Below are 72,089 nucleotides of genomic sequence, written 5' to 3' on the forward strand. Positions count from 1 at the left end.
CAAAAAATTACCACTATGTTAAAGTAGAATATGTCACGAAAAAACTATCTTGGAATCAGAATAAAAGGTAAAAGCATCCCAGAGTTATTAAGGCAAGTTATTAATTGCAAAAAAGGGCTTAGAGCGTACCCATCAGATCCAACATAAAGAACATTTTTTTTTTTTAAATATATCACTCAGTACCATGTACATCTAAGTTTTATGTGCCTATCACCTTTATTTATTTATTTATTACACTTTTAACTTAACTCACTAGTCTGAATTTCTTTCAAAGGGAGGGGGCGTGGCCTCACTGTGCAGGTCTCCACCCCCTCCCTCAGTATTCTGTCTACTCACATCTCCCCTAGCATTAGCAAAACTACAACTCCCAGCTTGTCCTCACTGAAAGTAGCGGGACACAAGCTGACAGTGGGAGCATTTTTCCTCCAGCTGTGAGACCTGAGTTCACAGCTGTCAATCAAGAAAGTGTGTCCATGACGTAGGTGATGATGCATGGACACAGCAGGAGTAGTATGTGTCCAAGCAGGCAGAGGGGGGGGGGGGGCAGTTCTTTGACTGGCTTTATCAGTATGAAATACTGAAAATTTTCTAATGAAAGCAACTGCAAAACCTATTGGTTTTGCATGCTACAACATATTAAAAGTTTTCATATCTGACAGTGCCCATTTAAGGTGAAAATGGGCTGAGTCCCTAAGGGGTTAATGTTTAATTTTGTTTATATTATTTTATTTAAAAAATGGTAAAAGAGGGATGGTATAAACTTTTAGTAGGTAAAGGGTCCAATTATTAACTTTTTTTTAAAACTTTTTTTATACTACTTGTTAATCTCATAGGGGACTATTACATGCAATCTTGCCATTGCATATACTGAACAATACTGTCCCATACCGCAGCATTGATCAGTGTTATTGGCATGCCATTAGTGCAGACTGCCATGATTTCCTGCAGTGAAGGTGCACAGTTCGAAGGTTGGGACACTCTGCCTATCCTCTCAGCTGATCAGAACCCCGCCCGTCCTCTTAGCTGATCAAAACCCTGTGATGATGCCGGCCAATCAGCGATGTCTGGCATCAGCCGCTGAGCTGCTGAGCACACTTCATACGGCGAGAATGGGACTAGGATGTACATGTACTCCCTATGTCCCTTGATGGGTTAAGAAAGAAAAAGAACATGGTTGTGGTGTTAAATACATTTTTCTGAAAATACTTTGTCTTCAACAAGGAGGAATTGTCCATTAGTCCAGTTTTTATTTACTTGTGTACTAGTTTTTAAAATCTCTCTGGAGGCTGTAAATATGTATACTTTTCTTTCAAATGCTCTGACTTTGGCCTTCCTGACTTTCATTGCCCAACGTGGTAATCAGAACCGGCTGGCTACTGTTACCAGCAGCTGGGACCTTGTGGATAATGATAGACATCAGCAATCCCATTGATGTCCACCATTAACACCATCGGTGCAATCGTGGGGATACTATGTGTTAAAATGGTCGCTGGAGCTCCACTTATCTGCTCCAGCTGGCAGCTGCGCTCTTCTTCTCTGCTCTGCCTTTTAGGTTTATAGACATTAAAGTGGTACTCCGCCCCTAGACATCTTATCCCCTATCCCGCGGGACCGCGGCGATCTGACATCTTATCCCCTATCCTTTGGATAGGGGATAAGATGTCTAGGGGTGGAGTACACCTTTAAACACTCCAGGGCTAATATGTACGACCTTGTACATTTAGGACCAGGCAGCCAGGGCATACAGATACCGTGCCACCTAGGGGTTTTCAGAAAGGTTAGAAGACCCCTATAAAGGGAAGCAGCCATCACTTTCAAGCTGCCTGAACCACAAGTTATTGTGATGATATTTGTTCTTCCTATACCCAAAAAGGGGACGATCTATCAATTAAGGTTAGTTGGGCATGGAGATGCTTCTGGAGACCATCTTGATGACTCATGGTTCAGGCAGCATGAAAATCACAACAGAAACGTGAAATTACGTCTGTCGTGAAAAAGATTAGTTCTGATTTAGTTTTGGTCGACGCGTAATATTGTAAGGCAGGAAACCACTTTATTTGAATTAACTATTAGCCTCAAGAATTGGATCCCTTTAGTCTTTGAGATTCTGTTAACCTGGTCTGATAATACAAACCTTCAGATCTTGTGAGCTGTAAAGATTCAAAGCTGTGTGCACACTATATAATTAGTATACAGTAGATAATAAATGTAAACAGCTTCCTTATTCCTTACAGGTTTTTTTTTCCATTGTTTTAAACTGGCCAGGAAAAGCTATTATCTGCTCTTTCTGCAAGTACACCTAGGATTTATATAATGAATGGAAAAAGTACAATGAAATAAGTTGATTAATGTATTTGATATTTTATTAAATGCAGAATTGTTCTATAAAAAGTAGTTAAATTTATACTATGTCAGTTTGTATACCGAATATATAATGATGTATAGAAATGATACCCTTATCGAATCTTTTTGGTTTTTATTATTTTGATTCTTTTTGTATTTTAAATATATTGTTAAAATGACTAATGTAACAACTTACGAAGCTCTAATTAGTTGTGAAGTGTCAGAATATGAAACAATCTATGATGCATATTTCTCGTAGTATGATTCACTAGCAAACAGCTGGGAAATTAATAGAATTCACCTGCAGCGATTATGAATTCATATAGACAAGTAGCTAAAATGTCAGACAGGCTTCCAATGCACTGTTCGTTCCAGCTACTATGCCACTTGTTTCTGTCTGGATTAAGTCCTTGTATCACCCAGATAATTCCATAGGAGAATAGTGGTGTCATAGTTGCCCATGTAAATCAAAATCAGGATTTCCCAAATTTTTGTGCAAAGCTCATAAGAGTTGCTCAAAATTGACTAATTCACTAACGTAGCCAACATTCTTTTTGGAAGAATTATATTTAACAACCAATAATTTAAACAACTCCTACAGACATTGAAACAGCCAACCTGGAAAATGCACTATTCATGGCAATTCATGGCAAATCATTCAATGATAAAATGTATGAAAAATAAGTTGATGAAATTGAGTTATAAGATATAGTTTGGTAGAGCGAAACCTATTGATCTCTATACATGTATTTTAATGCACATAAAAAGAAACTCATGAGATTATGCTAAGTAGTCTTTTTCAAGATCTATATTTTTAAATAAAAGGCTGACCATTTTGGATGCATTGGCCAATTAGCTAAAGTGTTCCCCAGGACACAAGTCATGGGAAAGAAACGTAAGACTTATTGGTATGAGTTAAAGGGGTAGTCCAGTGGTGAAAAACGTATCCCCTGTCCTAAGGATAGGGGATAAGTTTGAGATCGCGGGGGGTCCGACCGCTGGGGCCCCCTGCGATCTCTTTGTACGGGGGCCAGGTTCTCCGGCCAGATAGCGGGTGTCGACCTCCGCACGAAGCAGCGGCCAACACGCCCCCTCAATACATCTCTATGGCAGAGCCGGAGATTGCCGAAGGCAGCGCTTCGGCTCTGCCATAGAGTTGCATTGAGGGGGCGTGTCGGCCGCCGCTTTGTGCCGAGGTCGAAACGCCCCCTTCCCGCGGGCTGTCGGGGCTCCGGAGATCGCAGGGGGCCCCAGCGGTCCGACCCCCGCAATCTCAAACTTATCCCCTATTCTTAGAATAGGGGATAAGTTGTTCACCACTGAGTCACCACTGGACTACTCCTTTAAGCTATGAATTCTTATAATGCAGTTTTAAATAATCACAGTTTTTTCTCAAAACTTCCCTTCATGTGAATGACTATGGGGGGTATTTATCAAAGGATTTATGTGTTTTTTTTCACGTAACTTTGGCGCAATACTTTGGCGCAGTGTCTTTTTGCGCCAAAGTTTGGCGCATCTTTTCCACTGTCATTTTTACAACTTTCTCAAAATCACATGATCCTGTGTGTGATTTTAACTTTAGTCAGTAATTCATCATTTGCGCCAAAGATCTTTGGCGCAATTTTGGCGCAAATCCCGTTTTTTTTTAGAGCAAATCGACGACAAGAAATTTTGCACATGGAAAACACACTTAGCAATGTCAGAAAATGTAAAGGCGTCAAAATACATAAAACATTTTTTTGGGTGAAAGCAGCGACGCCTCAAGGGCTGCTCAATACTATCCTGCAACATAGTTGTCTCTGAGGAACCTTCACCCTCCGTTGAGCCAGCATTGGACATGGCCACACAGGTTCAGGAAAGATAAGCACTAAAGCAGTGGTCTCCAACCTGCGGACCTCCAGATGTTGCAAAACTACAACTCCCAGCATGCCCGGACAGCCAACAGCTGTCCGGGCATGCTGGGAATTGTAGTTTTGCAACATCTGGAGGTCCGCAGGTTGAAGACCACTGCACTAAAGTAACAAAAAAAAAAACTACCCAAGCTGAAAATAAAATCCATTTCACATGGTGGCTATAAACCCCACAAAAAAAAATAACTCATGTCGCTTGCTGATATCCTGCAGGAGGGACTCCGAAATGGCTGCTCTACAGGGTAAAATCCGCGTCCTCTGTGGCGGTAAGTTCTGTGTAAAAGGCGCTGTGAACAGCTGATTTCAACTTTTGAGCCAAAATTACTAACAACTTGCACCAAATGATAAATTTGGCGCATGTCCACGAAAACCAAAGTGAAAAAAAAAGGGTAAAAAGAAACTGTCAACAGGCAAAATTGATAAATACCCCCTATATAATTTTTTAAATGTCTGTACAATGCATGTGCAAAGTTTTCATACCCATACCTTTTTTCACATTTTGTTATGTTGTGGCCTTAACAAGTCCCTTTCAACCCCAATCATTCTGCTCTCAAAACCGCATCATGAGAATGTGAAAACAGAATTTTAGACATTTTTGCCAATTAATTAAAAAGGAAAAACAAAAATTTTTTTGTGGACATAAGTATCCAGACCCTTTGCTATGACACTTAAAATAGCTCCGGGGACCTTCCATTTCTCTTGATTATATTCGAGATGTTTCTACATCTTGATTGGAGTCACCTGGGGTACAGTGAGATTATTGGACATGATTTAGACATGATTTGGTTTGATAAGCTCTTACAGTTGACAATACATATGAAAACAAAAATAAACCATGAGGTATAAAGAACTCCCTTTAGAGCTCAGAGACAGTATTGTGTGGAGGTACAGATCTGGATTAGGGTACAAAAAAAGTCTGCTGTAATGAATGTATCCAAGAGCACAATGGCCTCCATAATTCTTACATGGAAGAAGTTTGGAACAACCAGGAGTCTTCCTATAGCTGCTCACCCCTCCAAACTAAGTAAGAGGTGCTTGGTAAGAAGAGAAGGACCTTGGTAAGAAAGATGACCAAGAACCCAATGATCAATTTGGCTGAGCTCCAAATAACCTGTGTGCTGATGGGAGAAACTTACAGATCAACCATCTCTGCAACACTCCATCTGGGCTTTATGGCCGAGTAGCCAAAAATAAGCATGTGAATACCCTTGAGTGGCCCACCCATAGCCCTGACTTGAATCCAGTTAAACATCTCTGGAGAGCACTGAAAACTGCTGTCCAGTAATGGTCCCCATTTAACCTGATAGAATTTGAGAGGATCTGCAAAAAAGAATGACAGGAAATCGCCAAATCTAGGTGTGCAAACTCTGTGGCATCGCTGTCAAAGGTGCTTCAACTAAGTACAGAGTAAAGGATCTGTACAGTTATGTCAATGCAATATTTTAGTTTTTCATTAAAAAAATAGCAAAGATTTGTAACATTCTGTTTTCATAAAACTTTATTTTTTTATTTTAGCACACAGTCGCAACATAATAAAGGGTCTGAAAACTTTCTGAATGCACTATATATTCCTTACTTTACCAAAAACAACTCCTTAGTCCACATACGCCAACAGCAAACATGCACATATATTAAAACTAGCACCATTGGCATACCTATGCTTTGGTGAAACCGGACCCTGCAAGGGGTGCAAATCCAGGGGGGCGTAGGCCACCAAATTGTAGGTACGGCACAGGCACTCACTGGCGATTGGGGATCCAGGACAATTTTCCTGGATCCCTAGACAACCGAGCACTGTTTTCAGCTGTATGCACTCTTGCACACATAGCTGAAAGCTTTCTCTTAGTGTAAGCCACAGGACCTGTGTCTTCATTTAGAAGAGACTGTGACATCCACCCCTGTGTACTGATGATGTCACTCTTTGGTGTGTGCACTGTGGAAGAGGAACTATACGGCCAGTCTGTGTTGCGGAGGAGACTGCTGCATGGGACCTGAGGTGAGCATATATTTTTTTCCTTTTTTCTCTGCCTTATTCTTGCAGCTACCAACGTAGCTGACTACTTGGCCACCTACCCACGTAGCTGGCTACCTAGCCAACAAACTCTATAGCTAGCTACCTGTCCACCGACCTACATAGCTAGCTACCTTGCCACCAAACTACATAGCTAGCTACCTGGTCACCAAACTATATAGCTAGCTACCTGGCCTCCAAACTACATAACTAGCTACCTGGCTACCCAACTACATATAGTAGCTAGCTACTTGGCCACCAAACTACATAGCTAGCTACCTGGCCACAACCTACATGGCTAGCTACCTGGCCACCAAACTACAAACTAGCTGTTGGTAACATGTGGTGAATAAACTCACAGTTTTTTTTGGAAATTTCGTTGGAGTGCTGCGCCATTTTTTTGTTGGATATCTTAAGGGGTCCCGATCAGACCTAGGACGCTTACACCTATATGCATTGTTTTGGAAGTGCTGCAACCACTCTGGTATTTATCTACATAGTTAGCTACCTTGCAACTGCTTTTTCTGTCTTGTATACATGATGATGTTATCACACCATGCCGCACTGTAGGAAGCAATGAGCAGCAGAGGTGGTAGCCAATGGCTCTCTGCTCCACCGTTCTTTAGATTGTAAGTTTTTAAATCCTTCAGATTTACTAGTACATGTAGTTGCAAGTGGTGCTCATCCAGGGATGCAGGGCTGGATTTTCCAGTGCAAGGCTAATTTTAGTAGTGTTTTGTATTTTTAGCACATGGGCATCACTGGCGCTCCCATACAAATGAATGTAGGGTGGGCCATCTACATGGGGCCTTGTTCTCGAGATGGCCAGGGGTTCCAGAGGTCGGACTCCCTATGATCAGACACTTTTCAATTATACACTGGATAGGGGATAAGATATTTTTCACTGGACAACCCCTTAAATCAGGAATATGGAGTCACTATGGTCTCAAACTACTGTGGTAGCCTGGTGGGGGTATAGGGTAGTTGGGGTGTTGCGGTTCTTGAATTATAAAGGGCGCTGTTAACCCTTGCCACTCGTGACGCCAGGGTGAGGGTTAAAACTCTGAGGTAATGCTGGGCCTATCGCACCCTTCCCAAGAGCGATAGGTGAGTGTAGAATAATGGATTGTCCACAACCGGTGCTGAACTGAAAAACTTGTAGAAACTTTACGGAAGATTTTCTGTACATGCAGTAACGGTAACAGTCCAGATAACAGAGTCTATATATACAGCACGGCAATGACTGGCAGTCGGTTGGGACCGGTAAGCTCTCTTTGGAGTAGGAGAATTGAATTTCATATATCCGCTGGATTTAGGGGTTTGTTTAGGTCCAGTGATCTTGCAGAGATTTGCTGGGATTGCAGTAACTCACAATTTGGATTATGGCCGAGGCCGCAAGGCTTCGGCCTAGTGGTTGCCGATGACAGCTGCGCAGATCCTACCTCATCAGCAGCCCACGAGGAAAGAGCGAGATTAATGACCGCAGGTCCCTTATATGGGCAGGGGCTGAGCCGTTTTAGATTGGTCCATGCAGCTGTCACTCACCGTTACAAAGGATTGTGGGTGATCCCCTGACTAGAACCACCAAAGGTCCTTTAGCAAACCATAGAGTTCTGTACCGTGTCACATGACCCGCAGGTCCTGCGACGCTAAAACAAGTGAGTAACACCATATACATATATTTACATAGATAATATTCATAAATATCAAGTTACTAAGGGGTGACTAGGGGTTAATTAGGGAAGCGAAAATCCCGACAGTCCTAGGGACTCTGACTTTGGGGACTAATAACAAAGGCACAGTATGAAATACGGTGCCGGGACACCACACTACCGAGCCATTGGCACTTTATATCCTGCCATATGGTGCATCATTATTGCACTGTATTATCAATATATTATTCTGTGCAAACAACGTAACATACAATGATTATTGATTCTCAAAAACCTATATATGCTTTCATAGGAAATTGTTGAAGAAAGTGCAGGACCCAGTATAACCCAAAGATAGATAGCTCTGCTTTCCAGCCTGGATGTACTCTGTCCATAGTGGTAATAGCTCATACAAAAACTCAAATGCTAATATTAGTAAATGGCGAAGCTCAAAAGTGAAGATAATTTTACTGTGATTAACCCTTTGTTTTCCCTACATTTACCCATCATTTGTTCCTAGTCGATAAAAACAGGATTTCATAACTACAAGAGTGACTACCCTGCCGTTTACAGATTTGATCTATTTCTCTCAGTACTGCATTTTTGCTCCATAATTTGTATTACTGAGACAATCATATGAATAAATTGGAATATAATACTGCTCAGCAAAAGTTTGGCATGTGTAATATAGGGTTCAGGGATGTTAATCACTCCTGCGCTCATCAGACAGCTTTATTACTATCAATGTTTTTTTGTCACAAAATTAGATCGGACCTAAAGCAAACTTCCCAGCAGTTATTAGCTCAAGTCCACATTTGCTGGAAAAATCAGATACCTTCACGTTTTTGGCAATAGCTTGGAGTTACACAATATCTATATCATTTTTCACAGCTTTGTCATTAGCTGGTAATGATTTGATTATTTTGCAGATGAATCACAGTATAAATCTCTTTCACAAACAGTACTTCCAAATATTAATCAAAACCATTAAGGCAAAGCAGTCAGTGCAAATTAAAAAATTTGCATGTCTAAATTAAAAATTACAGTAATACATCATAAATAAATCTCTTAAATTCTCTGTAGTCTCCCATTCTGTGTTTATAATAAGCTTACAAAATATTTTCTTTTTTAATAATGAAATATGTATATATATTCACTGCTTTATATGAAGTGAATAGAAAATGAATAGTTGAGAAAGTAAAGTGTGGATCTATTAACATAACTGAATAGGTTCTTTAGCTTCTCACTATGTTTGGGCTCTATGTTCCACCAAGAACATAGAAATGTGCTCTAGAAGTGTGCAGCAGATCTTACAATGGCACAGACTGCCATTCACTGAGCAAAAACATACACGGTACTATACGGTATACTTTTTCTTTGGCATCTAGTTGTATTTAAAAGTAGTCTGATTATATTCTTATATGCTGGCAATTGGGCTCAAACCTGCTATAAATTATAGATAAGGGGTATTCCAGGATTTTATTTTCTATTTGACTATGCTTCAGCGGCTGTAAAATTAGTGTAGTTCATAATCTAGGGGCTGTACCTGTGTGTGTGGCAGTGATCTCGCAATTCTCTGATTTTCACCCCGATATTTATTTTTAACAGCATACAAAATTACCCAGGTCTAGGGTTTTTCCAGGTTGTAGTGTAGAGGGCAGAGACATGACATCACTTGTTAGGTGATTAGAGGGAGCCTGTCCTTCTTCAATGGGTGGAGCGACTGCTGGGTGGGAAAGAGATCATTTTGCAACAACTGTAGACACCCTTGTTAGAAAACAATGGTCTTTTAAATGGAATGTAGCTCATTTGTGTTTCAATAGGAAGGGTGGCTGATGTGTGGGAGGGAGGAAAGTGACCTCACACTTACAAATAAGGAATTATGTTATTTTATTGTTTGAGAGAACAAACTCCAATAGGAAATACCCAGTTCACAAAAAATAGCCACAGCATTATGATAATCTTACAACATAGCCATTTACGCCCAGACAAGCACAGATCCTTCCTAAGCATGTACATTACTCTCTGGATGGTATGTACTAAAAACACCTTATGTTGGATAACCGCTTTAAGGTATACAGTAACTATATAACCAAGAGAAATTGCCTTTATTTATTCATGATATGTTAAGTTGGTCAATTATAACACTCTATGAGTTGTGCTATATTTGTCCTATTCATACCCCCCAAAAGTCAGAATTCTAAAAAAACTGATCTGTTGAACTCAACGACAATAATAAAATCAGATAGTGTTATTCTAGTCCATATTGACAGGCCAGATCAGTCTTAAATAAATTGCAAGAGCTTCAAGTCCAGAATTTTCTTCCAAACTGAAATGCCTTAGGGTTACATTGCAATGTTCTTTCTTTAATATTGACTCAGAATGGCACATAATACTAATATAAGGCATACCTCACTGATTCCCCAACACTCTGAAGACTTAACTCGTTGGTGAACCTGTTTGTCCAAAAAGGAAGAAATAAAAAGATGTTGCATCAAAGTGGTGAGTGCCACTGGCTTTCTTTTCTTACATACCACCTTTTCCGATGCTTTCTGGGTCCAAATGGTTTCTGCACTTCCTTGTCCCTCTTGACATAGACATGTGATTTCTGCATCGAATTAGTGTCTGTATCAGGTCCAGGTTGCAGCCAATCACTGCAAGGATCACATGTCTATTTAAAGAAGAACCAGGAAATGTAGAGAATAGTGTGACTTGGGAAGCATTGGAACTGGGTTCTGGGTGTATTTCAAAAATAAAGTTTGGTATTATCTTTAGTACTATTCCGAAATGTTGTTTTCTAATCAATGTTTTTGTACAGATTTTGAAGAAATAAATATCTCTGACTCTTAAAATTAATTCTCCTCTTTTAATAGTGGTGTCCAGAATTATTGGCTGCTGTAATTGAAATACATATATCTCTAACCAATAAAATTCACCACGTATTTAGCTTGCAGGGCTATATCTTTTACTTTATAACTCAGGATTGAAAGAATTTATGGAACCATTTTGCCTCCTGCCCTTGTATTTGGATGGGCTTACAATTTGTGGTCACAGGGAGGTAGATTGCCATGTGGCCGAACCACAAATGGTTAACTGTGAATTGCTGTGGTGTTGCAGCAAATACAGGTGAAGTACATGGTTTTTGTAGCCCACTACCACCCAGAAGCTGTGTGGACTAAGCCTTTGAGTACAATATTGTGTCCTGTATGTCACTCTATCAGAACTAGTGAACATGTGTATAAGGGTAAACATTGGCAAATCAGGTATAAACAAAGAACTGATGGCTTATCTTTCATGTTCAGTATTTTATAGTGTACTATTGACCATAATAATAAGCTTTTTGTATTTTGTAATTTATGTATGCTAGTATATTTATTAAGAAAGGCTGATAGGGCTGGCTGCAGGTTTAGGTTCATATTGGCTTTTGGACGATTAGGTACCTTAATGGCTCAACTTCTTCTATTCAATATACTACATAGAGTAGATTGACTAATATCAAACAAATGATGTTTTTAGATTTTTCTTCTTCTACATATATATATATATATATATATATATATATGTGTGTGTGTGTGTGTGTGTGTGTGTGTTTTTTAGTACAATGAAAATGACACCTATTTCAGATAGCAGATCTCAGCAAGCAACTAGACAAGCTGCCGCTGCAATGGAGTCTGTAATATTACACAGCAGTCACTCAAATGAATGGCTGTCCATATAAAACATAGACCACTCAAGTCAGCCAGATTGTTATGGAAATGTGTACCCAAGTGAGTGGGGCCACTTCTGACTACCCAAAGTACTAATGGGGCAAACAGACAGGGATTGTCTTTGGGTTTTCCCATCTTGTACAGGCTACATCATACCATGATAATACCAAGTATGAATACAGTCCTGTACCACTCTTTTTTTGTTAATCTCAAAAAAGCACACTTGATTTGTGTATTTGCAGTTTTACACTTTTACAAATGAGCTTTGCAATTTCCACGTTATTAAAACTTTCAAATTATAAATGTTTCTCTATAATTTAGCAGAAGATTGGAATATTTTAAGAATCTCTTTAGTTTTGATTAATGTTTTAATTAAGCGTTTCCTTTCATTGACACTTATTGGTTATTATTCTATTTGAACGGTTCTTTTGTAAGATATAGATTTTAATAAAAGATAGCCTATGATAATGGTTTAGCCTAACCAAAAGAGAGACGGTAATTTTATGACTATGCATATTTAGAAAAAATACCTTATCTTATAATTTAATTAATTCCATACTCACATCAGAAAAATGCCTAATTGAGACATCTGTTACAACTCCGTAATATTAATTTAGTGTAAAAGAAAATCTGAAGAACTCTATTTTACCCTGTAAATTGATGGTACATACTTTTAATGGGAGACTTAATTAGACATTTTTATTATTCGACATACTGAATTAAATTCAGGTTCTTAACCTCTTAAATAGCACCATAAATACCTTTAGAAACACTTAGCATACAATTTCACATTAAAACAGATAACATTGTGTAAATGACCTACCACTTAACTTCTTCATTTCCCTGATATCATCACTCTTTCTTTAAAAAAGTTTTTATGTGCTAATTCTTATTTTCAGAATGACAGATGGTTCCTTGTGTTGTATGGAACCATTAAGACTATGTTCACATTTGTGTTAGAAGTTCCTTACAGAACCACCATTGCAAATTCCATCAGATTTGGCAGACACCATAATGGAATCCAGAAGACACTGTTATAAGTAAATGGAGCCAGTGTGGAAAATTTTAACGTAAATGGAAGTCGTGAGGCAGATGTGAAAAGAACGTTAAAAGATAACATAAAGTGCCTAATACTTTGTTATGCCCATTTATTTGGTTTCCTTGAATCTACCTTTAAGATCATGTGAACGTGCGGTTTAATTAACCTTATATTTTTATAGTTCGGACATTTACACGTGGCGATACCACATGTTTATTTTTATTATGTTTACATATTTTTTATATGAAATTTGGGAAGGGGTGATTTAACCCCTTAACAACAATGGACGTAAATATACGTCATGGTGATGTGGTACTTAGCGCACCATGACGTACATTTACGTGCCACCATGATCGTGAGCACCGGAGCGGTGCTCGCGTCATGCCCGGCGGGTCCCAGCTGCTATCAGCAGCCAGGGACCCGCCGGTAATGGCGGACATCCGCGATCATGCGGATGTCCGCCATTAACCCCTCAGATGCCGTGATCAATACAGATCACGGTATCTGCAACAGTGCAGTACTTTGAATGGATGATCGCATCGCCCGCAGCGCTGCCGTGGGGATACCATCATCCAGCATGGCGGCCAGAGGTGCCCTCACCTGGCTCCGGCCGTCTCCCCGGGTCTACTGCTCTGGTCTGAGATTGAGCAGACAAGAGAAGAAGATGACCGATAATACTGAGCAGTGCAATGTTCTATACATAGCACTGAACAGTATTAGCAATCAACTGATTGCTATGAATAGTCCCCTATGGGGACATCAAAAGTGTTAAAAAAAAAAAAAAAAGTAAAAAAATGTAAAATAAAAAAGTAAAAAAAATTGAAAAATCCCTCTCCCCCAATAAAAAAGTTAAACGTCCGTTTTTCCCATTTTACCCCCAAAAAGCGTAAAAATATAATTAATACACATATTAGGTATCACCGCATGCATAAAAGTCTGAACAATTAAAATATATTGTAAATTATCCCGTACGGTGAACGGCGTAAACGTGAAAAAATATAAAAAAGTAAAAAATTGCTGCTTTTTTGTCACAATTTATTCCAAATTTTTTTTAAGTGGTACAATTATAGAAAAGCATATAACATGGGTATCATTTGAATTGTATAGACCCACAGAATAAAGAAAACATGTTTTTACCGGAAAGTGTACAGTGTGAAAACAAACCCTTCCAAAATTTGCTAAATTGCGTTTTTCTTTTCAATTTTCCCACATAAATAATATTTGTTTGGTTGCACCGTACATTTTATGGTAAAATAAGTGATGTAATTACAAAGTACAATTGGTGACGCAAAAATCAAGCCCTCATATGGAAATATAAGAGAGTTATGATTTTTAGAAAGCAAGGAGGAAAAAATGAAAATGCAAAAATAAAATTGGTCTGGTCCTTAAGGCCAAAATGGGCCTGGTCCTTTAGGGGTTAAACTTTTATAAAGGAAGGGGTTAATGTGTGTTTTTAAACTTTTTTTGAACTTTTTTTTTACACTTTTAGTCCCTTAGGGGACTTTTAGGAGGAATCATTTGATTCCTCATACAGATCAATGTACTTGCATAGAATCACATTGATCTGTGTGCTTTGCGCCCGGACAGGCTTTATCATTCACAGCGCAGCAGACACACAGGAACAGAGGTAAGCCCTCCAGCTACCTCGGAAGTGGATTGGGAAATAGCTGGCCACGGCGATCACCACATGTCGGCTGTTAATGCCGGCCCTCAGCTACAAGAATAAGTATGAAGCACCCTCGAGTCAGGAGCCCGCGCCATACCCCGTTAATGGCACAAGGACGTGTATACACATCCTTGGTGGTTAACCAGTTAAAAAGACTATTAAAGAAAAAAAAAACAATGTCCAGAATAAATCCATAGACTTAAATCCACAATGAAGAACATGTGCAACATATTTGGAGCCTTAAAGTGCCCATACACCTTGAATAGCTGTTGGATGAACATTTGTTTAGCCCCTATACACATGACTGTTTAGCTTGGCCAAGTGCTAATATGTTGTGAAGAGAGTGTGGTATGTCACTGCCAGACCGCTTTGGCGATTGGTTGTTTTTGCCCTGAAAACAAAATGGTTGGACTGTTGAAGTCCAACATGCTCATACTTCTTTCTTGACATTATCTGTTGGAGGAGAGTTGGAATTAAATGTTTGGTTAGTCCCACTAAAGTCATGTGGTTTGGCTAACTTTTCACTCAATGTTTATGGAAACCTTTAGCCTAAAAGTGATTGTCTTTCCAATTAGCACTCTGATCCTATTAGCTACAGCTAAGAAAAGCTACAAAGAATGATCATTCTGGAGGACCTGTCGCATCAGTGAAAATCATGTAGGGATTTATTTCCACTGTGGGGTCTCTGCTAGGAAATTGAACATTTGCGATTAGGTTCCCCCGTGAAGGCCATTTCAGTTTTTAAAAGAGGTTAATGTGCTTTGGCCTTATTACAAAAGCATGAAGAGGTCTTTTGTCTAATTTGGATAGATGCTACCTCTGATATTAGTGAGTATAGTAGTTATCCAAACTGTATCTGTTAAAGTCACTAAAATACCGGAGAGCATTAACGCATGTACCTAATCTGTTAGTACAGGCTTGTAGTGCGGGTGACACTGATTAAAATGCCAGCTTCCCTGCCTCATTATTATTCTTCCATTTTTTGTGACATGAGGGCGGGCTGGATACATGATATTGAAGAGGCATGGGAGCTGGGCGAACTGGCTCCCTGCCTCTATTACTCGCTGGAGTACAATGGCTATGCAATTGGAATGACCAGAAGTCAGGAAGTACATAACCTAAAAACTTAAGTGATTCTTCATTTTACAGCTATTCACCCGCAGTATAACCTAGTATATTGGTTTAGTGCAGGTGAAATAGCTGTTAGAGTCTCTTTAGAGCCTCATATTCTGCTGCTGTTTTATGTTTCTGCTGACTACAACCTTGCATATATTTGAATACATTTACTAATGTAGAGGCCATAAGTAAAGTAAAGAAACTTATTATCAATGTTACCGGTGTAATGTAAGTACAGTATGTGATCATTAGTACTGATTTTGATATTCTGTAATAAAATATCCACGCACTATAGCCGTAACGGTGTACACGATGCTGCCGCATTGCTGCAGATTTGCAATGTGATTTTTGGATATGTGGCTTGTACAGGTGAAACCATATGCTTAGTGCATAGTTACTCTAATACTCAATGTTATATATATATAGGAGAAATTAGTTGACATATGAGATGCCTTTGCCCAGAGAATATAAAATAGTTGAACTGTGTGTTAAACATTGGATGCCCTTATCAAAGTTGGAAAACACTGCACATCATATTTGGAGTTTCACAATGAAAAAAAAAAATATTGATGTTCATTATATGTCAGTTGACCATAGCAAATCATCGGATGAAACAAAATAGGTTTTTGGACGCTGACAATAACATTGAAACAAATCTCCAAAAAACTTCCCCTAGATCATAAACTTTAATGACAAACAGCTGCAACAATGATTTCTCTGCAGCTGAATTACAGACCACTGCTGCCAATATTGTACATGGAGCGAAAATGGATGTTCTTAAGCTTGTTTGCAGAATTTGGAGACATAAAAGATATATGTCTAACATTTACCTGGTATGGCTAGGTGTGTCAACTAATTTACCAACAATCTGTTTCCAGGCAATATTGGGATTATTTCTTCTTTGTCTTCATCACCTGTCTTATATAAGAACATAAGGGCAGATTTATTATTACTGTCCTTTATTTAGACAGTTTGGAAACTAGATCATGCAGTGGTAAGGAAGAAAAAAACCTTTTTCAAAGGGCGCTGCTGTTGTCCTGGTGAGATGAAGATGAAAAGTCCGAGGCAGAAGTATTTTGCAAGATATAGCTTCTTTATTGGTGTAGAATCATAGCAAGCAGGGATACAGGCTAGATAACGCGTTTCGGGGGACAGCGCCCCCTTCTTCAGATCAGTGATAACAACTGGTGGTGCTTACATGGTATATATACACTTAAAATGGGCGCCAAACATAAGGGGGAGGGGCTACAGTAAACAGGGGCACATACTGTAAAGGCATGATAAATACATCAAAATAGACATGTAAATCATGAAAACCTATTCTGACACATAGAACAGCCTGATGAAATGGAGCTATTACAAAAACTCTAAATAAAATCATTGGTGAACAGTAGGTAATATGCGCGCATCTGGAGCCGCTGGCCGCAGCTCCGGAGTGTGCGGCGGAAGTGGCCGTTGCTACAGACGCGTATCCATGCAGTCTGTCGGAAGCGTCCGGCCAGAGAGCGTTGCCCGGGAGACGCACGACGCGCAGAGGCGCAGCGCGTCACGGGCAGCGCTCAGGAGGCCGGCTCACCCGTGATGACAGGCACTGAAGTCCCTCGCTGGAACCCACAGGAGGGAAAATATCAGGATGATAGTATATGATGACTATGCAGTGGTAGTTAGTGTGTATAGACGTCAATAAAAGTGTCACTGAATATGGACATCTTGAACTAGAGCCAGTGATGTGGCAATGAGAAAAATGGGGGGGGGGGGGTTTAAGGGGGGGAGGGAAAGTAATAAGGGGGGGGGAACTATGGGCAGAAACAGAAAAACGATCTATGATGGTAGAAAAATAAAATAAAATAAAATAAAATAAAAATAAAAATAAAAATAAAATTAAAAATAAAAATAAAAATAAAAATAAATAAAAATAAAAATAAAATAAAAATAAAAATAAAAATAAAAATAAAATTAAAATTAAAATTAGAATGAAAATAAAATATATATATGGCAAATGTAACAGCCGGCTATGACACTAAAAAATAGTGGGGGGGAAAACCAAAGTAATTATGAATGTATATTGTGGGGGGGGGGGGGGGGAAGGAGGGAGGGAGAGAGAGATGGGGCAATGGGCAGAGACAGAAAATGAGGTGAGATAAATAAGAAATAGAGATAAAAATGTGAATAAAAATATTATTATTAGGAAAAATGCATAGAAAATATATAAATATAATGTGTATAGTAGTGATGCCTCACAAATTGCACTCAATCATCTCATTCAGTCCACTGGGTGAGAGAGTCTGGAGACAATGAATCCAAAAATTCTCCCTGCGTCTCAGGGTGCTGTATCTGTGGGACTGATCACTGCTGATGTGTTCAATTGGAGTTGCAGTGATGGAGTTAAAGTCTTTTGCATGAGCTTCAGTCAGGTGGCGGGATACGCTATGCAACAGGAAACCATTAGCAGTGTTGCTGCGATGCTTGTTGATGCGTTCCCTAAAGCAACGAATTGTGCGCCCCACATATTGTAGTCCGCATGGGCATTGTAGCAGGTATACAACGTATTTGGTGCTGCAGGTAATGTGGGTTTTGATGGGATATGTAGTCTTGGTAGAAGTGGAGGAGAAAGAGGTACATTTGTGTTTAATAACGGCACAACATTTGCATCTGGGGAGGCCGCACTTGAAACACCCTGTGATGGAAAGAAAACCGGTACTAACGCACTTGTTTGTCTGAGGTTTTAACTTGCTGGGAGCTACTATATTCCGAATAGTACGACCTCTTCTGAAGGTAAGGGAAGGTTTGGTAGGTAACAATGGTCCCAAGTGTTGATCCTTAAGAAGGATGGGCCAATGGGAACTCAGAATGTTCCTGATTTTTGTGTGTTCCCGGCTGAAAGTGGTGATGAAATTAAGTGACCTATCGCCTATCTTGGTGTCGGCCTTAGGTTTAGGGACAAGGCAGTCCTTCTGAGTGAGAGTTTGTGCCCGGATGAAGGAGGACTGCACGAGGGAGTGGGGATACCCTTTAGCCCTAAATCTAGATTTAAGTATTTTGCTCTGTGACACAAAGTCTCTCTCACTCGTGCAGTTCCTTCTGATTCTCTTAAATTGTCCGAAGGGTACGTTGCACAGCCATTTCTTGAAATGTCCGCTGCCAAAATCTAAATAGCTATTGCTGTCAACTTTTTTGAAAAAAGTTTTGGTGGTTAGATGGTCACTGTTATTGTGGGAGACCAAAACATCCAGGAATTCGGCGTGGTCCTGGAAGATGGTCTGGGTGAACTGAAGTGACCAGCTGTTAACGTTAAGGTCAGAGAGGAATTCCATAAGCAGAGAGACTTCGCCATTCCAGATTAAAAAGATGTCATCTATGTACCGTTGGTAGTACACGCAGTTCTTGAAAAGGGGGTGAGTATAGATGTGTTGTTCTTCGAACATCCCAACAAAGAGATTAGCGAAACTGGGGGCCATTTTGGACCCCATAGCGGTACCTTTGTGTTGCAGGTAAATCCGACCCAGAAATTCGAAGTAATTATGGGTCAGTATATATCTGAGACCTTCCAGAATAAATTCCTTCTGAGCAGTGGGCATTCCTGAATCTTTAGCCAGGAAGAAAGATACTGCCTGAATACCGAGTTCATGGTCGATTATGGTGTATAGTGATGTAATGTCCATGGTGACAAGTGTGTAATTCGATGACCATTCAAATTGTAGTATGGACTGGATGAAAGCTGTGGTGTCTTTGAGGTGAGAGGGGAGACTGGTAACATGTTTTTTTCTTCCTTACCACTGCATATCTATCCAGGACTGGCTAGTCCTGTCCTGTACCTTGGGCTTAGCAGCTGTATCCGGTGGACTATTATCCATACCACTAACCCCACTGTGGGTCTACATGCGAGTTTTTTGCTCGCTCAAGGTGAGCACCCATCATCTACTCTTCGACTAACCCCTCCCACCTGTCATCAACGGTATCACACTAGGCGCCTTTCCGTCGGTCTTTCCTTCTTTTGCTCTTTTCAGATTGGAAACTAGATCAGGCAGGCCAAATGTGCGGCAAATTTGTCACAGTGGCGCACACTGTGTGATAGATTTGGGGCACGATAGACACTTATCTATTCTTTAAGCCACCTTATGAGCAGCTTATTTTAGATCAGTACTTTGCACCAAATAAATCTGGTACATTTTAGAACCTCTTTCAGCTGCAACCCTGTTTTCCACACAGTTTTAAAACTGTCTAGTAAGATGCAAAAAATATTTAAATAGTAAATATTTAATTACTATAGTAAATAAATCAACTATAAATTATATTTATGTATTTTGGTTACTTATTTTGCCATTTTGCCCTATAGTGTTTAGTTATTATTAGAGATGAGTGAATTGTTGAAAAATTTTATTTGGCATATTTTCCGAAAACATTCAGTTGGGTCCAAATATATTCATGGCGAATCTGTATTAAAAACGGCTATTTCTGGCCTACAAAGAGCCTCAATAGGGGTTTACAACACTTTGCCTTGCTCTAACACGCATAGGGTGTGTGCTGGGTTAGTGAAATAATACAGTTACTAAGTATGACATGCAGATTAGAGGTGTTGCTATTAGAATTACTGTCGCAGAGCAGCACAATGACAGAACCTGGAGGTGGCATCAGTATGAGAAGACCATATAGTGGCTGAATGACACAGTGTGGAGGTGTTGGCAGCATGAGGAGACCATATAGTGGCTGAATGACACAGCGTGGAGGTGGTGGCAGCATGAGGATACCATTAAGTGACTGAATGACACAGCCTGGAGGTGGCTGAAGCATGAGGAGACCATATAGTGGCTGAATGACACAGGGTGGAGATGGCGGCAGCAAGAGCAGACCATATAGCAGCTGAAAGACACAACCTGGAGTTGGCGGCAGCATGAGGAGACCATATAGGGGGACATTTATGAAACTTTGCTTTTGTAGTCTATTTTTTAGTAACTTTTTTTCAACTACTGTTTTGCTTACGTGCGACAAATTTATTATTCTGTCGCACGGCCTTAATAAATTTGTCTCACGTAGGCAAAAGCAGGAAAATCCCCCCACATAAGCTAGCACAGTTGCGACAAAAGATGCGACAAACTGAAAAGTCGCATATGATGAATTCTTTACCACTGCATGATATCAACTGAAATCATGACTTGGTATGTTCCTTTTGAAAAACCTTCTAAAGCAAAAGTCGCAATGAAAAGTCTCAAAACAGCATCTGAGACAAACTGTGAGACAAATGTACACCACAAAACCAGGCTAAAACCAATTAATAATTCCCCCCGATGTGTCTACAACACCAGCAGGCGTGTACTTTTGTCTGGCCTTTCACAGTATCTAGGCCCTTAAGACTTTAACAGGAACAAAATGGTACACCACTTAGATGTACACACAGGTTACTCTTAATAGAGGATAATACGCTTTTAGGGCTCTCCTCACCCTAACCGGCTACTATTAGCTTTTCAGTTGTTGTACACACCAGTGCTGCAGCACACAGTTGCTGTGTACTACACCCGCAATTGCCCTTTCTCTCTTAATCTTTCTCCCTTCCCTATAAGTGCTTCTAGGCTGGATTTGGGCTTGAGATGAATCACTGCTGTAAAAATGCTTTTCTGTGCACTTCTCTCTGTCCCTCTCTCTCTCTGCAATAGAACGCGGATGTGACTGGCCACAATATTGCTGCCGATTATATAGGGCTGTGACATCATAGTGGTGGCTGGCTGTTGATAGGCTGCATGCCGCATGTGATTCAGGGTCGTCCCACCTACCCTTGTTCCCGCCTTCCCAGGATTACTTGCCCCATATCCTCAAATGTGGATCTGCCATTTTAGATGCCCTGTAGCCTGGACTGCACTAAATGGAGTTTAATGAAGCGATTCATGCAATCGAATCACAGCGATATTCACATTCGTTGTGAATCGAATTTTTCCTGAAATTCGTAATGAACTTTCATCCGTCAGATTTGATTTTCTCATCCCTAGTTATTACTATTAGTAAAAATCTAAATCTTAAGACTATATATATATATATATATATATATACAGTATATATGACTGTTCATGCACATATGTACAAGGCCTGGACAGCAATGCACCAAGGCCATATGGCTCATAATTGGCGTGCATGGTCTTCGTGTGCTGCAGAACAGGATCTGTCTGATGCATGGAGGATACTTTTTGTACATCTTTTTTTTCCATTGGATTTGTACTAAATCTGCCAAAAAAAAAGCCTTTTCTTTCCTCCATGTTATTTTTTGATACACTAACGGGGGTATTTCCTAAAACTGTATTTCACATGTTGGTCTTACATACAAAAGTCTGCCTATGTGCCCTCACTGAAATCTATGCCAAATCCAGATCCAGATTTCAGATGCAATGTATGCCTGTTTGAAGGTGTAAATTGTAGTAAATTTGGAGTGTGGAAACATACTCACACTTTTCCATTTGCATATCCACTTTATATCACCTTATGCCCACATGATAAATCGTCCTCTACGTGTATACATGGTGGCATATGTGCCAGAATCCTGTGTTATTTGTGCCCAAAGACTTGAACCTTAAATAGAGTTTAAAACACTTTTTTAGACTCTTTTATCCAATGTCTGACACAAGTGGTGTGATAGTTTTAAATGGGAGTGTGGTGTCAGTAAAAGGGGCATGGTCTCAGATGTGTGTGTGCCAAAATTCTGGTTCAGTTTAAGCCCACAAATAATTGGTCTAAACTTTGACAAGGCAGTTAAAAATACAATATAGTTATATATTGAAGTCTATACAAAGATATGTACAGATCGCTCGGCCGGCTGGGGAGCAGAGCACAATGCGGCCTAATAAGTCACCACCACAGCGGGTATGACTGACATGTCAGAGGATGCTTCTAATTACAGTAATAATGTAAGAAACTTGGAAAAATGTTTTTATACATTTAAGTCACCTGTAACGTAGTTATGGCTCATTATGCCAATATTATCTAGAAAGTTTTTAACACTTATAAGTTTATGGCCATGCCAGGCATTGTCTGTCAGATCTACAGCATGCCACATATATTGAATATCAACTTCCTCTGATCATACCCTAAAACATATTTTGATCAGAAACACTGACTTTAATTGATTATTAAACCTATTATTACAAGTTATCACAATTTCAGAAGTACAAACCCAAAAGAAGGACACCAATGAAATACTGCCATAAAATATTCTACAATAACTTAATAGCAATTATATTTATCTCTGCACAGTTTGTGCTAGGAACAATTGCCAGACTATCAGATGCTATATGAAAGGAATGTTATACTGTGTTATGCTGCATTTAAAATTTTGTAGTTTTCCTTCTCGGTGTACATCAATAAAAGGTATGTGTGTTCGTGCTCACTGAAATTTGTGCATGACAAGATTCATTTGTTTGATCTTTCATGCTCTAATAAATTCAATAATAATAATAAAGAAAACTTTCCAGTTTTAGCTGAAATACAAGGTTATATAACATGTAGAAAAGTTTTTCTGCCTTATCAACAACTGGAAGAAAACAACTGCTATAGACTACAAGATTACAACAGTGCCATTGGGAGGTCATGGGTTACCTAGTGTTTTTTGCATTGGCTTCAGGTGAAGAGGTGGACACGCTTCTGTGTAGCTTTCTCTATGGAATTCAAGCATGCTATGGAGAGAAACAAGCATGGCCACCTCTTTTTTAATCTGATGGTTAAGATGGTTGCTGAAGGCTGGTTGGAATCAACAAACAGGGACCAGACTTACATTTTCCCAATAGTAAAAAGTATCAAAGTCCTGTGGACATACAAAAATGTTTATAATGAGAATAGCTCTTCAAATAAATATTGTATATCAATAAAATTATTTTTAGTGAAAGTCAGGCAAGTCAAACCTACAAAAAAGTCACTCTTTGTGTTAAGGATGCCCAAACTCAGCAGGCAAGACTTGAGGTTAACTAAGCTGTGGGTTTGGCCCACAACAACTAGGTAGAGTGTGTCCCAGCATCGGAGGCTGTTCCTGGCCTTTGGACTCTCTCAGAAAACTCGTCAACACAAGGTGTTGGACCCCCACAAGTTTCACAGTAATGTTTAAAATATTAAGTAATATATTTTTATAAATTAATTTTGTTATTTATGTGTACATAAGTTATAATAAGTTTACTGTGCCTTTAAAATGTGAGCAGTGAACCCAATATAACCATGTGAGCCAATGAGACCCCAAAAGTCTCCCCTGTACAGTGAGGTGCAGGGGAGGAATTAGTCAGTCCACTGCTTGCCTTTAATTTGGTCAAGTTCCAGTAAGGGCTCCTGAGCAACAGCTAAGCTCAGGTGGGCTGTGTGTCATGTGCTCTGAGTACAGGCCTACTCCAGCTTTAAACTCTCTACTGGTCATCCTACAGTGTTACATGGAATACATGCCCCTGCAGAATAGTCTAAAGGGCCTTGGAAGGACCCTAGCAACCAGAATCTCAAGTTACAGTCTACAATTTGGTCTGGTGGAAGCACCACAAATCTCAAAACGGCAACAGGGCTTGCAAGGGGTACGCTGCACTCTCACACGAAGGCAAGCTGTCTGTGTGTTAACATTTGCACAAGCTCAGTAAAGACAGTTATCTGTAAGGCTACATTTACACTGCCGGTTGTCTATGGCAGTGTTAAAGGGGTACTCCGCCCCTAGACATCTTATTCCCTATCCAAAGGATAGGGTATATGATGTCAGATTGCCAAGGTCCCGCTGCTGGGGAGCCCTGGGATCGCCGCTGCGGCACTGCGCTATCATTGCTGCACAGAGCGAGTTCGCTCTGTGCGTAATGACGGGCGATACAGGGGACGGTCATGGCTCTGTGATGTCATGGCTCCGCCCCTTGTGACATCACAGCCTGTCCCCTTAATGCAAGTCTATGGCAGGGGGCGTGACGACCACCACGCCCCCTCCCATAGACTTGTATTGAGGGGGTGGGCCGTGACGTCACGAGGGGTGGAGCCGTGACATAACGATGCTCCGGCCCCTGTATTGGCCATCATTACGCGCAGAGCGAACTTGCTCTGTGCAGTATTGATAGCGCGGTGCCGCAGCGGCGATCCCGGTGCTCCCCAGCAGCGGGACCGAGGTGATCTGACATCCTATCCCCTATCCTATCCCCTATCACTTTAAGCCCTGTTATTTTAGCATCGAGAAAAGCCGGAGAAAAAATAGTGCTTGCACCGTCTTTTTCTTCGGGTTTTCTCTCGGAAAATAACGATGCCTAATGGACCCCATTGACTATAATGGAGTCCATCGAGATCTGTTATTGAACGTTCTGACGGGGAGTTTGCCGACCTTATTTGACGGGTCATACTGGCAGTGTGAAAGGGGCCTAACCTGACTTCGGTGTGTTTATTTGCTTATCATGTCTGGCCCAGGAGAAGCTGTCTCCATACCTTCAGACCGTGGATCGGAAAAATGGTGCCCTGGCCACGGAAAAATGGTGCCCTGGCATCACAAAGTGATCAGGTACTCTTACTAACACTCAGTGGATGCCACAAGAGTGTCTTGAAGGTGCTGCGGTATCTCAAGGTGAAAGATATAAAGTAAGGATTCAAGTTGGTGTAAATTTTAAAGAAACAAGTTTTGGTAACACAGTCTCACTAGTGTTGCATTTTTTATAATTAAAGAAGCAGTCAAGGATTTTTTATATTTTTTATTATGAAGTGCAACAAAGGCTATTATTAGAGGTTTATGTAGAGCTTCTTGTGTATGCCTTTTGCTTACCTCCTTTTGATGATGTAGTATGAATGGAATAGGCTCCATTTTGGGTCGCAAATGCACAATTATTGTTTTATGTGATAGTACAACCTAATTAAACTGCTAGTGCAGGAGATTACTTACACAACAGTCGGTTGCACAGTGTATACCATGTTGCTCAGTAAGTTCAGGAACAGACATTCCTTTCTTTGACAGAAGTATCTGCTCTTGTACTTATTTGCCCAAAGTGAATTACAAAATAAGTGTTCTTAGATTTAAAGAGTACCTATCACTAAACTAACTTTAGCTATGTTCCCTAACTACACCTAAGACCTTCCCTGCCATTAAAAATTTTTTAAGAGCTTTAAAAGTTCTATAACTCACCTATCTTCTTGCTGACTTAGTGTGAGGACGTGCCCCAGCAGGCGCCACGTCACTGAAGCCTGCTGGGTGGGGATTGCTTCCGCCCTCACTTCGGGGGGGGGGGGGGGGAGAGATAGTACCTGCTTGTCCTCAGTGTTAAGAGCGCCGCTTGTCCTCAGTGTATGGAGCGCCGCTTGTCCTCACTGCCCAGATGCCTACTTGTCCTCAGTGTATGGAGCGCTGCTTTTCCTCAGTGTATGGAGCGCCACTTGTCCTCACTGCCCTGGTGCCTGCTTTTCCTCAGTGTTCAGAGCGCCACTTATCCTCGGTGTTCAGAGTGCCGCTTATCCTCGGTGTTCAGTGGCCCTGCATGTGAGCACAGCGCTCCCGCCTGTCTGATTGACAAGCGGGGAGCTGCGTGAGCTGGTCACATGCTCAGCCAGCGCTGCAATTTCGGACACACTGCCAGGCTGGCGTGAGTCCAAAATCAATGAAAGAGCTTGCGGCCAGGGACTCCTAGGGAGACCCCCTAGTGGCCACATTTTCAGAATGAAAATACACATATAAAGAAGCATTATTTTAAAATGAAATCTAATTACAAAGTTGTTCTATATACAATCAGCTCTAACATATATAAAAAAAATTTGAGGATAGGTACTCTTTAACTATTTTTGGTAAATTTAGACTGAATTGGAATTGTTCTAAATTGAATCGCTCATATCTACTGATAAATATAGGGAAACTGTCACAGATTTACTATGTGGTCTCTACAGACGTTTCATATTCAGGTTGGCTACTGGAAGAAAAGTGGGCAGAGAAACTACCAGCAAATAACCAACCAAAACCTAAAGACAGCCTGTCAACCACTTTTTAAATAGCAAATCACAACATTTTTTGAATCAGACAAGAAAGATTTTTGTAAAACTAGAAATTAATCTATTTGCTTTCAATCGATTTGCTCATGACTATTTTTGAACATCATTATCTAACCCTATGCTTATTCAGCTATATTGACCTTCACACGATTCTGTCCCTCGTACTCCCTATCCCACTATGCCCTATGCCTAGAGTTATTGCCCTAAAAAGGATGGCTCCACTTTGGAATCTTACTCTAAGGGCCCTGTTATTATAAGCCTTGTTTGGCCTCCAAGAGGCCAAACATGGCCTCCCCAAGGCCCTCCCTGACTACCCACCTAAATTAAGGGCCAGGCCTAACACAGCTGCTTAGAATTCAACCGGTCTCATAGACCACAGAACACAGTACCACAGAACACCACAGGGCACAATGACCACAGAACACAGCAAAAAAAAAAAAAAAAGCCAAAAAACGTGCAGAAAAAGGGGGCACAAGTCACCTAGTCTCTGTCCTCACTCCGTCATACAGCTCTAATGCATGTACTCAAATTTCAAAAACACATATACTGTATGTATTACCATCTAAAAATATACATAGGATTAATCAGGAGACCACTATAAATGAAAGTGACCACATTAAAGCAATAGATCAAATGCCACCAGGGAATACTGTTTTGCATAAATGCACCAAAAGATACACCTATCTGGTTGTTGTCCGGCTGCAAACTAATAAGACAATGTTGAGGATAAAACGAACAGGCACAGATGATACTCCTGTAGATCGGTCAAACTTCATCTGTGCCTGTTTGTAACCTAGTTTACGATATTCTTTTTGGCCAGACCTCATTTTTTGTAATGTGACTCAATGTGACTCAACTCAGCGTACAATTCTCCTTATATTTGATTGTCTGTCCTAGAAGTGAATATTTTAAAGGTAAAAATAAAGGTTATGTTTTATCTTGTTCTGTTATGATGGATTGTATGTGACTTTACACAAGCATAGCACATCAGATATGTTGTGATGGTTCAATCTTCACAAGACATCATCCATATACTCAACAGACTAGCCTAGCTCATTTAGGTTGTGGGGTTTGCTGAGTATCTTTACCCAAACAGCAGACATGTAAAAGGAGGCCTATAGAAGAATCAGGCTGTCCAGTTAACTTCTTCGCTTGATATCACAGGAACCAGACACTGTTACAGACACTGCTTCCAAGTGAAATATGTGTTGGCTTACATAGCATGCAGTTCTTCCTCTATTTCTGTTCAGATGTATCCTGTTGCCATTGACTCTAAAGTCAGTGATTCTAATAGCGACGCCTGTAATCTGCATGTCATACTGAATAACTGTATTATTTCACTACCACAGCACACTCCCTATGCGTGTTACAGCAAAGCAAAGTGTTCCACACCCCTATTGAGGCTCTCTGTAGCCCCAAAATAGCTGTTTTTAATAGTGATTTGCTGCAAATATATTCGGATTGAACAAAATTTTTTCGGAAAATTTTACAAATTGGCTGAATCGAATTTTTGAAAAATTCGCCCATCTGTAGCCAGGGGGATCTTGGGCACAAGTCTCAGAATTTTGGCTCAGTGCCCCACATGTGGGTGACCATCACTTGCAACTACATATGTGACCAGGGGGCGCAGATGCAAGTGAATACAATGGTAGAACAATACATTGTTAGCTCCCTGCTCCATCATTAACTCTCATAGGCTAAAGTATGCAGCTTATGAGTGGCTGGGACATAATCCTTACACTGGCTGGCTCAAAATAATGATTTAATCACACCTGCCTAGGGAACCTTTTCTGGTAGCTTAAAGAGTACCTGTCACCAAATAAAACTTTTAATATAGTGTTCCTTGTGTAATCAGCAGACACTTTCCCATTCACTTGCATTTCAAATTATCAACATAAATATGTTTAAAATGTAATAGAAAAAACAGCCACTAGGTTGCGCTGTTCTGTTCCCTGCTGCAATTAATACCGTGAGTTTGGTCTCCTCCCGCCCTGCCAGGAGACCAAACTCAGGAAGTGTTTCTCAGCACTGAGCTTGATTAACAACTGCACAGAGCCTCACTGAAAGCTGCACAGAGCCTCACTGAAAGCCTGTGCAGGGTAGAAGTGGTCCCCAAGCAGGCTTCAGTGATGTCATGCCTGCTGGGAAACGCCCACTTCCGCCTGCTGGAGATTGCACTGTGAGCAAGAAGAACAGTAAGATACAGAGCTTTTTAAAACTCTGAAATTTTTTAAGGGTTGGAAGAATGTTAGGAGTAGTTAGGGAACATAGCCTGAGTTTGCTTAGAAAAATTTATTTGGTGACAGGTACTCTTTGACTCTGCAGGAGAGAGCATAGCATTGTGGAAATGAGGCTCGGTGAGCATTAATAATTTTATTTGATTTATTTGGCCATTGCACTTGAGTGTAGAGCACCAAAGGGGCATCATTAGACAAGGGGGTACACTAAGGGGGCATACTTTCTAAGAAAAAATTCTTAATGGAGGTACTACAAGGGGAATTATTTCTAATGTGGAGACACACATGTAGGGCATCATTAATAAGTTTTTTTTGTTAGTAATTCATTTTTGTTAGTAGTGACAATAAGTGGAGCATTAACCGATTTATCAAAGGATTTTTTCCCGACTAAAATTGTCGCACAAAAAATTGCAGTCTAAATACGTGCAATTTTAGTACATGATGCATTCTAGGCTATTTTAGATGCACTGGAGCTGAATTTATCAATTGCGACTTTTCAGCAAAAATTAGCATCGGGCGAAAATATGCTGAAATGTCAGACCATAGCGAAGCAGGTTTAAACACAGTCTAAACCATAGATCCCAAAAACCGTGCGCAAAATTTATCTTTTTAGGCAAACAATAGATCGGCCTAACGCTCTGTAGTTTGGTCTATATTGATGCGGGGAAATAGACAGTTTTGATCCCCCTCATAATGTCTAAATGAAAACCTAAGGCTGCATTATTTTTAAGTAGGGGCATAAAGGGGAACATCATTACTGAGTAGGAGCACTAAGTGGAGCATAATTTCGAAGTAGAGAAATTAAGGGAGGCATCCCATCTTGATGGGGCACTAAGAATGACCTTTATACAAAGAGGGGGAACAAATGGAGACATCATTACCCACAAATAAAGATGTGATAGGGGGGTCCCAGTGTCCGGACCCCCTGTGATCAGACATGTTATCCCCTATCCTTTAGAGAGGGTATACAATGTCTAGGAGGGGAGTACCCCTTTCAGGCAATCATTAAGAATTGGGGACTAAGGTTGAAGTAGGAGGAGAGTATGGTTAAGATTATTTACCTGCAAGCACTTTGCTGCATTTTTATTTATTTATTTTTGCTAGAAAATACAGCATTGTTCTCTAGCCATAATGTTTTTGCTTTAATTGAATTTGACAATTTTTATCTTGGTTAACCCCACTATAAAAGAGGAACATCCAATACAGTTATTGTTAGAGAGAGCTATAATAACATAAAAGTACAGGGGTTTATAATTGATGGGTTCATAAAAGATGTCTGCCTCTTGTAACGTGTCATCGTACCCATGTCATTATGAAAGTGTCTAATAACATCTCTTCTGTACAGTCATTGTTTACATTTATATGAAACAGGTTTGTTCTTACCAGAAATTTCAGGAGGGAAGCAAAGCTGACGAGTTTACAAACTATGAGGTGTTACTTCTGTCTGCCCACATGACAACAAGCTAAAAGTACAATGATTTCAATCTTAGGCCTGTTTACAGTAAAGGAAACCTTGCACATCTCACCTGTGCAATAATGCAGGTTTCTTTTATAGCCTATGTCAGTTGATTTGCAATGGAAAGGAGAAATGTTTTAAAGGGGTACTCCAGTGGAAAACTTTTAAATCAACTGGTGCCAGAAAGTTAAGCAGATTTGTAAATTGCTTCTATTAAAATATCTTAATCTTTACAGTACTTTTTAGGGGCTGTATACTACAGAGGAAATGCTTTTCCTTTTGAATTTCTCTTCTGTCACAACCACAGTGCTCTCTGCTAACCTCTGCTGTCCATTTTAGGAACTGTCCAGAGCAGCATATGTTTGCTATGGGGATTTTCTCCTATTCTGGACAGTTCCTGAAATGGACAGCAGAGGTCAGCAGAGAGCACTGTGGTTGTGACAGAAGAGAAATCCCAAAAGAAAAGCATAAAGGCAGGGATAAAAGTGGATCTTCACCAGGCGCAATTACAGTGTTGAATGAAGGTGATCGTATTCTTGAGTTAACATCACAGGGTTTATTAACCCCTTCCCGCTATAGGACGTATGCATACGTCCAATCATCCGACATGTTCGCGCAATTGGACGTATGCATACGTCATAGCGATCTCCAGCACTGCCACGCCAGAAATTTTCCAGTTTTTCACAATATTTTGAAGTTTTTCACAAAAAATGCTTCATGTGTCAACAAAAATGCACCAGTTATATAAAGTACAATATGTCACGAAAAAACAATCTCAGAATCGCTCTGCTCAGAAAAAGCGTTCTAAAGTTATTACCACTTAAAGAGATATATGTCAAATTTAAAAAAAAGAGCCTGGTCATAGAGGTAAAAAAATGGCTCGGTCCTTAAGGGGTTAAAGCACAGTTTGTTGTGCTTTAATAAACCCTGTGATGTTAACTCAAGAATACGGTCACCTTCATTCAAAACTGTTATTGCGCCTGGTGAAGATCCACTTTTATCTCTGCCTTTTTACTGCTACTTGTGAACCGGTGAGCGAGGACCTGACCAGAGGATCTAGGCTCCTTACAGAGCATTACCTTTTCTATGCGCTACATGGTGTTGTGCCCTCAGCGCAACACCACTTGGTAAGTATAATTCTATTGCATCTGCCAAATACCTTTACAGTACTGCACTAGGGGCGCGTGTGCCTTTTTTCCTCTCTTTTTCCTTGCTAAAAAGAAAAGCATTTCCTCTGTACTATACAGCCACTAATAAGTACTGGAAGGATCAAGATTTTTTAATAGAAGTAATTTACAAAGTTTTCCACCAGAGTACCCCTTTAACAGTTCTAGATCTAGGAATACCTTGCTATAACTCTACAAAGCATAGGAAGAAATAACAATTGCATGGTATTGATGCATTGGCACTATAGTGTTATTATGTGTTCTAATAATTTAATTATATTGTGTGTTTTTTATTTATTTATTTAATGTATTTATTACTAAAATAAAGTTTATACTTATATATTAAAAATATATTACCACCTCTGGTAGCTGTGAGCAGGAACATTACAGTCACATTCATTTTATGGCAACATTGTTAATGTAGCTAAGGCTTTGAGTCATCTCAGAGGTTATGCACTACAAACCTTTCTATTCTAGTGGTTTGTGGGAATCCCAGAACATGGACAGTTATTTAAAAAAAAAAAAAAAAAAAAAGGATTCTCAAAACTACATGAGTGCATACTCACTGTATATAACAGTGCAAAAGTAAAAGACCACTAGCTTTAATACCTGTCACCTGTCACTTTAAAAAAAACTTTTGACATTTCTCTACAACTGTAACACCCCAGGGGTGTGAACCCACTGTGGCAGTTGGCAAGGCAGGCAGAATGGTGCAAACAGACACTATGGAAGGCATCAGACATAGCCGAGCTGGACAGGTGTTATACAGTAGCAGAAGCTGTGAAAACAACTGATCAGTAGACAAACTCAAAGACCTAAGCTGTGCAGAAAACTATACTACCTTAATGAGGCCTTGAACAGCAGGTGTGACAGACCTATATATGCAATTTCTGGCTGGGATTGGAGGAGGATCCCTTAGGGAGTGCACACTGGCTCTATTAAACCAGTGCTCATGCTCAGCCCCTAGTGGACAGAGCAGAGACTGCAGCAAGAGACACACAAGCAGGAAAGACAGGAAATACAGCAGACACATGGCACAGAAAATGTTGCACAATGCGAGTAAGAACCAGGACACATAGTACGCTGGTGGTTGCCAACAAGCAGTGTTACAACAACATGTCATAAGTGACAGTGCTTATAAGTTTCCCAACAGGACAACTCTTTCTCAAAAAAAAATTGCCCGAACAATGAGCTGATTACTTTTGATCTGACTGTTACAACTTGCTTAGAAAGCAGTAAGAGGCATCACAATGATGTATGACATGGCATCTCTGTAAGTGAATAGGTGACCATGTAATACATAATACATCCAGCTTACCACAGTGGGTGCTTTTATTTAAAGTCTCAAAAACAAAGTACAGCAATAATGATTAAAAAAAGTTATAAAAAGCACAAATGTTTCTGCCTTCCATTGTCATAAGACAACACAGCCCAAAGGAAGCAGTAAAATTAGCAATAGAACACCAAAACAGAATACCTGAAATGCATAGTAACACATTTTAGGGGAAAAAGTAACTATACAGCTTGAAAATAACCCCCAGCATTTTGCTGTAGGACTCAAGCAAAGAAGCTGCTGGCATTCACAGTACAATAGATTGCCCACCTCAGAGCTCACACCTCAAGTCAACACCATTGAAAACTTCTTGTGTTAGGTGGATCAAGCTGGAAATGCATCCAGATTCTAAGACTGACATTTAGAGATTTTTACAAGGAGATAGAAATATCTCTCAGCAGAATTATTTGAAGAATTGAAAAAGACTCAAAAGGAATGAAAGCTATAATAAAGGTAAACGACCAACACAAGAACCAAGTGTTATTATATTAAGTTGAGAAGGCATCTAGAAGGTTTTTGGTTTTTCTTCCTATATCTTGACAATGAATCATTAAGAAGATGTGTGGTAGCCCTTGGGGGGTGTATGGTAGTTGGGGTGTTGTTTCGGTAGATGAGGGGTTAATGTTAACCCTATAGTTCATGACGCCAGGCTGAGGGCTAGTATGCTGAGGTACTTCTCCGGCCTATCGCCGCCCTTCCCAGTAACGATAGGTGCATGCATAAAATGACTGAAGGTCCACAATATACTTGAACTTGAACTTGGATAACTTTACTTAAATGCTTGCGGCACATCCAATAAACAGTAACCGTCTCAGGAATACAGTCTCTATCTAGTGCAATGACTGACAGTTGTTGTGGACCTTGACTTCTCATAAAAGTCTCTGAATTAGGGAATATTGCGAAGATCCGTCCGGATTTAGGGGATAGATAAGGTCCGGTGATTTTGCAGAGTGTTTAGGGATTGACACACTCACAATTTAGCAGATATCAGCCGTCACCGCAAGGCTCAGGCCTAAACTCACTGTTGACAGCAGCACAGATCCTTCTCCATCAACAGCCCACGAGGAAAGAGAGTGAGCAATGGCTGCCTCTCCCTTATATGGGCAGGGCCGTTTTTACTGGTCCAATCAACTGTCACTCACTGTTACAAGGAGTGATGGGAGATAAACGTCACAGGGGCCTCTAAAGGTCCTCAAGCATAAAACCATAGAGTTCACCCGGTCACGTGACCCGCAGGTCCTGTTACGCTATGCATAGGTAATTAACCATTTATATACACTTGTACAATCCTATATATATACAAATCCTGAAGAATTATTAGATAACTAATACCTAGATGAGAGGTGACTAGGGGCCGGCTAGTTAAGAAGAACCCCAACATCCTAGGGACTCTGGCTATGGGGACTTTTATACAAAGGTACCGGATAGGATGCGGTACCGGGACACCACAGATGTAATTAATAATTATTTTAATGGAAAATTCAATCAATAAAAATTATAGATTGGTCTCTGTTATTGAGAAGTCAAATTGCACTTAGTAAATGCCTTTCCCTTACACTTTTTGAGTACTGAATCTGTAAGTTTACTTATAGAGAAATGGAAGACAGCACCAGTCCCAGTTACTATGCAGGTGACCATCCGGATAACCAGTCCAGAGCATCAACATCCAAGTAAAGCAGGTCACAGAATTAAAGCACTCCATTAAGTGCGGTCCAGGTTCCAGGACATCTAAAAGGGTGGATCTACATGTGAGGACATGGGGCAAGGAACTCTGGGAAGGCAGCAAGGCGGGTAGGCTAGATGACCCTGAATCACATGCAGTATGCAGCCAATCAGCAGCCATCCACCCCTGTGATGTCACAGCCCTATATAATCGGCAGCCATCTTGCGGCCAGTCACAACATTGTTATATTGCAGAGAGAGAGAGAGGGACAGAGAGCAGTGTGTTGCACAGAAAAGCATTTTTACAGCAGCAATTCACCTCAAGCCGAAATCCAGCCTAGAAGCACTGATAGGGAAGCAAGAGTGATTGAGAGAGAAAGTGCAATTGTGGGTGTATTAAAGCAGCGATTCACCTCAAGCCCAAATCCAGCCTAGAAGCACTGATAGGGAAGGGTGAGAGATTGAGAGAGAAAGTGCAATTATGGGTGTAGTACACAGCAACTGTGTGCTGCAGCACTGGTGTGTAAAACAACTGAAAGCTAATAGTAGCCAGCCAGTTAGGGTGAGCAGAGCACTAAAAGCGTATTGCCTCTACTAAGTGTAACCTGTGTGTACATTTAAACCATTTTGTTCCTGTTAAAGTCTCAAGGGCCTAGTTACTGTGAAACGCCATCCAAAAGAACACACCTGATGTACTGTTTTAAGCATACTGGAGTGCATTGAACTCCCCTCATAAGTTCATACCATGTACGTGTATCTAAGTGGTGTACCATTTTGTTTCTGTTAAAGTCCTAAGTGCCTAGTTACTGTGAAAGGCCAGCCAAAAGTACACACCTGCTGCTGTTGTAGACAAATACTGTTTTAAGTGTAGTGGAGCGTATTGTACTCCCCTCATAAGTGCAAACCATGTACGTACATCTACGTGGTGTACCATTTTGTTCCTGTTAAAGTTTTAAGGGCCCAGTTACTGTGTGTCTCATACTGCCACCATATGTTCTCCTCATGCTGATGCAAGCTCCAGGCTGTCTCATACTGCCATCATATGTTCTCCTCATGCTGATGCCATCTCCATTCAGCCACTATATGTTACAGCAAGGCAACATGTTCTACACCCCTATTGAGGCTCTCTGTAGCCCAGAAATAGCCGCTTTTAATAGCGATTCACCGCAAATAAATTTAAACCAAACCAAATTTTTTCCGAAAATTCGTCCGAATCAAATTTTTCAAAAATTCGCTTATCTCTACTGCTAACCACAGTCTTTTTGCAAAGAAATTGGAGTCGGCTGTTTTAATGCTGTGACCTGCTTTGCTTGAATCTGTAAGTATGGTGCAGCTACTAAGAGGGTCACAGCTTATATTCCTGAGTTTTGTATATATGGTTAAAGTATGTAAATAGGTTTAAAACCACGAGTACCATCTATAGCAGTGATGGCGAACCTTTTTGAGCCCGAGTGCCCAAACCGTAATGCACGCCAACTTTTTTTCCCTCAAAGTGCCAGCACAGCAATTAAATCAGAATACTGAGGTTTAAGTTTCGAAAAAATAACTCATACAGTTGTCATAACTAATTAACATCTTTTGTTTTAAAAGAAGAACACAACAACTGTGCTGTGTGTTTGAGGGGTGCTGTGTGAGGGTCTGCTGTGTTTATGTAGGGGTGTGGGGGGATGGGGTGCTGTGTGGGGTAGGTACTGTGTGTGTGTGGATTAGGGGCTCTGTGTGTGTGTGTGTGTGTGTGTGGGGGGGGGGGGGGGGTTAGGGGCGCTGCAGGTTATTTATTTTTAATAAATTTAGAAATGCTCATTTATTTTTAACAGTTATCCCCCCCCTCCTCTCTTCTTCTTACCTTTGGAGAAGGAGGGGGAGGACACAGTCATATGATGGGGAATATAGACTATAGGAGAGGCACCAGCTATATGAGGGATACTGCTATATGAAATTCATGGAGCCCATGTTTCCACTCATGTAGAACATGTTCCCCTCTCTTACTGCCCCTGTCCCCTTCTCATACAGCCACTGTCGCCCCTCATACAGCCTATGTCCCCCTCATACAGTCCATGTCCCCCCTCATACAGCCCATGTCCCCCCTCATACAGACACTGTCCCCCTCATACAGCCCCTGTCCCCCCTCATACAGCCCATGTTCCCCCTCATACAGCCCATGTTCCCCCTCATACAGCCCATGTCCCCCCTCATACAGCCCTTGTCCCCCCTCATACAGCCCTTGTCCCCCCTCATACAGCCCTTGTCCCCCTCATACAGCCCTTGTCCCCCTCATACAGCCCATGTCCCCCCTCATACAGCCCATGTTCCCCCTCATACAGCCCCTGTCCCGCCTCATACAGCCTATGCTCCCCCTCATACAGCCCCTGCCCCCCCTCATACAGCCTAAGTTCCCCCTCATACAGTCCTTGTCCCCCCTCATACAGCCTATGTTCCCCCTCATACCGTCCCTGTCCCCCTTCATACACCCCCTGTCCCCCCTCATACAGCCTATGTTCCCCCTCATATAGTCCTTGTCCCCCCTCATACAGCCTATGTTCCCCCTCATACAGTCCCTGTCCCCCTTCATACACCCCTGTCCCCCCTCATACAGCCTATGTTCCCCCTCATACAGTCCCTGTCCCCCCTCATACAGCCTATGTTTCCCCCTCATACAGTCCCTGTCCCCTCACATACAGCCTATGTTTCCCCTCATACAGCCCCTGTCCCCCCTCATACAGCATATGTTCCCCCTCATACAGCCCCTGTCCCCCTCATACAGCCCCTGTCCCCCCTCATACAGCCCCTGTCCCCCCTCATAGAGCCTATATTTCCCCTCATACAGTCTATGTTCCCCCTCATACAGCCCCTGTCCCCCCTCATACAGCCTATGTTCCCCCTCATACAGCCCCTGTCCCCCCCTCATACAGCCGCTGTGTCCCCCCTCATACAATCCTCATGTATCCTCTCTCTCCTGTGGAGCAGCTCTGGACACTGGATTCTCCCTGGTCCCTCAGCAGAATGATGTGGATGGAGGGAAAGATCAGGGGCTGCGCTGACAGAGGCCTACTCAGCTTCAGGTAGTGCACCCCCACCCTTCTTTCACTCCTCTACACCTCTCTGTCACCCCTTGTAACCCCTCTGTAACCGATGGACACCCCTCTGTATTCCCGTACACCCTTCTGTCACCCCTCTACAACCCTCTATCACCCCTGTATGTGCCTCTGTCACACATGTACATCCCTCTACACCCCTGTCTCCCAATTACACCCCTCTGTTACTGTGTGGGGTAATGCAGGAGGCATTGTGTGTGCTTTTTTAGGGGGGGGGGTGGATTTGTCAAAACCTGTGCAAAGGAAAAGTTGCCCATTTGCCCATAGCAACCAATCAGATTTCTTATTTCATATTTTGCAAAGGCCTTGTTAAAAATGAAAGAAGCAAGCTGATTGCTTGCTATGGGCAACTGGGCAACTTTTCCTCAGCACAGGTTTTGATAAATCTCCCCCCTTGTGTGTTGTGGGAAAGCTGGTGGCATTGGGGGAGATTTATCAAAACCTTTGCAGAGGAAAACTTGCCCAGTTGCCCATAGCAACCAGATTGCTTCTTTCATTTTTCACAGGCCTTCATAAAAATGAAAGAAGCAAGCTGATTGGTTGCTATGGGCAACTGGGCAAGTTTTCCTCTGCACAGGTTTTGATAAATCTCCCCCATTGTGTTTAGAGGAGGCTGGAGTAATTTGTAGGGAAAAGGGGAGGATAATGCTGGAAAATTGCAGAGCCTAATACTAATATGTTTGTGTTGCAGGATCCATGATGTCCTGTGCCAGATGGGGAGGAAGAAAAGAAAGAGAATGACTGATCATTCGGTAAGGGTGCCCCACTAATGTTTTTTTTTCCCAGGGGGTGCCCCAAGCTAAAATGGGGTGGGGGGGGGGCACAATTTTCTGTTCTCGCCTCAAAAGCAAGAAGAGCTAGCTACAGCTCTATCTGTAATGCACATCATGTAACTATGTTTAGCACTTAGCTGATCGCTGTTATTTTCTGTTCTCGCCTCAGAAGCAAAAAGAACTAGCTGCAGCTCTGTCTGTAATGCACATCAGGTAACAATGTTTAGCACTTATAAGATCGCTGGTATAAGAGCCTTGTTGTTTGCAGACATTGTTTAACCCCTTAACGACGCAGGACGTATATTTACGTCCTGAGCCGGCTCCCGCGATATGAAGCGGGATCGCGCCGCGATCCTGCATCATATCGCTTCGGTCCCGGCGCTCATCAACGGCCGGGACCCGCGGCTAATACCACCGGTATTAACCCTTTAGAAGCGGCGGTCAAAGCTGACCGCCGCTTCTAAAGTGAAACTGAAAGTATCCCGGCTGCTCAGTCGGGCTGTTCGGGACTGCCGTGGGGAAATCGCGGCGTCCCAAACAGCTGATCGGACACCGGGAGGGCCCTTACCTGCCTCCTCGGTGTCCGATCGACGAATGACTGCTCCGTGCCTGAGATCCAGGCAGGAGCATTCAAGCGCCGATAATGCTGATCACAGGCGTGTTAATACACGCCAGTGATCAGCATAGGAGATCAGTGTGTGCAGTGTTATAGGTCCCTATGGGGCCTATAACACTGCAAAAAAATGTTTAAAAAAAGTGTTAATAAAGGTCATTTAACCCCTTCCCTAATAAAAGTTTAAATCACCCCCCTTTTCCCATAAAAAAAATAAAACAGTGTAAAAAAGTAAATAAATAAACATATGTGGTATCGCCGCGTGCGTAAATGTCCGAACTATAAAAATATATCATTAATTAAACCGCACGGTCAATGGCGTACGCGCAAAAAAATTCCAAAGTCCAAAAATGCGTATTTTGGTCACTTTTTATACCATTAAAAAAATGAATAAAAAGTGATCAAAAAGTCCGATCAAAACAAAAATCATATCGATAAAAACTTCAGATCACGGCGCAAAAAATGAGTCCTCATACCGCCCTGTACGTGGAAAAATAAAAAATGTTATAGGGGTCAGAAGATGACATTTTTAAACGTATAAATTTTCCTGCATGTAGTTATGATTTTTTCCAGAAGTGCGACAAAATCAAACCTATATAAGTAGGGTATCATTTTAACCGTATGGACCTACAGAATAATGATAAGGTGTAATTTTTACCGAAATATGCACTGTGTAGAAACGGAAGCCCCCAAAAGTTGCAAAATGGCGTTTTTTTTTCAATTTTGTCGCACAATGATTTTATTTTCCGTTTCGCCGTGCATTTTTGGGAAAATGACTAATGTCACTGCAAAGTAGAATTGGCTATGCAAAAAATAAGCCATAATATGGATTTTTAGGTGGAAAATTGAAAGGGTTATGATTTTTAAAAGGTAAGGAGGAAAAAACGAAAGTGCAAAAACGGAAGGGGTTAAAGACACAATATTTAAATAAATAATTGCTATACATAAAAGCCAGGTAAGAAGTCCAAAATGGAAGGTAACTCATGTCACTTGTCTCATGGCATGAAAGACATTTCCAAAAGAATCTGCATGTTATACTGAATAACAGTATTATTTCACTAACCAAGCACACATCCTATGCATGTTACAGCAAGGCAAAGTGTTCTACACCCCTATTGAGGCTCTCTGTAGGCCACAAATAGTCTTTTTTATAGCAATTTGCCGCAAATAAATTCAGACCAAAACAAATGTTTTTGGAAAATTAGGCGAATCGGCCGAATCAAATTTTTCAAAAATTCGCTCATCTCTAGTCACAGCCCTATATAATTGGCAGCCATTGCTGCAGACAGGCATTTCTGGGGTTCTTAACAGAGAGAGCAGACAGTGTGTGTTCCAGAGAAAAAAAAACTTTACAGCAGCAAATTGATTCATCTCAAACCCAAATCATTGCACATAGGCAGGGACAGGGGAGAGAGAGAGAGAAAGTAAACTTTTTTTCTGTTACTATACCGGGGTGTACTACTCTAAAGCTAGTCTGTACTGCTGTACTGGGGTTTACTACTCTAAAGCTAATAGGGGCTAGTGATTTTGAGCACTAAAAGACATAGTCACCTGCTTTTAACGCCTAATACAGGTGTAACCGTACTAAGGCGTATTGTCCTCTTATAAGTGTAACCTATACGTACACTCAGCTGGTGTACGTTTTTATTTCCTGTTAAACTCATTAGGGCCAGTTACTGTTAAAGGCCAGGAATAACTACACACCAGGTTTTAACTCCTAATTCAGGTGTAAGCATGCTGAGATGTATTTTCCTCTAATAAGTGTATAAGTATGTCAGGCAGAGAAGTGCCAGGTCGTGCATAGAGGAGTGGCAGAGGCCTAAGTTCATCAGGCACAGGCAGGGGTCGCAGCAGACTAGAGGCATGAGGCAGCAGGAGTCACTACTCTAAAGCTAGTCTGTACTGCTGTACTGGGGTGTACTACTCTAAAGCTAATAGAGGCTAATTAGTGTGAGCACTAAAAGACATAGTCACCTGCTTTTAACACCTAATACAGGTGTAACTGTACTAGAGCGTATTGTCCTCTCATAAGTGTGACCTATACGTACACTCAGACGGTGTACGCTTTTTTCCTGTTAAACCCATAAGGGCCAGTTACTGTTAAAGGCCAGGAATACCTTCACACACATGCTTTTAACGTCTAATACAGGTGTAACCGTACTAGGGCGTATTGTCCTCTCATAAGTGTAACCTATACGTACACTCAGCTGGTGTACATTTTTTCCTGTTAAACTCATAAGGGCCAGTTACTGTTAATGGCCAGGAATACCTACACACCTGCCTTTAACGCCTAATACAGGTGTAACCGTACTAGGGCGTATTATCCTCTCATAAGTGTAACCTATACGTACACTCAGCTGGTGTACGTTTTTTCCTGTTAAACTCATAAAGGCCAGTTATTGTTAATTGAAATAAAAAAAGCATAAACGGATGCGCTCCGTAGTGTAACACCAAAGGTGAGTTGGTAACGCTAAGTGTGAATTGCGCTTACCACATGAAGTTGTACTCCAACCAAGTACAACAATGGAACAGGGTGTATCATCAAAGGGTCTCTGCAGCTTCGTCCCACTGAAATAGAATCACGATAAAAACAAGCAATCTCCAGGTAGCAGAGCGGGATCAATGGAAGTGCTGAGACCAGATAAGAAGTTAAAAGGATTTATTTCCCATAATGCAACGCGTTTCACGGTCACCCGCTTCCTCAGGCATCTGAGGAAGCGGGTGACCGTGAAACGCGTTGCATTATGGGAAATAAATCCTTTTAACTTCTTATCTGGTCTTAGCGCTTCCATTGATCCCGCTCTGCTACCTGGAGATTGCTTGTTTTTATAGTTATTGTTAATGTTAATGTTAAAGTATTTTTTACTCTTTATTATGTGTTATTGTAGTGTAGTGTAGTGTTTTTAGGGTACATTCACACTGGCGGGTTACGGTGAGTTTCTAGGAATTTGTGCTGCGGCGAAAAATTTGCCGCAGCTCATACTTGAAGCAGGAAACTTACTGTAAACCCGCCTATGTGAATGTACCCTGTACGTTCACATGGGGGGGGGGGGCAAACCTCCAGCTGTTTCAAAGCTACAACTCCCAGCATGTACTGACAGACCGTGCATGCTGGGAGTCGTAGTTTTGCAACAGCTGGAGGCACACTGGTTGGAAAACCTTCAGTTAGGTTCTGTTACCTAACTCAGTATTTTCCAACCAGTGTGCCTCCAGCTGTTGAAAAACTACAACTCCCAGCATGCACGGTCTGTCAGTACATGCTGGGAGTTGTAGTTTTGCAACAGCTGGAGGCACACTGGTTGGAAAACCTTCAGTTAGGTTCTGTTACCTAACTCAGTATTTTCCAACAGTGTGCCTCCAGATGTTGCAAAACTACAATTCCCAGCATGTACTGATCACAGAAGGGCATGCTGGGAGATGTAGTTATGCAACAGCTGGAGGTACGCAACTACAACTCCCAGCATGCCGAGACAGCTGTTTGCTGTTTGGGCATGCTGCGATATGCAGTTTTGAAACATCTGGAGTGCTACAATTTAGAGACCACTGAACAGTGATCCCCAAACTGTGGACCTCCAGATGTTGCAAAACTACAACTCCCAGCATGCCCAGACAGCAAACAGTTGTGTGGGCATGCTTGGAGTTGTAGTTTTGCAAGATCTAGAGGGCAGTATAGAGATCACTGTGCAGTGGTCTCTAAACTGTAGACCTCCAGCTCTTGCAAAACTACAAATCTCAGTATGCCCACACAGCAAACAGCTGTCTGGGCATGCTGAGAGTTGTAGTTTTGCAACATCTCGAGGGCTACAGTCTAGAGACCACTATAGTGGTCTCAGACTGTAGCCCTCTAGATGTTGCTAGGCAACTTACCGGCTTCCGTCGCATCCAGGGAGCCGTCCTCTTCTGCCGCCCGCCGCCCGCAGATCTCCGTTGCCGCCCTCCGATCCCCGTCGCCCGCAGCCTCCGGAGGGGTAAGTGGACGTCGGCGCCTCTTCGTTTTCCCCATTCTGGCCCGCCTATTGTGGCCGGGCAGGACGGGGAAAACGAAAGTAAAGCCCCCCCGCCCCCGATCTGTTATTGGTCGTTGCGTCTAGATCACCAATAGCAGGGATAGGAGGGGTGGCACCCCTGCCACCTCACTCCTATCGCTTCAGGGGGATCGTGGGTGTCTTAGACAACTGCGATCCCCCTTATATTCCGGGTCACCGGGTCACCATAGACCCGTAATGACCCGGAATCGGCGCAAATCGCAAGTGTGAATTCACTTGCGATTTGCGCCGATCGCCGACATGGGGGGGTCTAATGACCCCCCTGGGCATTTGCACGGGGTGCCTGCTGATAGATATCAGCAGTCACCCTGGTCCGGTCCCCGCCCGGCGCGCAGCGGGGATCGAAATTCCCACGGGCGTATGGATACGCCCTTCATCTTTAAGTACCAGCACGCAAGGGCGCCCTTCGTCCCCAACAGGTTAAGCATATTCACAATGTTTCCTGCACATATTCTTTTCAGGTTTGATGTTCTTCGGAGGAGAATTTAGCGAACAGGGAGAGTCGGTGTTTGTGGATCCACCCCATAACATCTGCACACTCGACACATAGAGTGTATGCAACCCTGTTTGAAGAGCTGCGGGAGCATCCTGGCAAGTTTTTGACTATTTATAAATGTCGATGGTCAGTTTGGAAGAACTGCACCAGAGGGTGTCAGGGAGGATCCAATGTCAGGACACCACTTTCTGCTGAAGTATTTCTCCAAAGGTATGTATATCTTGTCAAGATTATTTGTGTTGACTTAAAAATTTGTGGAGAAATGCTAAAAAAATGTTTTGTTTCTTTTTCTTTATTCAGGTACCTGGCCACTGGAGAAAGCTTTGCCTCCCTCCACTTCCAGTTTCTCCTGGGGAAGTCAACAATCTCCTGTATGTGGGACACTTGCAAGGCTTTGTGGGGCTGTCTGCAAGAGGGCTGGGCATAATGATGGGGCTGGGCATAGGGCTGGGGCTGGGCATAGGGCTGGGGTTGGGGCTGGAAGGGGGGGGGGGAGTTCAGACATTTTGTCAATGACAGTACGGGGAAACTCATATTTCTGCTCAATCAAAAGTTGCTCCATATTGGCAACCATGGAGTTGAGGAACTCACAACAAGTTGAAGGTGGAGCTGTAGACAGCACCACTCTGCCCTACCATCTAACAAGCTGGATGATTTAATCTCTTAACCCTATCATTTGTCCATCTAATCTTATCACGGCATCATGTGACACCCTGATGAGATCCTGCAGGTCTCCAATACATCTCCTTCCAACTCTCTGGGAAACTGTCTACCCACAACTAGCTGAGATAGTTGGGGCAATGGTTCCACAGGTGAGGTTTCTGGTAGGGGAGCATTTGCCCATTGAGTGGCAATATCCTCACTGGTCTCAGCAGGTCCAGAGTCCAGGGGTTCGATGATGTTGAAGGAAGTCCTGCAAGAAAGAAAATAAAAATATTAATGATATACTACAAAATTTCCAATATTTTTAGAAGGCCTAAAAGTTTGAAGAATCAAATAAATTTTAAATACTTTTTGCCTTGTTGCCTTCATTTTTCTTAGGAACTGGAGTTGTTCCATATAAATATATGGTGTTTTCGGTACCGCTCCAGTGCGGACCGGCATCTACTTTTCAGATGAAATGATCCTGAAAGGACTGCCATCTATTTTTTATTTGCTCGACAGTTTAAAAAAAAAAAAAAAAAGAGAGAAATTAATATTTCAAAAAACACATCATTGAGTTCTTGATTTTCAAATTAAAAAATAACTTATGGAAATTTTCTTGCTGCCATTCCTGTGGGTCGTCCCAGGTGTATTTTCCCTGTTAGACGATGTGGGGAAAAAACATCCTCCCACAAATGTCTGAAGGCAGTATGGTTGGCATCTGAGGGATCTGACTGATCCCAAAGGGCAGGAAACTCCCAGACCAAGTCAATGAGCATGTCAAGGGACCGACCAGGGGACAGGGAGTGTGAGCCCTAAACTGACCCTAAAACAACTCTCCCTACCTACTTACCCATCCACCCTAAACCGGTCCCTCCCTGAGCTAAAGTGCAGTGGCCTTTAAAACACATACAAATAAATAGTCGGTCACAAGCCAGATACATAACAGGAACATAGAACTCTATAGTATTAAGTTCAGAGGACACTATAGACCGATTTTAAAGCACAGAGGAAAACACTAGCTAAGTGATCATGAACTCTGTGATCAGTGCATGTACTGAAACTCCAAAGATCTGAATAAAGAACTAATAAACATATAGAATGAGATTTATCATTCTTTTCAAACATATGGCTTTTTTATGACATTTTTTTAAACTTACTTTTGCTTACATGCGACCTATTTATCTAATTTATCTAAATAGCTGCACTCCAGCTATCACACAACAACCCATCTACCCTCCTCAGAAATAAAATATTAAAAACATACTATGCCGCACCATGAATATCCGTACTCTGGAGGCTTTTTTGTTTAATTTTGAGCGCCATTTTGTGACGTTGGTGGGCGGAGTCTTGCATCACTGCACTGAGGCTGGAGTTTACGTCAGGAAGGAAGATAGTGCAGCACCAACAGGCACATAAACAATAGTGAAGCCACAAAAAAATAAATAAAAAAAAAGGCTTGGTACATTACCCACCCCAAAATGTGCATGAAGCTGTAATATTTAGTTAGTTATATTAGTTATATAATAAATTATTTCTATAATTAACATTAACATTAATGTAGTAGATTTGTTTCATGATGCAGAACAAGAACAGTTGTTAACCCCTTAAGGACGCAGGACGTAAATGTACGTCCTGGTGAGGTGGTACTTAACGCACCAGGGCGTACATTTACGTCCTGTGCATAACCGCGGGCATCGGAGCGATGCCCGTGTCATGCGCGGCTGATCCCGGCTGCTGATCGCAGCCAGGGACCCGCCGGCAATGGCCGACGCCCGCGATCTCGCGGGCGTCCGCCATTAACACCTCAGGTGCCGGGATCAATACAGATCCCGGCATATGCGGCAGTGCGCGATTTGAATGAATGATCGGGGATCCAATCATTCAGAACACCGCACGGAGGTCCCCTCACCTTCCTCCTTCCGGCGTCTCCTGCTCTGGTCTGTGATCGAGCAGACCAGAGGAGAAGATTACCGAAAACACTGATCTGTTCTATGTCCTATACATAGAACAGATCAGTATTAGCAATCATGGTATTGCTAAGAATAGTCCCCTATGGGGATTATTCAAGTGTAAAAAAAAATGTAAAAAAATGTAAAAGTAAAAGTAAAAAAAAAGTGAAAAATCCCCTCCCCCAATAAAAAAGTAAAACGTCCGTTTTTTTCCTATTTTACCCCCAAAAAGCGTAAAAAACATTTTTATAGACATATTTGGTATCGCCGCGTGCGTAAATGTCCGAACTATTAAAATAAGATGTTAATGATCCCGTACGGTGAATGGCGTGAACGAAAAAAAAAAAGTCCAAAATTCCTACCTTTTTAATACATTTTATTAAAATAAAATTATAAAAAATGTATTAAAAGTTTTTTATATGCAAATTTGGTATAAAAAAAAGTACAGATCATGGCGCAAAATATTAGCCCCCATACCGCCGCTTATACAGAAAGATAAAAAAGTTAGAGGTCATCAAAATAAAGGGATTATAAACGTACTAATTTGGTTAAAAAGTTTGTGATTTTTTTTAAGCGCAACAATAATATAAAAGTATGTAATATTGGGTATTATTTTAATCGTATTGACCCTCAGAATAAAGAACACACGTCATTTTTACCATAAATTGTACGGCGTGAAAATGAAACCTTCCAAAATGAGCAAAATTGCGTTTTTCGTTTTAATTTCCCCACAAAAATAGTGTTTTTTGGTTGCGCCATACATTTTATGATATAATGAGTGATGTCATTACAAAGGACAACTGGTTGCACAAAAAACAAGCCCTCATACTAGTCTGTGGATGAAAATATAAAAGAGTTATGATTTTTAGAAGGCGAGGAGGAAAAAATGAAAACGTAAAAATTAAATTGTCTGAGTCCTTAAGGCCAAAATGGGCTGAGTCCTTAAGGGGTTAAAGTGGGGGTTAATTTCCTTTTCTGCAGACATATGTATTCCAGGTGCAATCGGGCTTACAGAAAGTGCATATGTGACTTTTAAATGGAGATGCCACTTTTTTTCTTCCTAAATAGCAACTATCGCATTTGACATGACCACTGCAAAGTAAAAAAAATAAAAATAAATGACTACAAGAGCAGATTTCAGAAATGTGCTTTGGAATAAGCAAAAATCTTAAAGTTGCAGCATGTATAGAAAAGTTGCACGTGCACAGGTACGTGCGACTTTTTTTTACATAAAAAAATCTACTATGGAGCTTGATAAATCTCCTTCATAGAGTTCAAAACACCAGACAGGAAAACGGATGAGTCTAAACAGACTTCAGGAACAGGCAGGAATATAGCATAATCCTCCAGAACCTCCAGTAGACACAAAGTCCCCATGGACCGGTAACAGGGATCTATCACTAAACAGAAATAATCGCAATCCCTCAGAAAACCTCCAGTAGACACAGAGTCCCCATGAATAGGTAACCGGGATGCCTAGTTACAACTCAGAAAAAAGATACAACAGGATATAATCCTAAAACACTTTTCACACTGGACACAAGACAGGAATAATCGCAATCCCTTAGAACACCTCCAATAAACACGGAGTCCCCATGGATAGGTAACAGGGATGCCTAGTTACAACTCAGAAAACAGATACAACTGGATATAATTATAAAACACTTTTCACACTGAACACAAGACAGGAATAATCGCAATCCCTTAGAACACCTCCAATAAACACGGAGTCCCCATGGATAGGTAACAGGGATGCCTAGTTACAACTCAGAAAACAGATACAACTGGATATAATTATAAAACACTTTTCACACTGAACACAAGACAGGAATAATCGCAATCCCTTAGAACACCTCCAATAAACACGGAGTCCCCATGGATAGGCAACAGGGATGCCTAGTTACAACTCAGAAAACAGATACAACTGGATATAATTATAGAACACTGTTCACACTGAACACAAGACAGGAATAATCGCAATCCCTCAGAACACCTCCAGTAGACACTACTAACAACACCCTCTGAGTCTTCATGGACAGGTAACAGGGGTAACTAGTTACAGATACACAGAAAAAGGATACAAGAAAAAACAAAGTGTGATCCACTCTGGTCCATATGTAATCACCAGCCGATCTGAGCAGATCTTATGTAGACACACCCAAAGAAGTATTGGAAAGAAAGCCAAAGGCTTTAACTATTCCCTGACCAGGGAGCATATCACTGTTAAAACACAACCAAATCCAATAGCTGCGTGTGAACACAGACCAAGACAGACATGACAGAGCATTCTCCATCAGATTGCTCTTGCCCTGGGTAGAGCCCTGTGTGAAGATATAGCGAAAAAAAATTAAGGATATTCAAAAATGTAGGTAAGATTGCAAAACTTGTGTAGAGCAAAAGGGTGCAGTTGACTGTAGCAATCAATCACATTGATTCTTGTATTTTTAAAAAAGGCATGTCTAAAATGAGAGAAGCAATCTGATTGGTTGCTAAGAGCAACTGCCCCACTCTTCCTCTACACAGGTGAGCGAAAAACTCTGACTGCCAACCCAGCCTTGGGATGCCTGCCCCTTCTCCTTTGCTGCTACTGCTGCTGGTGTGGTCGGCCTGTGTAAAACAATTTGAAGGTTAGAAATGGCAAGTTATGGGTAGATTTAGCCAAACTTGTGTCGAAGAAAAGTTGTCCAGGTGCCTACAGCAACCAATCAGATAGTTTTTTAAAAATTTTCTGGGGCCTTGTTAAGAAAAAATGAAGCGATTGGATTAGTTGCTATGGACAACTAGACACATTTTCCTTGCCACAGGTTTTACCCTTTTTTTTTTTAAACAAATCAACGCAGTATAAATAAAAATAAAACTTACGGTTTGGCACTTCTCCTGCTGGCTTGCTCAGCTACATGTTGGATGCTCATCTGTTGTTGGCAACTATGTAATGCATAAAAAATTAATTAATTTTTGAGGCAACTATGACATTACTGAGGGGAAATAAAAAATAAAAAACAATAGACACTTACAAACTGTTACTCCCCCACTTCTTCCTCTGATAATATATATTTTTTAAAGACTTAAAAAAAAAAAGTAAAACACAATTGAAACTTACATAGCATGCATGACGTGCCGGAGGACTCCTGGTCTCTTCATTTGGCATTTTGATCTAAAAAAAAAAAAATGTTTTAATGAATTTTATTCTGGTACTAGGTGAGTACCGGCATTACTCGGTTTTTCCTTACTAAACCTTGTTTTGGTGGAAAATTGACAAAGAAGGAGGTTTTGACTTCATATCCCTTCTCATATATTGTTGTCATTTCCCAACCCCATATCCCGTCCTCATATCCGACCTCATATCCCATCCTCCTATCCCGTCCTCCTATCCCGACCTCCTATCCTGTCCTCCTATCCCGACCTCCTATCCTGTCCTCCTATCTCAACCTCCTATCCTGACCTCCTATCCCGTCCTCCTATCTCGACCTCCTATCCCGACCTCCTATCCCAACCTCCTATCTCATCCTCATATCCCGACCCGTAATATGTGTACCAGGTATTGAAATATCTCCAGCCTTACGGAAGTTAGTGGGAATATACATTTCCCATTGATTTGCATGAGACTTTAAACAAAAACCCCAACCCTCACAAATGGGGTTAGTTAAGGGTTAAATTAACTATCCTATATTTTAAGTGGACACATAAGTAACATGTGACCAAGTAGTATCGAAATATCTCCAGCCGTTTAGAAGTTATGCAGTAACATATATTTCCCATAGACTTGTATGGGACGTTAAACAAAAATCATGACCCTGGCAAATGGGGGTGAGTAAGGGTTAAATTACTATGTTTGTTGTTGACATATAAGCAACATGTGTGCCAAGTTTCATGTTAATATCTTTAGCCGTTTGGACGTGATGCTGGAACATACACACATACGTATATACATACACACATACATACACACACACACACACACACACACACACACATCGGCTCAGATTTATCAAACTGTGTGAGAGAAAAACTGGAGTGATTTTCCCACAACAACCAATCACAGCTCAGGTTTCACTTTACCAGAGTTCATTAGCTGAGCTGTGATTGATTGGTGTGAGGAAATCACTCCACTTTTTCTCTCAAACAGATTGATAAATCTGGGCCATCGAGTTTTATATATATAGATATGATGTGACCAAAAAATCAGCATTTTTAGCATTAGACTAGCTGAGTACCTGGCGTTGCCCACTTTTTCCTTCCTAATCCTTGTTAGCGAGGAACATTAACAAAGGAGGTAGCTTTTGACTTCATATCTTGTTGTTAGAGGTGCACCGAAATGGAAATTTCAGAAACGAAACGAAACCGAAATAAAAAAAAATGTCCGGCTGAAACAGATACCGAAACCGAAAATTACTTCTCCCCATCTTCTGGTAAAATGCAGCGCTCCGCTCATTAGATTAGATTAGATTCCCCCACATTAGATTGCCAGCTCCCCCACATTAGGTCGGGAGTTCCCCCACATTAATAGGCAGCTCCCCCACATTAATAGGCAGCTCCCCCACAATAGTAGGCAGCTCCCCCACATTAATAGGCAGCTCCCCCACATTAATAGGCAGCTACCCCACAATAGTAGGCAGCTCCCCCACAATAGTAGGCAGCTCCCCCACAATAGTAGGCAGCTCCCCAACAATAGTGGCAGTTCCCCTACAATAGTAGGCAGCTCCCCCACATTAGGTCAGCATTTCCCCCACAATAATAGGCAGGTTCCCCACAATAGTAGGCAGTTCCCCCACAATATTAGGCATTTCCCCCCAACAATATTAGGCAGTTCCCCCCACATTTGTACGCAGCTCCCCAACACATTAGGTCAGCAGTTCCCCCACAATAGTAGGCAGCTTCCCCCCACCCCACAGACATACAGCTTCCAGCCATATACAGTGTATGGCTGGAGGCTGTATGTCTGTACTGCTGCCTCCACAGTGATCCGGTCACCGCTCCTACGGCCCGGGGTCACATCTACTGCTATGGCCTATGGACCATAGCAGTAGGTGCCGGGACCGGAGGAGCGGTGACCGGAACACGGAAGAAGATGGCGCGCCGCCGGTCACTTACCAGGCCCCGGCCAGCGCACGTTCTCCTGCGACAATCCTGCGGGCCTCCTGCGTCTCTATGGTTGGTCGCACGGGACGTCCCGTGCCGTGCGTACAACCATAGAGGTGGAGAAGCGAAGGACCGAAGGACGACGCGCGCTGGCCACGGAATGGTGAGTGACCGGTGGACATCCTTATGTCCCGAAAATATTTTTCGGGACACAGGGATGTCCGGGATAGGAATACTTCTTTTTATGTGCCCGGGCCGGCTCCCGTGTGTGGCTGCAGGCGGGGGCCGGCCAGAGCATATAAAAACTAATACTGTATACTAAAAACCAGAGGGCCTCCAGCTGTTGTGAAACTACAACTCCCAGCATGCTCGGACAGCCTTTGCCGGTCCGGGCATGCTGGGAGTTGTAGTTTCACAACAGCTGGAGGCCCCCTGGTTTTTTGTATACAGTATTAGTTTTTATATGCTCTGGCCGGCCCCCGCCTGCAGCCACACACGGGAGCCGGCCCAGGCACATAAAAAGAAGTATTCCCATCCCGGAGAGCGCGCCCCCCCAGATGCTGCACCCGGTGCGGCCGGCCCCCCCTGCACCCCCCACGCTACGCCTCTGGTACTGGCAGTGTTTGTAACTTGTGCTGGTGGCGGACAGGGGAGGTGGGTCATTATCGGCAAATTTTTTGTTGTTTCGGCATTTCCCCAAAATAGCTATTTTAGGCCGATATGTATCGGCCGCCGATATATCGGAGCATCCCTACTTGTCGTCATATATTGTTCTCATATCCCAAACGAATATCCTGTCTCCGTATCTCATCCCCATATCCTGTCCTTATATCTCATCCTGTCTCCGTATCTCATCCCCATATCCTGTCCTCATATCTCAACCTCATATCCCATCCTCATATCCCGACCTTATATCCCGTGCTCATATCCCGTCGCCATATCTCGACCTCATATTCTGACCTTCTATCCTGTCCTCATATCCTGACCTCCTATCTCGACCTCATATCCTGTCCTCATATCCCGACCTCCTATCCCGTCCTCCTATCTTGACCTCCTATCCTGACCTCCTATTCTGTCCTCCTATCTCGACCTCCTATTTTGACCTCCTACCCCAACCTCCTATCCCGTCCTCCCATTCCCTCCTCCTATCCCGACCTTCTATACCGACCTCCTATCCCGTCCTCATATTCTGTCCTCCTATCCCGACCTCCTATACCGACCTCCTATCCCATCCTCATATCTTGACCTCCTATCTCGACCTCCTATCCCGACCTCCTATCCCGACCTCCTATCCTGTCCTCCTTTCCCGACTTCCTATCCATCCTCCTATCCCGACCTCCTATCCCGACCTCCTATCCCATCCTCCTATCTCGACCTCCTATCCCGACCCCATATCCCGTCCTTCTATCTCATCCTCAAATCCCGACCTCCTATCCCATCCTCCTATCCCGTCCTCCTATCTCGACCTCCTATCTCGACCTCCTATCCCGACCTCCTATCCCGTCCTCCTATCTTGACCTCCTATCTCGACCTCCTATCCCGACCTCCTATCCTGACCTCATATCCCGTCCTCCTATCCTGCCCTCCTATCCCGACCTCCTATCCTGACCTCATATCCCGTCCTCCTATCCTGCCCTCCTATCCCGACCTCCTATCCTGACCTCCTATCCCAACCTCCTATTCCGTCCTCATATCTCAACCTCCTATCTCGACCTCCTATCTCGACCTCCTATCCCGACCTACTATGCCGTACTCCTATCTTGACCTCCTATCCCAACCTCCTATCCCAACCTCCTATCCCGTCCTCCTATCCCGTCCTCATATCCTGTCCTCATATCCCGTCCTCATATCCCGTCCTCCGATCTCGACCTCCTATGTCGACCTCCTATCTCGACCTCCTATCCCGACCTCCTATCCCGTCCTCCTATCTCGACCTCCTATCCTGACCTCCTATCCCGACCTCCTATCCCTTCCTCCTATCCCCTCCTCCTATCTCGGCCTCCTATCCCGTCCACCTATTCCGTCCTCCAATTCCCTCCTCCTATTCTGTCCTCCTATCCCGACCTCCTATCCTGACCTCCTATCCCGTCCCCCTATCCCGACCTCCTATCCCGTCCTCATATCTCGACCTCCTATCTCGACTTCCTATCCCGACCACCTATCCCGACCTCCTATCCCATCCTCATATTCCGTCCTCATATCCCATCCTCCTATCTCAACCTCCTATCCCGACTCGTAATATGTGTACCAGCTATTAAAGTATGGAAGTTATGTGGGAACATACATTTCCCATTGATTTGCAAGGGACTTTAAACAAGAACCCTGACCCACAAAAATGGGGGTAGTTAAGGGTTAAATTAACTATCCTATATTTTAAATGGACACATAAGTAACATGTGACCAGCTATTATCAAAATATCTCCAGACGTTTGGAAGTTATGCAGTAACATATATTTCCCATAGACTTGTATGGAATTTTAAACAAAAATCCCGCCCCTTGCCAATGGGGGTGAGTAAAGGTTAAATCACCTATCCTATGTTTGTTGTTGACATATAAGTAACAAGTGTGCCAAGTTTCATGTTCATATCTTTAGCCGTTCGGACGTGATGCTGGAACATACACACATACATACACACATACATACACCCACACATTGGCCCTTATTTACTAAGAGTGTTGTGTAGGTTTCTTTGTGGGTTTTAATTCCCTACAATTAATTTTCCACGGTATTTACTAAGGTTTCACTACATTTTCCACTTTCCCTACATTTTGCTTTTTTTTACACATCCTCTGACCTGTAGGGTTTTACTCCACTAAATTTTCTGTGGAAACCTTAGTAAATATGTTGGGATTTTGTGAAAATGTCGGAAACACGCCCCTTTCTGGTGACAACGCCCCCTTTTCCCGACAGCCACGCCCCCTTTTCGGGTTTTCTAAGCAAAATGGAGTGTTAGTCGGGGTTTTTTCATTTCTGGCACAAATTCTGGTGCAAAGTCTGGCGCAGACAGAATTTGTGGCGCAATGCGACAAAATCTGGTGCGCAACCCAACAAAACATGCCAGGTTTGCAATAGTAAATGAGGGCCATTGAGTTTTATATATATAGATTCAGCACTAGATACAATAGATTGTATTCACTGTATCCACCAATTTAGCTCATTGAACCCCTGCGATGTGGTCCGAGGAGCCTTGTGAGCTGGCTGGCATCTAGAATTTGTTACTTTTGATGCTGTTATCAGCATTGATTACAGCATCTAAAGGGTTAAAGACAGGGTGATTGCCTGTCATTAGCAGCTTCTGCCCTCACTTCAAACTTAACACTCCAGAGCGCGCATTTACACCTTGGTGCGTTAAGTCAAGAACGTACATCTACACCCTGCACTCTTAACCCCTTAAGGACCCTTGATGTACGCCTACGTCATGACACCCTGGTACTTATGGACCCATGACGTAGACGGAGGCTGAGGGCTACGGAGATCAGCGGGTGGCGATGTCGTGCGGCTGGATCGTACGGAAGCCTGTGAGTTGCCAAGCAACATCTGGAGGGTACAGTTTGAGACCACTATACAGTGGTCTCTAACTGTAGCCCTCCAGATCTTGCAAAACTACAACTCTTAGCATGCCATAACAGCTGTTTGCTGTCTGGGCATGCTGGGTTTTGTAGTTTTGCAACAGCTGGAGGACCACAGTTTGGAGATCACTTTGCAGTGTTCTCGAAAACTGTAGCCCTCCAGATGTTGCAAAACTGCAAATCCCAGCATGCCCAAACAGCTGTCTCGGCATGCTGGGAGTTGTAGTTGTGTACCTCCAGCTATTGCATAACTACATCTCCCAGCATGCCTTTCGGCGATCAGTACATGCTGGGAGTTGCAGTTTTGCAACAGCTGGATGCACACTTGTTGGAAAATACTGAGTTAGGTAACAGAACCTAACTGAAGGTTTTCCAACCAGTGTGCCTCCAGCTGTTGCAAAAGTACAACTCCCAGCATGCACGGTCTGTCAGTATATGCTGGGGGTTGTAGTTTTGAAACAGCTGGAGGTTTGCCCCCCCATGTGAACGTACAGAGTACATTCACACAGGCAGGTTTACAGTAAGTTTCCTGCTTCAAATTTGGGCTGCGGCAAATTTTTCGCCGCAGCACAAACTCCTAGCGGGAAACTCACCATAACACGCCAGTGTGAATGTACCCCAAAACACTACACTACACTACACTAACACATAATAAAGGGTAAAACACTACATATACACCCCCTTACACTGTCCCTCCAATAAAAATGAAAAACATATTGTATGGCAGTGTTTCCAAAATGGAGCATCCAGCTGTTGCAAAACAACAACTCCCAGCATTTCTGGACAGCCACTGACTGTCTTGGCATGCTGGGAATTTAGCAACAGCTGGAGGCACCCTGTTTGGGAATCACTGGCGTTGAATACCCCTATGTCCACCACTATGCGATCCCTAATTTAGTCCTCAAATGCGCATGGAGCTCTCTCACTTCGGAGCCCTGACGCATTTCAAGGAAACAGTTTAGGGCCACATATGGGGTACTTCCGTACTCGGGAGAAATTGCACTACAAATTTTGGGGGCTTTTTCTCCTTTTACCCCTTATGAAAAGGAAAAGTTGGGGGCTACAATAGCTTGTTAGTGTAAAAAAATTTCAAATTTTACACTAACATACTGGTGTTGCCCCATACTTTTTATTTTCACAAGCGTTAAAAGGAAAAAAAGACCCCAAACATTTTTTACGCAATTTCTCCTGAGTACGGAAATACCCCATATGTGGGCGTAAAATGCTCTGCAGGTGCCCAAGGCTCAGGAGTGAGAGCGCACTATGTACATTTGAGGCCTAAGTTGGTGATTTGCACAGGGGTGGCTGATTTTACAGCGGTTCTGACATAAACGCAAAAAAATAAATACCCACATGTGATCCCAAATTTTGAAACTACACCCCTCATGGAACATAACAAGGGATATAGTGAGCCTTAACACATCACAGGTGTTTAATGAAAATTCTTCAAAGTTGGATAGAAAAATGGAAAAAAAAATTTTTTCACTAAAATGCTGGTGTTACCCTAAATTTTTTATTTTCACAAGGGAAAATCGGAAAAAAGGCCCCCAAAATTTGTAACCCCATTTCTTATGAGTAAGAACATACCCCATATGTGGATGTAAAGTGCTCTGCTGGTGCACTACAGTGCTCAGAAGAGAAGGAGCGCCATTGGGCTTTGAAGAGAAAATTTGTCCAGAATTGAAGGCCATGTGTGTTTACAAAGCCCCCATAGTGCCAGAACAATGGACCCCCTCCCCCACATGTGACCCCATTTTGGAAACTACACCCCTCACGTAATGTAATAAGGGGTACAGTGAGTATTTACGGCCCACAGGTGTCTGACAGATTTTTGGAACAGTGGTCCGTGAAAATGAAATTTTTCATTTGCACAGCCCACTGTTCCAAAGATCTGTCAAACGCCAGTGGGGTGTAAATACTCACTGCACCCCTTATTAAATTCTGTGAGGGGTGAAGTTTCCAAAATGTGGTCACATGTGGGGGGATTCCACTGTTCTGGCACTATGGGGGGCTTTGTAAACTCACATGGCCCCTGACTTCCATTCCAAACAATTTTTTTCCCAAAAGCTCAATGGCGCTCCTTCTCTTCTGAGCATTGTAGTGCGCCAGCAGAGCACTTGACGTCCACACATGGGGTATTTCCATACTCAGAAGAGATGGGGTTACAAATTTTGGGGGGCATTTTGTCCTATTACCCCTTGTAAAAATTTTACATTTGAGGGAAAACTATCATTTTAGTGAAAAAAAAAATCATTTACACATCCAAATTTAACGAAAAGTCGTCAAACACCTGTGGGGTGTTAAGGCTCACTGGACCCCTTGTTACATGCCTTGAGGGGTGTAGTTTCCAAAATAGTATGCTATGTGTTGTTTTTTCCTGTTCTGGCACCATAGGGGCTTCCTAAATGTGACATGCCCCCCAAAAACCATTTCAGAAAAACTCACTCTCCAAAATCCCACTGTCGCTCCTTCCTTTCTGAGCCCTCTAGTGCACCCGCCGAACACTTTACATACACATATGAGATATTTCCTTACTTGAGAGAAATTGGGTTACACATTTTAGGAAGATTTCTCTCCTTTTACCCCTTGTAAAAATTCAATAACTGGGTCTACAAGAACATGTGAGTGTAAAATATGAAGATTTTGAATTTTCTCCTTCAATTTGCTGCTATTCCTGTGAAACACCAAAAGGGTTAACAAACCTTTTGAATGTCATTTTGAATACTTTGAGTGGTGAAATTTTTATAATGGGGTCATTTGTGGGGTATTTCTAATATGAAGGCCCTTCGAATCCACTTCAAAACAGAACTGGTCCCTGAAAAATTTTGATTTTGAAAATTTTGTGAAAAATTGGAAAATTGCTGCTATACTTTGAAGCCCTCTGATGTCTTCAAAAAGTAAAAACATGTCAACTTTATGATGGAAAAATAAAGTAGACATATTGTATATGTGAATTAATATATAATTTATTTGGAATATAAATTTTCCTTATAAGCAGAGAGCTTCAAAGTTAAAAAAAATGCTACATTTTAAATTTTTTCATCAATTTTGGAATTTTTCACCAAGAAATTATGCAAGTATCGACAAAATGTTACGACTAACATAAAGTAGAATATGTCACGAAAAAATATTCTCGGAATCAGAATGAAAGGTAAAAGCATCCCAGAGTTATTAATGTTTAAAGTGACAGTGGTCAGATGTGCAAAAAATGGCCGTGTCCTACAGTGAAAATTGACTGGGTCCTTAAGGGATTAATTTGTTAAACGGGGTGATTTAAATGTTTATTAGTATTCAAAAAATAATAATTTATTTTATTTACACTTTTTAAGTCCCCATAGCATGCAATATTCAGATTGCTAACATTAAATAATGCTATGCTATTATCTGGCTCAGGAGGCTCTACAAGCAAATTGAACCTGGGACCCTCACGAGTAGGTGAGCGGACTTCCTGCGGGCAAACAAACTGATCGTAAAATGCGTGCCAATACATGTTATGGGGGTATGATGGGTTAGGGGGACAGTCATTGCGGCACTTAACGGGTTAATTGAGAGATCATTGTTCTCTGTCAATGACTGTAAGTGCATTGTTGCTGATAACAGCTGTCACTTACAGTCTATTAACCCCTTTACTCAATAGCCTGTTATGACCTTAATGACAAAGGCAAATTTTCAAAATCTCACATGCGTCCACTTATTTGGTAATAACTTTGGAATGCTTCCACTTATGAAAGTGATTCTGAGATTGTTTTTTCATGACATATTGTACTTTACATTAGTGGTAAATTTTGATCTATATATTTAGCGTTTTTTGTAAAAATTAGCATTTTTCTAGATTTGATATTTTCTTCTCGTTCGACAAATAGCCATGCTGCACCAAATTAATGATTAATTCACATCTACAATATGTCTATTTTTGTTACCATGATTTGATAAACATTATTTTACTTTTTTTTAGAATGTTGGAGGGTTTATAAGTTCATAAGCAATTTTTCTGATTTTCTAGAAAATAGCAAAATCTGATCTTGCCAGTTCATTTCTGAAGTGGAATTGAGGGGCCTGTATGTTAAATACCCCCATAAATCACCTTATTTTATAAACTGCACCCCTTAAAGTAGTCAGAATGACATTAAAGAACTTTATTAACCCTTTAGAAGTTTCACAGAAACAAAAGCAAAGTGGAGGCGGAATTGTTAAATTTAATTTTTTTGTAGATTCTTCATTTTAATAAAAAAATTTCTGTAACACAGTAGGTAATGACAAAGAAATAAAACTCAAGATTTATTCCCCGAATTCTGATGTAATTAGAAATATCCCATATGTGCGCTACGTGTCTCTCACACAGGCCTCAGACATGGCATGCTGTGTGGATTTTGGGGCATTCTTTTAGTTTAGGATATTTTATTGGCATCATATAAAATTACAGGGGCCTTGGGGTGAAAAATATTCTTGGGAGACAATTTGATGCTTTCATTGGTACCATTCTGTGGTACATGTGACACTAATCGTTTTTTATTTATTTTTTATGAGGTGGTATACATAAAAAAATCTATTCTGTGGTTGTTTTTTATTTTTTTGTGAAAAACTCCAAAACTTGAAAAATTGGAAAATTTCTGACAATTGAAATTTTATTATTTTTTTTATGGAATTCGCTGTATGGTAAAAAATGATGTTATTCTTATTCTGTGGGTCGGTATGATTATGGCCATATCCAATTTATATAGATTTTCTTATGTTATTTTTCTTATTTTCAACAAAATCCTTTAATATTGGGTTTTATTGAGAAAGGGGCATTTTTTTTTTACACTTTATTAATTTATTTAAAAACCATTTATGTTTTTTTTACTTTTTATTGGTTAAACTATGCTGCAGTTCATCTGTACTGCAGCACAGTATAACAGTCAGTACTACACGGACTAATAGCCTGTGTGATACAGCCTATGGCTGCCTTACTAGGCAGACAGGAGGCCATCAGCTGGCCTCCTCCTGCCGTAGCAACCAATGGAATCCCGTGATCGCATTGCCCTGTGAACCCCATAGATTACATGATTAGGACTGATCACGGCATCTATGGAGACCGCATGATCCCGGCCTCGGCAGCTGCGGCGGGACCTCGGCTGTGACTGACAGCCAGGTTCCGCTGGTGATCTCCTGCAGCGCATCACGCTGTGAAAAAGATCGCTAGAACATATATGTATGTCCAGTTGCACATGCATACGTCCAGTTGCGCTACCTAGCTAGCAACTTTGACGTATGCATACATCCTAGGGTTGGAAGGGGTTAAAAATAATACAAGCTGTTATATATACCCTCAAAATAGCACCAATAAAAAATACAATTCTTCCTGTAAAAAACAAAAAAACAACAACAACAAAAAAGCCATTATATGGCTACATATGAAAAAATAGAAAAGTTTTGGTTCTTGGAATGTAGTGATACAAAAATATCAATAAGTATTTTATTTTATAAAAAATACTAAAGTATAAAAAACAAACAAACAAAAGCTCTCAACATATTTGGTATCACTGCATTTGTATCCACAAAATAAAGGTATTGTAAAATGGTAAGTTTACTGCATGATCAAAAAAAAAGAAAAGACAAAATTATAATTCAATATAATGTATGTACCGCTAAGTGATTCCTATATGTGCTTTATGTGTGCAACCTTATTAAAAGACTTTTCGATTACTGTACTGTACTGTATACATCCACTCCGTATACCTTTTATTTTTAGAGAAAAATCTATAACTGAAAAAGTTTTTTTTTTTATCAAAGTAGAATGATGTTACTCATATACAGATAGATCATTTTGTGGTGTCTATGATTTACGTAAAAGCCATTAATCAGCTTACCACATCACTTCTGTTTCTTGGGAAATGATTCTTAAAAGAACTAAACTAAAATGTTTGTGAAGATAAATAGTATGTTGTTTAATCTCTAAAGAAAAAAAAGGCTAAGCTTTTAACGTTCTCTCACAAAGGCAAATTTATTTTGAAATGGTAATGCACAGAACAAGAGAATACTTTGTGATTATCATTTAATTTATTATAATAACCATTATCTCGACTTTCTTTCTCTGCATCGTTTTGTATGTTGTTGTACAGCTACTTAAAAGTATTGTAGACTCACACACCTCTTGTGGATTTTATGTGTAATATTTCCTATGTCTATGATATTTAATCTTTGAAAGAAAAATAGAAGTAAAGCTGAAAATACTGTAACATTGATGCAGCTGCCAGTTAGATACGGTACATAAAAAACACTGCAGCTGATAATACATTGGGTTAATAATGTTTAAAGAAGTACTTTGGTATATAAAAATGTATCCCCTAATCCTAAGGTTAGGGGATAAGTGTCAGGTTGCAGGGGGTCCGACTGCTGGGACTCTCACGATCTGTAGTACAGGGCCCCGGCAGTCTGCAGGAAGGGGGTGTGTTCGACCGCGGCATGAAGCAGCAGATCACACACCCCCTCAATAAATCTCTATGGGAGAGCGCTACATTAGGCAATCTTAGGCTCTGCCATAGAACTGCATTAATGGGGCATGTAAGCCGCCACTTTGTGCAGTGGTTGACATGCACTATTTGAACAGAGAATCGCTGCCCCATACGGGAGATCCCGGGAGTCAGAAGCCCCGCTATCTGAAACTTATTCACTATCCTTAAGATAGGGATCACTGTTACTGCAAATAGCTAAGGCTAGCCAGGGCCGCCATCAGGGGGGTACAGGCAGTACCCCCATACAGGGCCCAGTGCCCAGGGGGGCCCTGGCTCTGTGACCGACCCCGCTCACCACTGCCCGGCCGGGTTAAGGGCATGCTGCCGCTACTGAGGATTCGGGACACTCGTCCCAGATCCCCAGCAGACAGCGCTGCCTTCTCCTGTATGTGCGGTACACGCACATACAGGAGAAGGCGTCCTCGCTCTGTGGGAGCCGCATCTGCAGCTTACAAAAAGGAGATGTGACCTCCGCCCCCACACAGCTCACAGTACAGGCGCTGATGATGTGACTCATCGGCGCCTGTACTGTGGAGGGGGGAAGACACGGGCCCCTGCTGATGAGGAGATTGCTGCATGGGACATCAGGTGAGCATCATTTTTTTTTACTCTGCATATACCTATAGGGAAAGGGGAGGAAAGGTGGGTAACTCTGCCTATACCTATAGGGAAAAGGGGGGAGGAGGGTAACTCTGCCTACACATATAGGGAAAAGGAGGGAGGGGGGTAACTCTGCCTATACTTATAGGGAAGAAGGGGGGGGGGGTAACTCTGCCTATACCTATAGGGAAAAGGGGGGAGGAGGGTAACTCTGCCTATACCTATAGGGAAAGGGGGGAGGGGGGTAACTGTTACGCCTAGCGCTCCGGGTCCCCGCTCCTCCCCGGAGCGCTCACGGCGTCTTTCTCCCTGCAGCGCCCCGGTCAGTCCTGCTGACCGGGAGCGCTGCACTGTCTTGGCCGTTGGGGATGCGATTCGCACAGCGGGACGCGCCCGCTCGCGAATCGCATCCCAGGTCACTTACCCGTCCCGGTCCCCTGCTGTCATGTGCTGGCGCGCGCGGCTCCGCTCTCTAGGGCGCGCGCGCGCCAGCTCTCTGAGACTTAAAGGGCCAGTGCACCAATGATTGGTGCCTGGCCCAATTAGCTTAATTGGCTTCCACCTGCTCCCTGGCTATATCTGATCTCCTCCCATGCACTCCCTTGCCGGATCTTGTTGCCTTGTGCCAGTGAAAGCGTTTAGTGTGTCCAAAGCCTGTGTACCTGAACTTCTGCTACCCATCCTGACTACGAACCTTGCCGCCTGCCCCCGACCTTCTGCTACGTCTGACCTTGCCTCTGCCTAGTCCTTCTGTCCCACGCCTTCTCAGCAGTCAGCGAGGTAGAGCCGTTGCTAGTGGATACGACCTGGTTGCTACTGCCGCAGCAAGACCATCCCGCTTTGCGGCGGGCTCTGGTGAAAACCAGTAGCCTCTTAGAACCGGTCCACTAGCACGGTCCACGCCAATCCCTCGCTGACACAGAGGATCCACTACCTGGAAGCCGAATCGTGACAGTAGATCCGGCCATGGATCCCGCTGAGGTGCCGCTGCCAAGTCTCGCTGACCTTACCACGGTGGTCGCTCAGCAATCGCAGCAGATTGCCCAACAAGGACAGCAGCTGTCGCAGTTGACCGCCACGTTACAGCAACTTCTGCCTCTGCTACAGCAGCAACCATCTCCTCCGCCAGCTCCTGCACCTCCTCCGCAGCGAGTGGCCGCTCCTAGCCTCCGCTTGTCCCTGCCGGACAAATTTGATGGGGACTCCAGACTCTGCCGTGGATTTTTGTCTCAGTGTTCCCTGCATATGGAGATGATGTCGGACTTGTTTCCTTCTGAACGGTCTAAGGTGGCGTTCGTAGTAAGCCTTCTTTCAGGAAAGGCCTTGTCTTGGGCCACACCGCTCTGGGACCGCAATGATCCTGCCACAGCCACAGTCCAGGCCTTCTTCACTGAACTCCGGAGTGTCTTCGAGGAGCCAGCCCGAGCTTCTTCTTCCGAGACTGCCCTGTTGAACCTGGTCCAGGGTAATTCTTCCGTTGGCGAGTATGCCGTACAATTCCGTACTCTTGCTTCAGAATTATCCTGGAATAACGAGGCTCTCTGCGCGACCTTTAAAAAAGGCCTATCCAGTCGCATCAAGGATGTGCTGGCCGCACGAGAGATTCCTGCCAATCTGCAAGAACTCATCCATCTAGCTACCCGCATTGACATGCGTTTTTCTGAGCGACACCAAGAGCTCCGCCAGGAAAAAGACTTAGATCTCTGGGCACCTCTCCCACAGTATCCGTTGCAATCTACGCCTGGGCCTCCCGCCGAGGAGGCCATGCAAGTGGATAAGTCTCGCCTGACCCAGGAAGAGAGGAATCGCCGTAGGGAAGAAAATCTCTGTCTTTACTGTGCCAGTACCGAGCATTTCTTGGTGGATTGCCCTATCCGTCCTCCACGCCTGGGAAACGCACGCACGCACCCAGCTCACGTGGGTGTGGCGTCTCTTGGTTCCAAGTCTGCTCCTCCACGTCTCACGGTACCCGTGCGGATTTCTTCTTCAGCCAGCTCCTCCCTCTCAGCCGTGGCCTGCTTGGACTCCGGTGCCTCAGGAAATTTTATTTTGGAGTCGTTTGTTAATAAATTCAGCATCCCGGTGACCCGTCTCGTCAAGCCGCTCTACATTTCCGCGGTCAACGGAGCCAGATTGGACTGCACCGTGCGTTACCGCACAGAGCCCCTCCTCATGTCTATTGGACCCCACCTTGAGAGGATTGAGTTCTTCATTCTCCCCAACTGTACCTCTGAGGTCCTCCTCGGTCTGCCTTGGCTCCGGCTTCATTCCCCCACCATTGATTGGACCACCGGGGAGATCAGGAACTGGGACTCTGCCTGCCACAGGAAGTGCCTCTCCCCCCCTCCCAGTCCCGTCAGGCAAGCCTCTGTGCCTCCCCATGGCCCCCGTCCTGGTGTCACACTGCCCCGTGCCAGGCCTCGCCCTCTGCCCTCCCTCCCCATTCCCACTCCTGCTGTACTGCCTGCCGTTGAGGAAACCCTCCATTCTTTCCCGGTGTCCTCATCCCAGGGGAGGCAGTTACCGGACAAAGAGAAGGGGAGACCTAAGGGGGGGGGGGGGTACTGTTACGCCTAGCGCTCCGGGTCCCCGCTCCTCCCCGGAGCGCTCACGGCGTCTTTCTCCCTGCAGCGCCCCGGTCAGTCCTGCTGACCGGGAGCGCTGCACTGTCTTGGCCGTTGGGGATGCGATTCGCACAGCGGGACGCGCCCGCTCGCGAATCGCATCCCAGGTCACTTACCCGTCCCGGTCCCCTGCTGTCATGTGCTGGCGCGCGCGGCTCCGCTCTCTAGGGCGCGCGCGCGCCAGCTCTCTGAGACTTAAAGGGCCAGTGCACCAATGATTGGTGCCTGGCCCAATTAGCTTAATTGGCTTCCACCTGCTCCCTGGCTATATCTGATCTCCTCCCATGCACTCCCTTGCCGGATCTTGTTGCCTTGTGCCAGTGAAAGCGTTTAGTGTGTCCAAAGCCTGTGTACCTGAACTTCTGCTACCCATCCTGACTACGAACCTTGCCGCCTGCCCCCGACCTTCTGCTACGTCTGACCTTGCCTCTGCCTAGTCCTTCTGTCCCACGCCTTCTCAGCAGTCAGCGAGGTAGAGCCGTTGCTAGTGGATACGACCTGGTTGCTACTGCCGCAGCAAGACCATCCCGCTTTGCGGCGGGCTCTGGTGAAAACCAGTAGCCTCTTAGAACCGGTCCACTAGCACGGTCCACGCCAATCCCTCGCTGACACAGAGGATCCACTACCTGGAAGCCGAATCGTGACAGTAACTCTGCCTATACCTATAGGGAAAAGGGGCGAGGGAGTAACATTGCCTATACCTATAGGGAAAGGGGAGGAAAGGGGGGTAACTCTGCCTATACCTATAGGGAAAAGGTGGGAGGGGATACGTCTGCCTACACCTATAGGGAAGAAGGGGGGGTAACTCTGCCTATACCTATAGGGAAAAGGGGGGAAGGGGGTAACTCTGCCTATACCTATAGGGAAAGGGGGGAGGGGGTAACTTTGCCTATACGTATAGGAAAGAAGGGGGAGGGGGTAACTCTGCCTATACCTATAGGGAAAAGGGGAGAGGGTAACTCTGCCTATACCTATAGGGAAATGGGAGTAAAGGGGGGTAACTCTGCCTATACCTATGGGGAAGGGGGGGTAACTCTGCCTATACCTATAGGGAAAGGGGGGTAACTCTGCCTATACCTATGGGGAAAGGGGGGGATAACTCTGCCTATACCAATGGGGAAGAGGGGGGGGGACTCTGCCTGCACCTGTGGGGCGTAACTCTCTTTATACCTGGATGCCTAACTAATTACCTACATACCCAGCTATCTAACTATGTACCTGGCCTTCATACATGGCTGCCTAACTGCCTAGCTAGCCCCCTACCTACCTGGCTTGTCACCTACCTACATATCTGGCTTCCTGATCTACCTACCTAGTTACCTATTTACCTGGCTACCTACTTACCTGCCCTTTTACTGTGCAGGACACCAAGGAGGGCATTTTGTGGGCCTATAGATGGAAATATTGTGTTGAGGAGGGGAGGGCACTGGAAAAATGCAGAGTCTGACATGTTTTTCCTGCAGATGTTAAGAGACCCACATGGCCTTCTTATCCGGACGGAGAAGAGAAGGAAAGAGGATGCCGCCGATCAGAAAATATGTAATTGTGAGTCCCAAAATGTAACTGTAATCACTTATATGGTATACACATCCTGTGTACAGCTGATATCTTCCGCCATATGGTCCTGTATATAATTACTTATATTGTATACACATCCTTTATAGTATACTGGTCTGTGTATTATTTTATTCAGTACAGTATGGCAGTATTATCCAGTTATTGTGTGGTGGTGTTACGCCGAGCGCTCCGGGTCCCCGCTCCTCCCCGGAGCGCTCACGGCGTTCTCCTGTTCGCAGCTCCACGGTCAGACCCGCTGACCGGGTGCGCTGCGATAATGTCCCCAGCCGGGATGCGATTCACGATGCGGGACGCGGCCGCTCGCGGTGCGCATCCCGACCCGCTTACCAGACTCGTTCCCCGTCTGTGCTGTCCCGGCGCGCGCAGCCCCGCTCCCTAGGGCGCGCGCGCCGGGTCTTTGCGATTTAAAGGGCCGGTGCGCCACTGATTGGCGCATGGATTTTAATTAGTGTCTTCACCTGTGCACTTCCCTATAATACCTCACTTCCCCTGCACTTCCTTGCCGGATCTTGTTGCCATTGTGCCAGTGAAAGCGTTCCTTGTGTGTTCCTAGCCAGTGTTCCAGACCTCTTGCCGTTGCCCCTAACTACGATCCTTGCTGCCTGCCCTGACCTTCTGCTACGTCCGACCCTGCTCTTGTCTAATTCCTTGTATCTCAGCAGTCAGAGAGGTTGAGCCGTTGCCGGTGGATACGACCTGGTTGCTACCGCCGCTGCAAGTCCATCCCGCTTTGCGGAGGGCTCTGGTGAAAACCAGTAGCAACTTAGAACCGGTCCACCGACACGGTCCACGCCAATCCCTCTCTGACACAGAGGATCCACCTCCAGCCTGCCGAATCCTGACAGTAGATCCGGCCATGGATCCCGCTGAGGTCCCGTTGCCAGTTGTCGCTGACCTTACCACGGTGGTCGCCCAGCAGTTGCAACAGATAGCGCAACAAGGCCACCAGCTGTCTCAACTGACTGTGATGCTACAGCAGCTTCTACCAAAGCTTCAGCAACCATCTTCTCCGCCAGCTCCTGCACCTCCTCCGCAGCGAGTGGCCGCATCCAGCCTCCGTTTATCATTGCCGGACAAGTTTGATGGGGACTCTAAACTTTGCCGTGGTTTTCTCTCGCAATGTTCCCTGCATTTGGAGATGATGTCGGACCAATTTCCAACTGAAAGGTCAAAGGTGGCTTTCGTGGTCAGCCTTCTGTCTGGGAAAGCCCTGTCATGGGCCACACCGCTCTGGGACCGCAATGATCCTGTCACTGCCTCAGTACACTCTTTCTTCGTTGAGATTCGAAGTGTCTTCGAGGAACCAGCCCGAGCCTCTTCTGCCGAGACTGCCCTGCTGAACCTGGTCCAGGGTAATTCTTTTGTGGGCGAGTACGCCATCCAATTTCGTACTCTCGCCTCCGAATTGTCCTGGAAAAACGAGGCCCTCTGCGAGACCTTCAAAAAAGGCCTATCCAGTAACATCAAAGATGTGCTGGCCGCACGAGAAATCCCTGCTAACCTGCATGAACTTATTCATCTGGCCACCCGCATTGACATGCGTTTTTCCAAAAGGCGTCAGGAGCTCCGCCAGGATATGGACTTTGTTCGCACGAGGTGGTTTCTCTCCCCGGCTCCTCTCTTCTCTGGTCCGCTGCAATCTGTTAGTGTGCCTTCCGCCGTGAAGGCTATGCAAGTAGACCAGTCTCGCCAGACCCCTCTACATCGCCTCTGTTAATGGTGAAAGATTGGACTGTACTGTGCGTTACCGCACGGAACCCCTCTTAATGTGCATTGGACCCCATCATGAAAAGATTGAATTTCTGGTGCTCTCTAACTGCACTTCTGAAATTCTTCTTGGACTACCTTGGCTTCAACGTCATTCCCCTACCCTCGATTGGACCACGGGGAAATCAAGAACTGGGGTAATACTTGCCACAAAAAGTGTCTTATGTCTGCTCCCAGTCCTGTCAGTCAAAACCCTATGGCTCCTCCGATACCTGGTCTCCCCAAGGCCTATCTGGACTATGCTGATGTTTTTTGCAAAAAACAAGTAGACTTTGCCTCCTCACAGGCCTTATGACTGTCCTATTGATCTCCTCCCTGGTACTACTCCACCCCGGGGCAGAATCTATCCCCTGTCTGCTCCGGAAACACAAGCCATGACGGAGTAAATCCAAGAAAATTTAAAAAGGGGATTTATCCGCAAGTCTTCCTCCCCTGCTGGAGCTGGATTCTTCTTCGTCTCCAAAAAAGACGGCTCCTTACGACCATGCATTGATTACCGCGGTCTTAATAAAATCACTATAAAAAACCGCTATCCCCTACCTCTTATCTCGGAACTCTTTGACCGCCTACGTGGCGCCAACATCTTTACCAAATTGGATTTAAGAGGTGCATATAATCTCATCCGCATCAGGGAGGGGGACGAGTGGAAGACCACATTTAACACCAGAGATGGACACTTTGAATATTTGGTTATGCCTTTTGGGCTTTGCAACGCCCCTGCCGTCTTCCAGGACTTTGTAAATGACATTTTTCGTGATCTTTTATATACCTGTGTTGTGGTCTACCTGGACGATATTTTGATTTTTTCTTCCAACCTAGAAGAACACCGCCGGCATGTCCGCATGGTTCTTCAGAGACTTTGGGACAATCAGTTATATGCCAAAATGGAAAAATGTCTCTTTGAATGTCACTCTCTTCCCTTCCTAGGATATTTAGTCTCTGGCCAGGGACTCCAAATGGACCCGGACAAACTATCAGCCGTATTGGATTGGCCACGCCCCTCCGGACTTCGAGCTATCCAACGTTTCTTGGGGTTTGCCAATTACTACAGACAGTTTATTCCACATTTTTCCACTATTGTGGCCCCAATTGTGGCCCTAACCAAGAAAAACGCCAACCCTAAGTCCTGGCCTCCTCAAGTGGAAGAGGCGTTCAACCGTCTCAAAACTGCCTTTTCTTCTGCTCCCGTACTCTCCAAACCTGATCCATCTAAACCCTTCTCACTGGAGGTAGACACCTCCTCGGTGGGAGCTGGAGCTGTACTCCTACAGAAAAATTCTTCCGGACATGCTGTTACTTGTGGTTTCTTTTCTAGGACCTTCTCTCCGGCGGAAAAAAACTACTCCATTGGAGATCGAGAACTACTGGCCATAAAACTGGCTCTCGAGGAATGGAGGCACCTGCTGGAGGGGTCCAAATACCCAGTTATTATATACACCGATCACAAGAATCTCTCTTATCTTCAGTCTGCCCAACGGCTGAACCCTCGCCAGGCTAGGTGGTCGTTGTTCTTTGCCCGTTTTAACTTTGAGATTCATTTTCGCCCCGCTGACAAGAACATTAGGGCTGACGCTCTCTCTCGTTCCTCGGATGCCTCTGAAATGGAAGCCTCCCCGGAACACATTATTCCTCCTGACTGTCTGATCTCCGCTTCTCCAGCTTCCATCAGACAAATTCCTCCAGGAAAGACCTTCGTCCCTCCACGCCAGCGCCTCTGGATTTTCAGGTGGGGACACTCCTCACACCTCGCCGGCCATGCTGGCATCAAGAAATCCGTCCAGCTCATCTCTCGTTTTTATTGGTGGCCTACCCTGGAAACAGATGTTGCTGATTTTGTTCGGGCTTGTACAGTCTGTGCCCAGGACAAGACTCCTCGCCAGAAGCCTGCCGGTCTCCTCCATCCTCTGCCTGTTCCTGAGCGACCATGGTCTCAGATTGCTATGGACTTTATTACAGACTTACCTTTATCCCATGGCAACACAGTTATTTGGGTGGTCGTTTTCTAAGATGGCACATTTTATTCCTCTTCCAGGTCATCCTTCTGCGCCTCAGTTGGCGAAACAATTTTTTGTGCACAGTTTTCGCCTTCACGGGCTTCCCACGCATTTCGTCTCGGATAGAGGCGTTCAATTTGTGTCGAAATTCTGTAGGGCCCTCTGTAATCAGCTTAAAATCAAATTAAACTTCTCGTCTTCTTATCATCCCCAATCCAATGGGCAAGTGGAAAGAGTTAATCAGGTTCTTGGTGACTATTTGCAACATTTTGTTTCCTCCCGCCTGGATGACTGGGCCGATCTCCTACCATGGGCCGAATTCTCGTACAATTTCAAAGTCTCTGAGTCTTCCGCTAAATCCCCATTCTTTGTGGTGTACGGCCGTCACCCTCTTTCCCCCCTACCCACTCCAATGCCTTCTGGTTTGCCCGCTGTTGATGAGGTGACTCGGGACTTCTCCACCATCTGGAAAGAGACTCAAAAATCTCTCCTACAGGCCTCATCACGGATGAAGAAACATGCCGACAAAAAAAGAAGAACTTCTCCTGTCTCCGTGTCCTCTGACATCTTCTCAGTTAAAGAAATTCTGGCATCCAAGACGGTCAGAGGTAAAAAAAAAATTCTTGTAGATTGGGAGAATTGCGGCCCGGAGGAGAGATCATGGGAACCCGAGGACAACATCCTTGACAAGGACCTTATCCGCAAGTTCTCGGGTTCTAAAAAGAGGGGGAGACCCAAGGGGGGGGGGGGGTACTGTTACGCCGAGCGCTCCGGGTCCCCGCTCCTCCCCGGAGCACTCACGGCGTTCTCCTGTTCGCAGCGCCCCGGTCAGACCCGATGCGCTGCGATAATGTCCCCAGCCGGGATGCGATTCGCGATGCGGGACGCACCCGCTCACTGTGCACATCCCGACCCGCTTACCAGACTCGTTCCCCGTCTGTGCTGTCCCGGCACGCGCGGCCCCGCTCCCTAGGGCGCGCACGCGCCGGGTCTTTGCGATTTAAAGGGCCGGTGCGCCACTGATTGGCGCATGGGTTTTAATTAGTGTCTTCACCTGTGCACTTCCCTATAATACCTCACTTCCCCTGCACTTCCTTGCCGGATCTTGTTGCCATTTTGCCAGTGAAAGCGTTCCTTGTGTGTTCCTAGCCAGTGTTCCAGACCTCTTGCCGTTGCCACCGACACGGTCCATGCCAATCCCTCTCTGACACAGAGGTTCCAGCTCCAGCCTGCCGAATCCTGACAGGTGGTATATATTTACTCCTTGTATAGCAGTATTATTGGTCATGTTAAAGTGTTTCTTATATAAATAAATGTTAGTTTATTGTGTGTGGGATTTGGGTGGAATAGGGGTGTGGCAGAAAATTGACAAGCTGCAGAGTCTAGCAGGAGCCCTTGTTTTTTTTGGTCCGGGGGCCCCGAGTGTTGTCAGTCCACCCCTGGCTATGAACCATAGGCCATAGCAGTTGATCCTGACCCCAGACTAAAGAAGGAGTGGTGATTGGACCATGGAAACTGGCCTGTTCACAGACATACTACCTGCAGCCGCATCCTATATATGGCTGGAGGCAGTATGTCTGTGGAGGGCCTACAGCAGTATATGGGGGCACCAAGGGGGGGGGGGGGGGTCATTAAATATATTATGGGGGCACCGAGAGGGAGTCATTAAATAAATATATGGGGGCACAAGGAGGGGGGGGTCAATAAATATATATGGGGGCACCAAGAGGGGGTCATTAAATATATATCTGTGGGCACCAAGCACCAAGAGGGGGTCAATAAATATATATATGGGGGGCACCAAGACAGGGTGATTAAATATGTACGGGGGCACAGAAGGGATGGGGATTTACAAATATATATGGGGGCACCAAGGGGGGTCTCTAAAAATATAGGGGGGCACAGAGGGGTGTACATATATTTACAGGGACACAGAGAGGCACAAAGTGGGCACTATTAATGTGTGCAGCCACTCACATGAGGAGTCTGTAAAGAATTGGGCATTGTGCTGAAGAAAGGCGCCTAAAATGTTTGTCTGGCAGGTTCTTTAGAGACGAGTTTTCATGATGGCCTCTAATCAAAGTAGACATAGCTTGTCAGTAAATGTAACTGTAATCCCTTATAATGGCTGCAGAGCCCTTGCTCTGTATGTGGCAGTATGTGGCACTATTGTTGAATTTTTAGGGAAGTTTCACAGTAACTAGATTAGGGTGTATTAGAATATAGCAGGGTACAGTGCAGTAAAATACTGTGCAGCACAATGTCTTACTGCACTGCACTCTGCTTTAATCTAATTAGAAATATATAATTAGAAAATAAAATAAGATCAGGGACAGGCCCTGGGGGCAGATTCGGGGGGCGGGCCACATAGTGGAAGGGGGGCCCAGGCCTTGAGCTGTGTAATGGGCCCCGAAATTTCTGATGGCAGCCCTGAGGCTAGCCATACTCCTAAATGGCTCAAATGAGAGTTTTTGGGTACTAAGAACCTCACCATATTTAAGTATTTTTTTTCACCTA

At 43.4% G+C, this 72,089-nt stretch overlaps 1 long non-coding RNA gene across 1 annotated transcript; it reads left to right on the forward strand.

Moving 5' to 3' along the window:
• The first annotated feature begins 38,074 nt into the window (after positions 1-38,074).
• Positions 38,075-43,791, forward strand: LOC130272569 (uncharacterized). Its single transcript, XR_008843612.1, has 3 exons — positions 38,075-38,095; positions 43,237-43,481; positions 43,572-43,791. It is a non-coding gene; the product is annotated as an uncharacterized LOC130272569 (long non-coding RNA).
• Positions 43,792-72,089: the final 28,298 nt, after the last annotated feature.

This window comes from Hyla sarda, chromosome 5 (assembly GCF_029499605.1).
Source record: "Hyla sarda isolate aHylSar1 chromosome 5, aHylSar1.hap1, whole genome shotgun sequence".
NCBI lineage: Eukaryota > Metazoa > Chordata > Amphibia > Anura > Hylidae > Hyla > Hyla sarda.